At 42.9% G+C, this 63,213-nt stretch overlaps 2 protein-coding genes across 4 annotated transcripts; one reads left to right on the top strand and one right to left on the bottom strand.

Moving 5' to 3' along the window:
- Window positions 1-3,531: 3,531 nt before the first annotated feature.
- Window positions 3,532-40,821, bottom strand: LOC103388791 (teashirt homolog 1). Of its 2 annotated transcripts, none has more exons than XM_008323958.3 (3): window positions 40,373-40,821; window positions 39,581-40,168; window positions 3,532-8,455 (listed from the first exon to the last, which is right to left on the bottom strand). In XM_008323958.3, exons 2-3 carry the CDS (start codon window positions 39,618-39,620, stop codon window positions 4,914-4,916), a joined length of 3,582 nt encoding a protein of 1,193 aa, XP_008322180.1. In that variant the 5' UTR covers window positions 39,621-40,168; window positions 40,373-40,821; the 3' UTR covers window positions 3,532-4,913. The 2 variants fall into 2 exon arrangements, 1 of the variants encoding a protein (XP_008322180.1); XR_003051459.1 differs by lacking the exon at window positions 3,532-8,455 and adding an exon at window positions 28,890-31,244 and having other exon boundaries at window positions 32,340-40,168; window positions 40,373-40,503.
- Window positions 40,822-40,967: 146 nt separating this feature from the next.
- LOC103388790 (prostaglandin reductase 3) lies at window positions 40,968-45,250 on the top strand. 2 transcript variants are annotated; one of them, XM_008323957.3, is made up of 2 exons: window positions 40,968-41,178; window positions 44,136-45,250. In XM_008323957.3, exons 1-2 carry the CDS (start codon window positions 41,135-41,137, stop codon window positions 45,064-45,066), a joined length of 975 nt encoding a protein of 324 aa, XP_008322179.1. In that variant the 5' UTR covers window positions 40,968-41,134; the 3' UTR covers window positions 45,067-45,250. The 2 variants fall into 2 exon arrangements, with proteins under 2 accessions (XP_008322179.1, XP_008322178.1); XM_008323956.3 differs by lacking the exon at window positions 40,968-41,178 and adding an exon at window positions 41,205-42,059.
- The last annotated feature ends 17,963 nt before the right edge of the window (window positions 45,251-63,213 follow it).

Raw genomic sequence — 63,213 nt, 5'->3', positions numbered from 1 at the left:
GAATACACACAGCAGCAACATATAAAACAAAAAACAACTCTTACCTTTGCTTTTCACTCCACATCACTGGTTAAATCCACAAGTTAGGACTTTTTCTTTAAAATGTTTGATGTAAAATAACTAAGAATTCTCTTTAAAACAACAACAAAAACAAAACATTGTTCAAACTATAATCCCAATCTTCCTTTTCTCAGTCAATCACTGCTCCATGCTGCAGCTGAATCTTCTTTCGTAATCAGTGTGAACCTGGAATATTTAAAGAGACACTACACCATTGCTGCAGCAGAGCATTTTCCACTCAGTCACAATAATCATGTTTCATAAATACTAGCAAGTTTTGTTTAATTAAAGTAATTTTAAATATAGTTTTTAAAACATTGCTATATGTTTATATTTAAAAAAAAATCAATTTAATGTTTTTATTTATTTTTTTAAATTAATTTAACGTGATTATTATTGGGAAAGTGAAATTATACTTTAATGTAAGTTCACATACAACATAATTGAACTTTATGGCAGGAGTTCTTTTGAATATTTCTCTGTTAAAGCTTTGATCCGTTCTCCTCATGTATATGAATAGTACATACGTACACTGTACTACTGGTGGATTTTATTTAATCTATACTGAAGCTGCGGTAACCTCACAAAGGTATTTTTTAAGGTGCTGTATTGATTTCAAAAGAGACGGTAGAAAATTTGCGGGTCATGTGATAAAAGCTCAGGTATTAGGAAGTTGAAAGGGATGTTTATATACAGGAAAGCTTTCAAGCGGAGCCCGTGTTGACACTGCACATAACCCCCCGACGTTTTCCGTTGAACTGCCACAAATTCTGTACACTTCACAATGTAAGCTGAGGATCATCACTGAATCCGGTCCACAACCTGACTTAAAGACGAGGTATCTTTTGTAAACATGCAATGCTGATAACTAACCCAGTGCAAATTTCCACAATGAGACACTTTATCAGAATCCAAACAGATTCCTGCGACGTCAGTGTCTGATGCTGCACAAAGACTCTCAGTCATTTGTTGCATTGTTTACTGGATCTGTCAGACATGTTTGTCTGCTTGTTTGTGTGGAGGTTTTTGGGAAGGGGTATTAAACTACGCATCAGAGTTGCGAGCAAAGTTGTAGGTTTTACAGACAGCAGATACACGCTGGGCTCCTCAGCAGGCGCTGCGTCTTTGTTTCATGCTTGACAATGATCTTTTTGTCGTTATCACTTGCAGGCCAGAAACAACAAGCGCGGAAGTAGGAATCAGAACAAAAGACTTGTCAGCAGACTTTAGGTGTGGGCTCGTGTTTCCCTTATACATACATACACTAGATTCCGGATTAGACCATACTTTGAACTGCATGAGGTCACCTTCTGTAAAATGATCAAACACCTTAGGGTCTAATGGGTTTCAACATCCACCGCCCCTCCCCCTTTATTTAACTTCCCATGCCTGTGCCTTTGATTTCTGTGTCCAACAGGAAACCCAAGTGTCTACAGCATATTGAAAACAGTGGAAACACCAGTGTGTGCTCCTTCTATCAGCACAGAGGCAGGAGCCAGTCATGGAGGCTAATACTCCCTGCCTGCGTTCCCACCAGCCCAGGTGATTTTGTTATTCCATTTGTGCTCTCCTTCCACACACACCCCTGTCTGCTGTACATAATGGTCCCAGCCCTGAGAGGAAGCAGGCATTTACTTATACAAAACCTTGAGGAAATCCCTACCAATCCTCAGGGCTCACGTTCAGCGGCACCCGTTACAGAAAGGCTATGCAAATCTGCCCAGCCTGCGTTTATCTTTCCTCAGTTTCCGTCTGCTCCACGGGAACAAGCATTGTGTCGTGCGTGGCGATTATTGCATGTAATTTACATAGAATACGCACAGAAAACAGTGCACTGATCTCTCACAAAGCAGGAAGGAGTCTCTGTCGGCCGAGCCGCTATCTGACGGCGTGGCAAAATTACCGGTTTAGCTGTGGGGTATTAAACCTACAAGGTGTTTTTATTTTCAGCTGTGCAGGAACACTATCTCCTCCGAATGTCGCTTGTTTATCTGCCATGTTTGTTTTATAACCCAACTCTCACAGCCTGTTTCTGTGGAAGCTGCATCTTCAGCCGGGCTAATCTGCTCTCCGCCTGTGTTTCCTTTGTCACTGATTCCGTGTATCAACACAGCGAGGCGCAGCCAGATCGAGGAGGTGTTTAATTGCACAAAGACACTCTGCTAATACAGCTGAGAGAGTGTGTGAGTGTGTGTGACTGACTCAGCCCAACACTGGACATGTTGTGAGTGTGAGGAATGGAAGTCATAACACTGCAGCGTTGCTTTGTCCATACAAAGACTTCTTCTGTAAGTACTCAATCAGAAACATGAGACATGAGGGTGAGATGAGAGATCAAATTCCTGATGCAGACAGTTACCTGCAGGGCTCCTTTGAAAGAAAGACTAAAAAACCGGCTGCTTACCTTAGGGTTAGGGTCATGTAGAGGTCATTTAGATAACGAATCCCGTCAGGCGCATGTGTCAGGTCATATTTGGGGCTGTGTTTTTAAGTTAATAGAACTACACCTGAGTGAATGTGGTATTAAAGAAGAGGGACATGGGCCTCAAACATGGCACACTGACACGTCTGATCATAAAGAACTGTTTGGCAGATAAGACGCTGTTATCGCCTCTTATGGCCTCTGAGCAGCTATGCAAACATTAGACAATGGAGAAGAAATGGACAGGAAGGATGTACATAAACAACCATAGGATGGCTGTGGAAATCAAGTGAAGGGAAAATACTCAAATTACACATTTTACTTAAGTATATAATCACTCATGTTAATTCCTGACCATCAAAAAGTATTTATGGATGGATAATGTTATTTTTTTTTCCTGCCTATTACTAGTAGGTTCCAATCTACTTTTCGGGCACTTCTGATCTAAGGCTAATAAAACCAAATTTTAGTGAAAATTAAATTCCACAAAATGTGCTACGATGGGCCCCCAAGCCAGATCTTTAGACAAAAGATAATAAGTTATGGCACAGCTGTTGGAGAAATATATATTTTAAATGTTGTGTAAAACCCATCTTATTTGTTCTGAGAAGACAGGCACAAACACAGTGCCATCATTAATACACTTTAACAGTGATTCTTTCAGGACCGACCCTCTGACGACCGGTCACAAGCCTAGCATGGGGTTTTATTTTAAAGTACAATAGACAGCCTTACAGGCTTATCGCCCCATCATCTTCATCATCATGATCATCTGCAGTGTGATGTGGCTCAGTCATCAGTTACAAGTATGACACCACTGACTCTTTTTTCCCTGCTCCCAAAATTTGCAGACATAAAAGCAGGTCTGTTACAAAAATGTGCTAAAAAAAAAAAAAAAAAGAAAATACCAGAAGAAAATCTGAAGGAAAAAATAAATCCTATTACACTGTGTCCGGGTTAGACGTCTTTGAAACTTTTACAGCTTTCTGTATCTCCACACAACTGTGCTGACCAACCGTGACAAATAAAACACACAACCACAAATGCATGACTGTTAACAACTGCTTTGGGGTTTATTTTACAATTGAGAAAAAAAATGAAACAAACTAATTGGTGCTAAAAAGTTTTTTTTTTTACAATATTGTTGATAAAACATTGAAATGTATAGTCATTGTGCATCGCTTATTTCTTTTTTTCCACACCATTTCATGCATCAAATTGGATGCAAGTATAATTAAAATCATTTCTGTAAACCGAGCCAAAGAAGCTAAATTTGTATTTTCTTAAAAAAAGGACATTTGTAGCTCTACAGCATATATCTATGTACACCATCTGTTTTTATTTTTTTCAATCATTTTCGTATATAAAATGACCATATAAAAGTTAGAGAATGCACACACCTTAAGATACAAAGAATGTGGAGCAGTTTCCGATGGTAAGATATGTGTTTTTATGGAGTACTGACGTTTCACTGCTATTCATTTACATGTAACGGACTTTTCTCTTTACAGTTGAATAAAGCCACACAATTTCAAAAAGAGAAAGTTGTAACAAACCATACGACTGGAAAATTGCAATAAGGTGAAATTTCACAACAATGGAAATCTTTTTGGAGCAAACTTGCATACTCGCGGCCATTCATTTTCACTGATTGACTTGTAACCAAAAGCAGCAATTTCATTTCACCCAAATGTTCATGTTCTCTTATTTATTTTATTTTTTTTAAATACACTGACAGGTTTATGAGCAGGCCATTCCTCATCGAAACACTGCAGTGAAACGATCTACCCAAAACACAAAAGGAAAAAAAAAAAAAAAAAAAACAGAGGGGAGGAGGGAATAATCATCTTTGATCCTTTTAAAATCACATCTGTTTTTGACAAATGCAAGATATTTCAAAACATGTTCTCTTTACAAATTCAAAATTCAACTGTCTAAGGTGCTACTTCAGTCTTTCAAGGTATTTCATTCGTTTGGTGTATACATTTAATTTTCCACCTTCTTCATATCAAGTAATATACAGTTTTCTCTTCCAACAATTCTCTCCATTCACCACTTTTACCATTGAAACAGTAGTTGTATTTTTTTGCCATGAAAAGATTAAAATCTCATGTTTTAACCATGGTTCACTAAATTACATGCACAGATCAGACAAATAGCATATAAATATATTACAAAATAAGTGTAAAAAAAGCTTGGCAAAACAAAAACCAAACAAAAACAACGTAACATGAAAAGACATGGTCCAGTCAGGCAGTTATCACAACAAAAAAACAATAAGACGTTTTTTGTTTTTTTTTTTGTTTTGTTTGTTTTTTTCCGGCGGCTCAGTTCGGCCCAGTGCAGTTACTCTGAACAATGTCATTTTAGTGCAATGAAATTCTCGTCAGTTACACAGCTGTCAGCCTCTGTCCTCAACAGGAGACCCTGCTTAAACCTTCTCCATCTTGTCCAGCTTCTCCAGCTTCTCCAAAGCGGTGACAAACACCAGGTGGTCCTCTGGAGACTTGCCGTGGGTCTTACTGAGGTGCAGTTTGACTGCGTGTTTGCTGACAAATGTCCTATTGCAAAGTCTGCACTGGTACACAGAGCCTGTGTCTTCCTCTGGTGTGGTCAACACTGACAGGGGGCTGCCGAATGTCATTTTGTCTGTGATCACCTTTGAGGCAGCCTGCTGCTCCCGTAGGTGTTCAGCTGACAGTTTGGACAGGTCCTTCAAGCTGAAGCCCAGGTGAGACTCCAGGTGGCTTATGTAGGAGGAGGGAGTCCTGAACTGGGAGGCACAGTCACCACACAGGAACACGGGCTGGCACGAGTCCATGTTCTTGAGAAACTTGGTGCCTCCAGTCCTTCTCAGCTGATACTTGACATTAGCCAGCCAGTGTGATATGGTGGTCATGGACAGACCTGTGAACTTACAGATGTGGACCCTTTCCTGAGGGCCCAGGTCAGTCATTGCGTAGCGACCCTCGGAGGTCTCCCTCAGACTGGAGGCGAACTGTGCCTGGAGGATGAGTAGATGCTGAGGGTTCCAGTTCGACTGCCTCCCTTTCCTCTTCTGAACTGGAGAGAGGTCGTCGAGGGCATCCTCAAATGCGCTGACATCAGCGTCTGACTTCTCGGAAATTGAGGAGGGAGTGGAAGATTTGGGCGTCAGTCTGCCAGTGAGGTTCTTAACCATATCTGAAATGTCCATCAGAGCGTTCTCTCTCAGAGGCGAGGAGAGAGTGTCAGGGAGGGAAACCAGGGGTTTATTACCATTTACACTACTGTTGTTCATGAGGGCGCTGCTGCCGTTGTTATTGTTATTGTTACTGTTTGTAGAGGCCTTACTTTTACTCAAGTCTATGGGTTGGTCACTGTTCTCATACCACTGAAAGTGGTTGATGGGCTCCGCTGACTTGCCCTGAGGAGTGGAGTTGAAGGCAGGCTTATCCATCATGCTGTTGCTGATTTTGTAGAGCATAGACAGCGGATCTGCAGCAGGACTGACAGTTTTGGAGGCCTTACCCAGGTGTGTGTTCATGATTGACTGAAGTGCACTAAGATGGTTGATGGAGGGAGTTTCCGGTGAGTGGTCAGTGATGATGCCAAGGCTGTTACCATTAGTTACTGGGGACTGACATGTCTCCAAGCCATTCTTTGAATGGCTGTTGTGTCCGTCTACTAGACTCTCTTTTGGCTCCTTCTTGCAAATGAGCTCAGAATCTACACTGCCTGGGCTGCTACTTCTCATACCAGATGGTTTACCACCGGAAAGGTCGTTTGGAGATGCTAATTGCTCTCTTTGCTCTCTAAGTGCAGGAGAGACAGATTTTACTATCGATGGCGGCCGGCATCGGTCCAGACTCACCAGCTTCTCCTCCTTTTCTTTCTTCACAGTGGCAGCTTTTCCTGTCACTTTCTCTACGAGTTCCTCCATGGCAGTGACGTTGCTCCTTAGAGGGGTTGGAGAGGAAGGGCTGCGAGGTGAATGGATTACTGAGTTTGGATCACTCACCATGCCCCGTAGCCCACTGTTAAACATGGGCTGCATCTGAACGCTCTGCACAGTCGGGGGTAGAACAGTAGTGGAGCTCTTCATTGCACCTTGCAACTGATAGGCTGCATGAATGCTAGGGTAGCCTCCCCATGTGGGTGTGCCTGTCTGAGCCTTGCTGATGGCACTGGATACTGTGTTCTCAAGAGATTTAAGGATATCTAAACCCCCTTTGGGCGTGTCCTCAAGATCCTCCTCTCTCAGATACTTATATGATGTGGTGTCAGTCTCAGATTTCTCACCTGAATCGTCCTTCTCCTCCTTAATTTTCCTCTCTACTGTCTCGCAGCCATCCATCTTTTCATCCTCACTCCCTTCCCTCTTCTCCTCTGATCCCGAGGAGAGGGCAGGAGACACAGGCTGGGATTTTATACTTGTCGGGACGGGAAGTCTGGTCGTAGTTGGTGGCAAAGGGATCGACTGAATCTTCTCTTCCACCACCGGATCAAAGACCAGCTGTTTACCTTTCTTGGACGCAGAATTTGTGACCTTCAAAAAGTGACCTGTGACCATCATGTGGGCAGTCAACTGCTGCAGTGTATCATGGGAGCTGCCACACTCCATACATTTTAGGATCTGGGCTTTACGAGCTTCAAACTGCCACGTGTAGCTGGCACCATTCTGGTACCCATAACGGTTGTTTGGCGTAACGTAGGGGTTTGTTACAGCTTTTGCATCCTTACCAACATCACCAAGGGACATGTTGCCACCACCACCAGCACTACCAATGTGAACAGACTCTGGGGAGCATGGAGAAACTATGGCATCTTGAATAGCTCGTTTTTTAGCAGAAGTGGGCAGCAGTTTAGTGGCCAAGGCTGGCACTGGTTCTTTGAGAGGCACTTTCTGGTAATGCTTGGTCTTGATCATGTGAACGCTGAGATCTTGCAGAGACTCAAACGAGTGACCACAGTACATGCACTTCAGCACTTTCTGAGCATCTTCTTTTCCCTCCATCTCCATCAGGGAGCGCTTGCGCGGTTTGGACCAACGCTTTCCCTGATCGTCGTCATTGTCCTTGTTATCGTCTCGGTAATGGCCCGTTTCATTCATATGGACTGTCAACCCAACCAGTGTGTCATATGCAGCGCTGCAGTCTTTGCAGCGAAACTTGCTGGCACCAGTGAACACAGAGCCATACAGCTTATTGTTTTGCCGGTAGAGCTGCACTGTGCTGAAAAGGCTTGGCTCTGGCAAAAGGTGGTAAGGGGTCTGCTGAAGAGTTTTGGCAAGAGCTGCCTGGTGCCAATCATATGCCACACCACCACCATTACTAGCTGCACCACCACTGCTCCCACTGCTGCTGGTTGCACTGTGGCTGCCGACAGAACTAGCTGCTGTGCCATTAGTGTTGCCACTCGTACTGCCTTTATGGTTGACAGTGTTGCTGGAGCTCCTGCCATTGTGGTGACTACTAGTCACACTAACTCCACTACTCTTGTTTAGAGTAGAAGTTGTGGAAACAGAGGCAGTGGACGCTGGCTCTGGAGAAGTGAGGGCCCTGTTGATACTTCCTGCAGCAGCAGGTTTGGATTTCATGATGTCCATTGTAATGCTGGACCAAGAGGCATCTGAGATGAGGTTTGCATAGACAGCCTTCATCTGTGCCAGGCTATCCTGGAAAGAGAGGCCGTTGTTGGGTCGAAAGGGCAATGCTGCACCTTCCCTTTCCTGACCGTCAGTGGAAGAGGTGCTCTTGAAATCTGTAAGTCTGTCACTTGCATCACTGAGTGGAGACCCATATCCAGCGTCAGGGTTTGTGCCATTGCTGAGTGGAGAGTCTCTGTAGCTTGGTGGCTGGCCTCCGTCCGCATCCTCCTCTTCCTCGTTGCACAGGAACTCATTGTCCTGGCCGTCTAATGAGAGGCCATCATCCTGCAGGTGCTCTTCCTCATCATGGGGGGCTGCCTTCAGCTCATCCTCGGGCATGTACGCTGGAGAGAAAGATTGAGAAAGAAAACAGACACAGGAAAGAGAGAGAGAGAAAAAAAGAGGTCAGCTCAGTGAAATTAAAGATTTACAGTTCACCAACAGGACCGCAGTCAAATAACATAAAAGGAATATTCACTTATAGAAATAGTTAGGCTTTTATTCTCTTTCACCGAGTGTGTCTGTCTGAATGCATGCATGAGTTAGTGTGTATTTTACACACACATGTGGCTCTGAAAGCCAGTGGTGAAAAAAGCCTCTAAGGGAAAAATAAATCACTGAGCTTCTGACAGTTGTCCTTTTTCTTCCCGAGTTCTTATTCCTGCACACATGCCTCATGTTTCCCAGGGAATGACTGGCTGTTTGGCCTTGTTAGCCAGCTGCGTGCTTACATGTTCAGCTCCTCCTATCACCTACTTTTCCCTCACTGCCTCGTAGCCTTTTACATCAGTACATCTTTTACATTACAAGTATCCAAACATTCCCCACCTCATTCTGATAAAGTAAATTTGACTTGTTGTTTTTGTGCTATAAGTTTGAACTTCAGATGTGGAATACAACATCAGCAATTAAACAACTGCTGTAAGTCTGTGGAAAAAAACCAGACGATGACACATCAAGGTGAGGAAATAGAGTAGTCTGAGATATTACAGGTTAACAAGTTAAACATATCAAGTGCAATGTAACATGTAAGACAGTGAGTGAGTGTGTGGGTGTACGGCTCGTTCATGTGTGCGCACACACTGGGGAGGACACCAGAGGCGTTGGTAAGTAGGAGCGACAGGAGGTGGTTAGGAGGAAAGTATGTGAATGATGGAGGAAATGCGGAGAAATTTAAAAGTGAGCAGAAGGTGGTGGGTTGGGGTGGACAGATAGAGGAGAAAAAGGAGAAAAGGAGAGTGAGGTTGAGAGAGACAGGAAAAACAGCCCCCTAGCATCCTCCTTTATCTCCTTCCTGCATGGTGAGATGTGTGTCCTAGATGCCAGTATCAGTCTCTCCTGATGAAACAGATGTGCTGTCAGCTTCAAACGGCACGCTAACCTGTCATATCATAATCTAAGTGGACATAATACCTGATATATATACACTGGCACCATTTACTGCTGCCTGAGAGGAGACAGTGGGGGGAGGTGAGCAGCTGCACCATCAACTGTGACTGTGTGATGTGCATGTGCCTCAGTAAGTGCCTGTTTGCCAATGCATGTTTGCCCGTTCGCTCACCTCCGCACGACTGTGTGTACTTTATGCACTCCGCTCCGCATCTGAGCGTTTGCTCTTACAAGTGCAGAGCTGAACCCACCGACCATTATATTGCCTATAAGTCTTAGTTTGCTGTGCACTGCTAATACACCCCTTCGCCAAAATGTGCAACATACTCCCCAAACGCCTGACAGAATTTCAGGGAAACGAGAGCGCTACAGGAGAACCTTGCTGCGCTTCAATCCCACTGACAGACTGAGACTGAGACAGTTTCTAAAACTCCCGAAAATCCCTAACACAGCAGATTAGCATTATGCACTGTACTCTCTACAACACATCTGCAGACTGTCTTCTGTTACCGTGCCTTTCCCCCTCAGTAACCCGCTTCCTAAACAGGGGACTATCAATTCATATCAGCCATTTAATATACAAAGCATCTCACAGAACGGATATCCATTCTCCACCAGCCCACACCAACAGAGCAAACATACAGTAGGAATTACCTATGAGAGTCACTGAAGTCAGTGGCAGCCAAAAAAAATGGCTAAACCTCAATAGCTGCCAGGGCTTAATACGACACACTCCGAATACCAAATTCATACATATACATATGTACAGAGAGAGAGAGGAGAATGTGAGAATGAGGAGAAGCAGCAGATCAGAAATATCCCTGGGTGAGTGACAAAACAGGCTTCAGCAGGGAGGGGCTTGGAACAATGAACAGGTCGCCAGGGAACCCTTTGACGATCCCTGTCAATCAATGCCTGTCCTGCCATGTTGTCATGGAAACAACAAAGAGGGAGATATCAAAAGCACACAGACAAAAGCCTGGCAGACACAGACATCTGTAAAAGTCACAAGCAGCAAGTGGACGCTTTAGCAAACCATAATGCGCAGCGTTTGTTATAAACGTGGCTAACGTTAGTGTGAGATAAATGATCTCTCCATCTGTCTGCTGATTCATTATCTGTACTGACAGGATGATCAAATCTGAAGCATTATCTGTCCCTTCAACAAAACTGCTCTTAGTCTAATTCTGTTGCTCTGGGAGACAACAGCGCATACCTTTTCACATGGTCTCTTATTGTATCTAAACTTGAAGATGTGTGGATCTGACTAGCCATCAGATTCCACTCTTTCTTCTGCCCTGGATGCACATATGCAGAGCAGCACCAGCAGCAAGGGGCAGGGCTGGCGTGCCGTCCCTGGCGGTTTGGTTTGCCGGGTGGGTGATGGCTGTGAGCAGGGCCATCTGCACGGGCGCCAAAGCGCCTGTCACTTTTGCTCGAGGACGTGCTGCCATCAAGGAGACAGGCGGCAGTGTGGCCAGGATAGCGCTGCAGACTCACTGTCAGAAGCCGCAGTGATCAAGCTCGCACCAGCCACACCGGATCACCGACTACACACAGCATGGAAGCAGAAATTAGCATCCAAGTGTATCACTGATCTCCCCAAAACATACACAGGCGGTGGGCGCATCATTAATAAAAAGGAACGTAAAACATGTCAGGGGTTTGTAGGAGCTCCTTTGAATGTCACCAGAATCTGTTTTTTTTTAAATAAATAGAGCGAAGGAAGATAAAAAAAAAATACTACATTGGTCGGTGCTTATTTAAAACCTTACTGAGTTACTAGTTAACCTAGTTAACCTGCTCATTCAGCCTGAGTCCTGCTGTTACTGGAGAATGTTGCAAGGATCAATTTTTGAATTTGTGTAAATTGTATTAGAACAATTATTTGTTATTTAGAAATTTAGAAATGTCATAGGTTCCAGCTGGGTTTCTCACAATGAAATATAAATGTGATACATTTAGTTCTAATGGTTATTTCTTTGTTGTTGTATTTTAACACTAACTGTGTGGGACCAAATGAGAGCTGAAGGAACACAGTCCCGCGGTGCAGACAAGACTGACAGTTCTCTTAAGACCGTGGAGAACGCCCTGTGTCCCGCCGCAGCTCAACACTGGGCCCCACAAAGGGACGAAACGATCAACCGTTGGGCCCAGAACATCTCGAAAACATTTCACAGCCGGCTTGACTTTGTTTGACTTGATTTTTGTAAATGATACCAAATGAAATATAACTAGCAGACACGTCAGCATTTTGGCAAGGAGTAAAGCAGAAACATATCACTCCTTTTCAAAACTTTGCTATCTTTCACTGGCCCACCATTTTTTTCTCTCTCTCTTCTCTCTTTTCTTTGCTGAGAGTGTGCTGGTTGTTAAATCAATAAAACTCTCTGTCAGACTCGCAGAGCTTCACCATTTGGCCGCTGTCAAAGCCAAACAAACCAGATAAGAAAGGCAGAAAGGCGATGAAATGAGAGAGGGAGAGGGAAAAGAAGGGGATGAAACCAGTCAGCCTCCCTTCACAAATACCTCCGCCACCGGCAGCAGCCGTTTCTCCTACACCCCTCCTTCCATTTATTTACACACATTTCTTTATTTATTTGATGCGAGTTTGGGAAGAGGGGGCAATCACGGCAGTCATTTGCGGCACTAATGTCCAATCACAGGCCCCTTCACTCATGTGATTTAGGCAGTGCAGGAGTGGGTTCACAGCAGAGAAAGGTGGAGGGGGGTGTGTGGCAGGCAAAGGGGGAGGGGGGGCAGAGGCCGTTTAGGCCGGCCCCTAATAGGAAACTGGCAGTCTTATTCCTTCCCCAGATTCTGTTTGTCACCCTGCTCTCCATTATGTGCCTCTCAACCCTGATGGCTTTGGACAGGAGCTGATCAAAAAGCCATCGCTTGACCTACACGCTGTGGCAGAACGAGACTCGCGCCCTGCACAGGAAGAGAGAGGGAGATGAGATAGAGGAGGAGAGGGAGAGGGAGGAGGCATGTATGTCAGTGAATGTGCAGAGGAGAAAGAGTGCGTCGGTGAAGAGGGAGGATGGGGCGGGGGGTGGAAGCTCTCGGACCGGGACAAGAGGGCTGTAAATAAAATGACATTATTATTTCCTCTGTCCCGTCATGTAGAAAAGCCAATTATGGTAATGCTGCTGCCGGCGTGTCAGAGGGAATGCTGGGATGTGCTTTCCGTGAAGCGGCTAACATGAGAGCAATGCCCTGATCAGGAACACAGGCCTCACTTTGACAAGAGACTGTACAGATAGGGAGAAGAAGAGAGAAGGGAGGAGAGCAAGAAGGAGAGACAGAGAGATGAAACTAACATCAAAGCTCGACACAGGCCTTGTTTTCATAACGAATAAATATTAAGGTCTCTGCAGGAAGAGATTTTTTTTTTTTTTTAAGTTGAACCCATTACATCTAAAAAGATGAGATTTGGGGATCCAGGCTCTAAATAGATGGATGATATTTTTCACTGGTTATTGCGTGTTATGCTGAACAAAAACCTTTACAAACACTTCATTACAGGCATCACAGAGGAAGAGCTAGAATTGAATTCAATAATGTGAAAACTTTAGGATCTAAAAGAAAAGAATGAGAAGCACCACCTTAAAAAGCAGCCGTCAAACTGAAAAGTTCAGTCATTCATGAATTATACCGTGTCACACCTCAAAATCCGACGGGATGAATTATGCAAGGAGGACGGTGGAAGAGCCGGATATTGAGGATGAAGGCGATCATTTACTTTAGAGGCTAATTTGTTCTCTGTGCATTCTGCTCCTAAACTCCCCACTGTGCTTCACAGGAGGAGGCGCTCCTTTTAAAATAATACCTAATCTACCTTTTCTCTCCTTTAACCCCTCTCCATCATGCCCCTCTTGGCTTTTTTTTATTCCCACCCTTCTCCTCCCATCTGCATCCCCGCTCACATGCCCACATGGGCCCCTCCCAAGCGGAATAATGGGAGCATATGGCCCGGGCAGCACCTACAGGGCCTTAAATAACTGCTGCAGCATTCCAGCTCGCTGTACCAATTTATCTCCCCCCAGCCCCTCCTCCCCTCCACCCCATTTCAAAACACTTCTAGCTTGAGTTGAGCTGAGCAGACGGCGGCGGATGGGACATGTTGTTCTTCAGACACACATCCAGCCCCGTAATGGACTGACGTAGAAAGTGGTGTGGATGTGAATAAGTGCTGTGCAAACAGGATTACCGTTGAAATTTCTGTATTATTGGCAGATTTTGTTGGCACCGGTGGCTCCGCGCAAACACTTAAGAGTTGTGTCTAGTCGGAGGAGGTGAAGTCGCAGCGCTGATCTTTCCAGCGAGCAGTTTATACGAGTGTTTGCCTCGCTCGCAGCAGAGCATTGAAACGGCACCGTTGGATTATCTGTCACCCTCACCCTACAATATTTAGGTGCACGTCGTGAAGGCTTGTGCTAAAAGATAACGACAGGAGAAGAACTTCTTGAAAGACTGTTCTCACACCACACAGCTGCACCGTTTATTTCTGCTTTTTTTGGGGGGGGGTGGGGTGGTGGGGTATTGATCCCACTCCCTCCTGCTGCCACAAGTTACAAGCATCGGCTCGATACTCAAATGTGTAGAGAATGTATCTGACTAGATTATTGTTGTGTACGGCAAGGTGGTGTCACAGGTCGGACAGGTATTCAGTGGTAAGCTTGTAGAGGCCGCGCTCTCATGTAAATATGTCAATACGTCCTGCAGACATCCTTCTATCTGACCTCTGGAGGATTATGGATTGATGTGAGGGCCGTGTCGACCAACAGGCGGAACATCCATTAATCCTGCTGAGGGTCCAGATTGGGTTTTGAGTTTAGGGTTACATTTGGGGTTAAAGTAAGGTATTTGGACATGATGGACAAGGTAAGTTCTGTCAATGAGTGTCCCTGTGGGATTGTGGAACAAGTGTGTGTGTGTGTGTGTGTGTAAGTGAGAGAGTGAGTGAATGTAAAAGGTGCTGCTGTTTTATTTATAGAGCGAGTGCTTTTTATACCCAACTCAAAGATCAGTTCAGAGAAGCAGCTCATGGGCCGCAGCCAAGATCACTCTCCATTACTGTGCACAAAACCCAAACTCTCCCTCTCCCTCTCTCTCCTCCCTCCCTCTGTCTCTTGTCTTCCCTCTCGGGCTGTAAGCACAATCATCTCTGCATTTTACACATGCATGTGGTAAAAAGACAAAGGGACATTTACAGTATATCCAGCCGTGTGTTAGGTGGAGACGCAGTGGAAAGGCCAGTGAGTGTAGGAAGTGAAGTGGATGGAGGGTGAACCCACAGCGACTGACTGAGTGTGTTTCATGGAGTACAGCAGGCTTTAACATGCTGGGGAGATCAATACACTGAACCAGCGCCAATCGATTGCAATTCATCTGGCTTTTTTCCTTTTTTTTTCGCTTTTAAATTTCATTCTCACCCTCTTAACACAGCCCACTGTGCTGCTGCATCTGTCCTGCAGAGCAATACATAAATAAACATGCACACATATACACGAACACGAAACACAATAACACAAACACACACACACACACACACCTGAGTGGCTAGAAAACGATTGCAGCCGCCATGCAAAACCTGGATTCAATAAACCCGTATGGAATTTATTTATTTTTATTGAGCATATCAGCTCATCCTGGGCCTCTCTGCATAACAAGGCCTGTATAATTAAACCATAAATTTCACTGCGCTCCTTTAATTACCACAGACAATGTCAGGAGGCAGCAGAGTAAACAAATGGCTTTGAAGTGAGCGAGTAAAGAAAAAAAAAATAGTGCTTCAACAGAGCAATGGAGAAGCTGTTCATTTTGGTAGAGATGTTGTTGCACTTGAAAAGAATAAAATGTTCAAAAGAGTGTACGTGCATGGGGAGTACAGTGTGTATTTTTATTTTTTTTTCCCCCGAGTGCCTTTCCTACAAATACTTTTGAGGGATGCAGGTTTAGAGTGAGGAGAATAATCAGTGTAGGTGTATCAGTGTGAGCATGACAGTGTGCAAATACATGTATTTAAGTGTGCATGGCTCCCTAATAAAGTCAGTAAGGGAGTGTGTGTGTGTGTGTGTGTGTTTGTTTAAGCACTTTTTCCTAGAACACCGCGCAGACAGTATGCTTGTTTATAATTTATTGGCAGCCAGCGGTTCTCGCCCCTCTTGACCGTGACTGGAGACGACTACAAAATTGTTTCTTACACTATGTGCTTATGCATGTATGTGTTTGCGTGTGTGTCTGTGTGTGTGCACACTTTCGGTCAATGTCAATCCACAGGCCTGCTTCCCAGCAGCTTAGCTAATTACACAAGAGCCCTGAAGGCCACTTAGAACAGGTTAGCTAATTAACAAACAGGCTGATTGCAGATTAATTGAGAGGTGTTCCTAATCTTCACCCCTAAAATGCAATGACAAATGCTAAGTGGTGCTAATTAGGCCGGTATGGAAAGCTGAGAGCGGGGCTTGTGTTTACAGTTACTTTGACTCTTATGGATGTGTGGCTTACATCCAGATGCATTTTACTGTTCTGCCACCAGGTTGAGCACATAAAACTTCTGCTAGGGGAAACTAGCAGGATGCAAAGATGTGAAACCGACAGCTTTATCAGCAGCTTCCCCCGGCTGTTTACACTCTGTGCTCTCACTTTATATGTTTTCATTCCATTTTTAATTAGTTTTTGAATTGTAAATTTGGTATTATAATTTTTTTTAATTACATCAAAAATTTACTAATGATTTATTGTGGTGATTCTAATTACTTAATCATGATATCAAAGCTGTCAACTTTTACTGCGCCTAAGTTTACACTAGTTTTAATGTTAACATAAAACTGGAGAATGCCTTCACGCTGGAATTGCAATTATGTTGTCATTTCGGTTCTGCCTCTTTTAGTGTTTGATCATGAGAAAAAGTACAAACCTGATGGCCACAGAAGCTGATACACGTTTAAAAGAAGAATGCAACAAGAAGAAGAGCTGTGGAAATGGTAGAAAGTGCCAGTGGTGGGTTTTATCTGTGTGATTTATTTTCATTTCATCATCATCATCAGCTAAACTAAAACTAAACTGACTTTTTTTGTTCCAACCTGTTCTTATTTACATGTAATTCTATTTCCGTTGTTTGTTAAGTGGGAATATTATAATATATGTGACTAACATCATGGCCCACTTTCATGGATTCATCTGACCACAGAAATTGTTTACATTTTTTTCCAATCCATACAATTTTTTTTCAAGGCTGAATTAATGGCAGTTTCAAAGAGCTTTTTTTTAAACAAATAATAATTTTAAATATAGCCACAGCCATGTGAAAACTCTACTGCCAATAAACTTGATGATCATGTACATTCAGCATCAGTTTCCATCCTTGGCTTTAAAACACTGAGATTTTTCTCTTTAAGATTGAATGACAAAATCATTCAATTGAATGACAAAATCATTAAGATTGAATGACAAAATCATTCAATATTTCTTTTTATTTAATGTGTTCAATAATATCTGTCTTATCTTCCTTCTACAGACTGTTACCAGTTAACCCGGTGATTGAGGATTGAAGTGATTTACTTCCTTTTTTTAACAAATCGACTTAAGTTCAAAAATAAATCTCTAACTGTTGGAGTTGGATTTGTTTAAATGACACGATTGACACATAATTAGTTCTGAATGTATTTCTAGGAAGTGTAAAAACAGATCTGGGAGAGAGGTTTGAAAGATATCCTTGTTGGTGTGATGGTGACTGTGATGATGTCATCTACAGTACACGTTCCTGAAACACGCTCATTCCCACAGGTTAAGTGAACGCAGCGTTAAGGTGTTTGCAGTTGACCTTTTCTGTCTGGGTGTGTCTGTGTGCATCTGTGGGGGTGGGGGTGGGGGTGGGGAGGGCATTTACATCTGTTAATAAATGAATGGCCTGCTCAGATCCAGAAACCCGAAACCTTTCCACACAATGGGAGACAACAGGGAAATAGAGCCCAGCGGGGATCTGAACCAGCACCCATCTGTGGAACCATCACCTGCCAATAGACTCCACCCAGACACACACACACAACCACACTCGCTCACACACCCACACAGAATTTTCACAGACACTAGAACGGCTCCCCAAGGTCCGACTTCTTCCAACTTCCATCTGCCAGGATCAATTCATCATCTATCCCCCCTGTCTGTCTCACACAGACACACACTGTCTCTTAAAGCTACACACCGCCTTCAAACACACACCAACTCAAATTCCACCTGGCCTCATTCAACCTCTGACCCCACCCTCACCCTCACCTGAGCCCCCGCCCCTGCCCCCTTTTCTTTAATCCCCTCCTCCCTCCGTTGGCTCCTTTGCTTCATTCTTATTTTTACACCACCTGCGCTTTTAAATCCCCACATCAGGATGAACCACTTCACCTGAATACTCTCTTACACACATGCACACGCGCACACACACATCCTGAAAATAAATACATGCAGCCGCCCCTACCTAAGGAAAAACACACAATAAAACACACACACATTCACATGCACTGTCTCTGACATGACAACAACCAGCACCAGCTGCTTCCATCTCCTAGCAACGGCGAGCCTGGTAGATGACCCAACTATGGATAATTACCCTAAATCACCACAGCTCACACACTAAAGGAGAGAGAAGGGCAAGAGAGCTTAACAAACAGTGAGAAAAAGCAGCAAGAGAGAAGGAGACGGAAGAACACAGGGCTGGGATTGGCCATGTGTGCTCTAACACACCTTGATGAGCTAAATTCATCTGCCACTGAAGGCGCGCACACACACACACACACACACACACACACACAGAAACACACACCACATTCTTAGGTTTCAGCGTGTACAAGTCATACACTGCTTTAGTTAAAAGAGATCTGTGTTCATTTCCTACAGAATAACACAAAGTGACAGTGAATATTTACCAGGACTGGTAACTAGTTTATAACCTTAGAAAGTTCCTCAACTCTTTTTTAACAACACTTAAAACCAGTGGAATTTTGAGCAACCATTAAAATAAATACAGGCTAGGGCTGTCAAACGACTAAAATGTTTTGTCTGATTAATCACAACAGAGTCAATCAATCATGATTAATGGAGATAAATCAACATTAATGTGACAAAAAAAACTTTTTTTACTGTGGGCACAAAGAAGATCAGATAACAGCGGGTAGCTGTTCGTGTTTCACACCTGGTTTTGTTGGTGACTGATGGAATTCATAATATGAGGAAATGTCAAAAACAAATATGCAAAATAATAATTCAAATTTTGGTCCAGAGAGTTTGGTTGTAGTCATTACTGTAAATGTTGACGGTGGCTTGTAGAACGTGTTGAGTTGTGACAGTTGCCTTCAAAACTTCAGTGAGGCCATTGTCCTCAACAGTATTAATTGGTCTTCAGTCCCTCACAAAACAATTTGGTGATGTGTATCCAGGCTGGATGGTGAGATGTTATTTCACCTGGATATACTTTGGTAAAATGATTTTTTTGTCCCCACAGTGTGTATAAATTACATGTGTATTCTCTATGTATAATGAAAAGTGACTGGATGGTAGGATTATGGGATATACGGTGTGTTAAATACATTAATCTAATTTAAATTCACAATTTTACTAACTATTCTACCAACTTACAGATGAATGATTTCTATTTTATTTTGCGCAAACAAAATCATTACATTCAGCAGATGTAGACGTCCACATCTGAGAGTCTTCAAAATGTTTACAAAAAACCGAATGACAAACAAGTATTAATCATAAGCCATGATTGCTGACCGTGTACATTCTGCAACGGCAGAGTCACACACTGACACCATTGTCAGTGAAACCTGAAACCTCAGGCCTCCACCTCAGAGGTGGTTGTCTGTCACAGATTCATCTCTTTTACAGAGCTGCGCCAATCAAAGGCCAGACTGTGCCAGAGCGAAGGTCAAACTACTACTTTGTAGAACGCTAGTGATTTCATTACTGAAATTTATAAAGCTCCATGAAGTAGGAATCAATGTTTGGAAGGTGTAATAAATGATACTTCAAATTATTTGATTCTTTGTCGCTTTCTTTTCAAGGATATTTTTTTTCTTCATATTTTTTTTATAACCTTTCATGCACTTCGACAAAACTCAATTACTGAAAGCCATACCTGCCCGGCAAGCAGCTAATATTCCATCTATTCTAAATTTAGCAACCTGACAAACTACCTCCAGAAGTGTGAAATAATTGCACTCTAAACAAAGTATACTTCAAATTACAAACCCATCCATGACAGAGAAATGCAAATGCTCCATTTACTTTTTCCATCATTTCTTGCTTTCCCAGACATGCAATCTGTCCCTTTTCTTTCCCCTCGTTTTTTTTTTTTTCCCCTCATTACTCCCTCCTCCCTCTCTACTCACACACTCCCTGTGCACGTCCTGGCTGCTGCAGACATTTGATCTGGCTGCCTTGTGATAGATTGACAGGTAATGAGGAGGTTGAAGGGGCGTTGGAGACAGGAGCAGGTGTTCAGCACAGTCTTTTTGGCCAGCGCTTAGCTGCCATGTCCTTCACTGCTGCACCGCACCACTCTACTTCCTCTCTCTCTCTCTCCCTTCTAAGCTCATTCTTTCCCTCCTTCTTTCCTCTCTCCTTTCCACCATCCCCCCTTTTTTCTTCCTGAGAGAAGAGGACTATGCAATCCATCACACGGTGACACGCTTGGACATAGACTGTCTTTATATGGGGAAAAACGCATGGCCCGTGGAAATAAATAGAGAAGCGAACATCAAGTCCCATGTTGGCAGCGGTAAACTAGGCCTCGGACGGATCAGTCAAACTGAGTTGAGGAGAGGATGAGACTGATTTAGAGCATCATGCACAGAGGAGACCCAGATGAACTGCTGATACCGGAGTTAATGCCATTTTTGCCATATAACAAATCCACAAACGAACATCGCCAGATTCTAATAGCCTCTTAAAAGTCGAGCTTATGATGCTATCCCAGATTTAGCATGTTCCACTGCAGGTTCTGTACACTCAAGTGGGTGAGTAAATCCTCCCACTCCTCACTGAGGTGCATTTTCTGGTCAGCAACCTGAAATAAAAACATTACTAACACGTTCACATTCACCTGCTGCAGTCAAGAGGAATGTCTGCCTACATGGAACCAGAGGTGGACAACCTTGTCAGACCGAAAAATCCAGTGAGGAGCCAATACCAGGAAACACATAGTGTACACTGACACTGCACCTATCTGATTCACTCTACATTCTGACCTGTTGCAATCCTGCTGACATGGCGAAGCAATGCTCCGCATCATTCCACCGCAAGTGAAGAGGAGGAAGAGCAAAGATGAGGAACGAGTGGGAAGACAGAGCAGAAATTTGAAGGAGTGTAGAGCACAGAGCGGTTGAATGAAAAAATATACATGTACATGTACAGTAAGAGACTCAGTTTCCCTGAATTTGGTATTGGTTTGGGTAGCTTTTTAAAAAGAAAACGTTAGCTATATATCTGAAAAACAGCTTATATGAGGAAGATGTAAATATTTAGCACTAATCCTTGACCTGTAAAATATATTTAATTAAAAAACAAAAGCTACTCTGTCCCTTAAATGGATTGGATCATGTGGGTTTCAATCAAAAAAACCACAGTCCAACTTCTTTGTGGCACGTGGGCCGAATGTAAGCAGAGAACCGCAGCTCTGTAAAAGCTACATGTGTAGCATTTGAAAACACCTGAAACTCAGTCGGGGTGTAGCTTGTAGTTTCATCACAGGAGCCAGTGGACAGAGACTGTACAGAGAGGAAAGGCATGTGCCCATAAATCCTGCCTTCCAGTTTACTGCCCAACATTAAAGGACATGTCACCCTCCTAAATCAGCCGCCCTGGGGAGACAGTGGGGCTAAAACGGGGGGGCATTAGCATGTTCCTTCAAACATTCCAGAGAGGTGAAGAAACCACTCCAGCACCTTTTACCCACTTGTATCAATAATACCATCTAAATAATTCTGAATGACTTAAATGATGTCTGTGATTAGCTGGTGGGAGTGTGGATATGAACAGAAATCTGTAAATCCTGGTATCTGATCTACTTTCTTTGACTTTTTTATTTTCATCCCAACAGTTTTAAGCCAACACTTAGTCGAATCTCTGTCCAGTTTTTGTAGCTATTTATATCTAAGAATAACCCCTTTTACCTGGACAGCGTTACAGACAGTTCAATCATAAAAAAATAGCACTAGATAAGAGTTTGTAGAATTAAAGAGGAAGCTCAAAATTAGCCTTTCCCAATTGTCACCCCACTCAAAGAAGACCTGTTTCCGGAAGGGAAGAAAAAGTCACTTACGCACAATCACATTCAAACACACTCGCCTGTCAGTTTAGAACTCTCCCACTGTCTGCTTCTTACACACACACACACACGCACACGGACACGCAGACACACTCATACACACTTTTTAAGCCCTCGCCCGGCATCAGCTGTCACACAACCTGTCTCGGAGAACTAAGCAGAGACAGACGCTGTCAACTTAGAGTGCCTCAAATGTCCACATCCAGCCCGGCAGAGGAGAAATCAAGCCCGTCTCCCAGTATAATTTGCAGTAATCCTTCATGGGAGATAGTAAAGTCTATGGCATATCTGCCTAATAGCATCAGTCACCGGCAGGTTCTAATCTCATATTTAGACCCATTTCCATCACGGGCTGACGACAAAAGCACCAACTGTGATTACCTTGCTATTTTTTTTTTTTTTTACATTTCTGCATGACTTGACTCCTGATAATGGAGGTTGGGGTGGGGTGGGGGGGTACAGGAGGGTGTGTGTGTTTAAATACAGAAGGAGCAAAAAAAGAAACTCTTTTCTCGGCAGAAAGAAGAAAGTAATTTCAGTCGACTACAGCCGGCAGATGGACAGGAGGCTTAAAAAAGGTCGTTAAAGTAAGTGGCAAATATGTATCAGGAGAGAAAAGTGGAGCTAAAGGAGTGAAAACCTTTCAGTCAAGAGCCTGCACACATTTCCATTTACATATCCTCGTGCACACCTTCCACACACTCTCTCTCTCTCACTCACACACTCACACACACGTATTCCTTTTCAGTGTTTACAACCTGTGGTGTTTGTCCTGCTCTGCTGGCTGCTTTACCACGTGCATTTGAATGCCGACTGGAGTGCATCCCTCTCTTTCAGACAGACCCATAAAAGACGATGCTCACAATGAGGGCTCTTTTCAGAGGAGAGGGGCTGCCTGGGGGTAGGGAAGCACCTCCAAAAACTGCTGCAACACTTCAACTATCATGACACAAAGAGGTGCTAAACATGGACCAATAACAAGAGGTTATTCCAAAAGATGACAAACAGAACAGAAACACACTATACAAAGTGCTGGGATGAAAAGTCCTTTAGTTACAGCGCAGGGCCCAATACAGTGTGTCACGTGTGTGTGTGTGTGTGTGTGTGTGTGAGTCTCCAAGAGTGACCTGGTGCAAGAAAGGAGGCAAAAAAGGAGGGGAGGGAGCAGAAGGATCCTAATGAAGTCGTAAATCAGAGTCCGATGAGAACAGACTCTGAAGGAGGATCACATCACTGGAGATCAATGCAGACAGCTTCAAACACACACACACACACACACATAAAGAGAGAGAGAGAGAGAGAGAGACAGTGATGAGAATGAAGATGAGAAACCATCCAGGTGACAACAGTCTCAAGTGAAGCAGACCAGAGGAGGTACTAACATGTACAGTACATGAGCAGAAACACAGCCTCTCTCATCTCCCTCTCCTGGTCACACACACACACACCCAGAGACACACAAAGTGGCAGACACACTCTCCCACCCACGGGCTCAGGAGTCCCACCTCCTTGTTCAATCTGGCTCGTCTGAATAATATCAGCCAGTGATGAATGGTGCTATAACTCTGATATCCACAATCAATCTCTGCTTTAAAGACACATCCATCTTCTGTAATGCTGATGGTGGGAGCAGGGCAGGAGGCGGTGGATGGGTGCTGCCTGACCTCCTGCTGGATGGGTGTTCGCCTGTGCCTGTGTGTGTGTGCGGGTGGCGTGTGTGGTTATAAGGTGCCCATAAAAACAGAGGGGGGAGTCGGTGGTGCAGTGAGTGATGTCTGTCAGCTCACATCTGTCTGCAAAAAAGTAAATGAGGCTTATGAAGACAAATGAAACCGGACCGCCTTCCCCAGTCCTGCAGCTTCTCAGCACTCTCTCAGAGACAGACAGCCAAAAAGTAAGTGGGGGTCTAGGGGGATGGAGCAGGGAACAGGGGGGGGGGGGGGGAGGTTCACAAAGTGCACAGGATCAAAGTGAGAAGACAGGCAGCAACCAATACTGTAATCATGTTACATGGCTGGAGACAAGTTTTTCCTCCATGTCAAATTTTCTGTCTCCCGTTCCTGATATAAACACCAATGTTGTTGAATACACACGTCAGTGAGCTGCACATGAAAGCTGAGCCTTTCATTCACTGCAGAAATGTTTTGTCATGCCAGAGATAACCTTGTCTGTTCGTTGGGATCATTTAAAAGCCTGCACTGCTGATGACCCCTTTTAATGAAAAAGAGAAAAAAGAAAAGAGATATCAAAATGACCAGTGAGTCGATTTAAGCCCTGATGTCAAACCTATGTCTTTATGTACACAGGCATGGGTGGTGGTATCTAGATGGGCTGGGGGGGGGGCAGGGGGGGGGGTTAAAGAGTGAACTATCTATGACCTGTTGGAAAGGTCACGCCTCAGTGACACCACCGCTGAATATTCTTCTTAATGACGTACCACGTCTTTTAACCCCTGCAGACAAAGCAAGGAAACATAATACTGTCAGAAGCCCCCCCACTTCTTTGTCCTTTATTTTCTCCCGCCGCCCACCTTGCTCACACTCTCCCTCTCTGACTGCACCGCCACCTCACTCTGCCCGGAGTTGGATTTTTAATTATTTAACAGAGACTTTCAGCCAGAGTTTCACTGCTGCTCTTCAGGTTGTCTGATCTACTGGGACTTGCCTGGAAGGAAACTTTTACCGTCTTTAGTCTTTTACTGAAACCACAACTAAAAAACATGTAAACACAGTCGTTCTGTCTTTCAAGGTGCAGAAAGATTGTATGTTTCAGAAAAGTTGACAAAAGAACTTAAATCCATAGTTTAACACATAACTTTAACCTTCATCCAACAGGGAAAAGGACAGGGAATTGATTTTCACTGTTTTGACTGACAACTTTAATTCTAGTTGCTAAACAGAGACTAAATTGGAAATTGATGTCTGCAACATAGTCCTAAAGTTAAGACAAAGGTAAAACAAGAAAAGGTCATAATAATGAATTAACCACAATGTTAATTAACAGTTTTTCTGCTGACAGACTCCGACTGGAGCTTCCAAACAAGGACAGACAAAAACAAACTTGGTGCTGAACTTCTTAAAACAACTGTAAATTTAATAATGATGTTAACATAATGATGACACTTTCTGGAGTCACTGATACTGCAGGGACATATTGGCAGCTGAAGAGTTCATGTTTCATGCAGCATTTAGCATTTAACAGATTTTTTTTTTTTTTTTGTCAACGATGAAAATAACCACCCGGACTAGTATTAAAAAAAATCAAACCATATGGAGTACGTCAAAAGTTTGTTTTTCTTTAGGTCTCCAGGCTTCGTCCTGTATGAACTACAAATATGTGGCTTTATAAGAATACTTGACTGACCTGCCTGCAGTCCAGATGTGATTGCATCATGAGATGGGGACAACAGACTGTAGTGTAAATCATAGTCATTGGTCCATAAGTAATGGGAAAATTTTAGCTTGCAAAATTGTTATAATAATATTTTATAATACTTATTTTCAATAAGCATTAATAATTACCCCCAGTTGCAGAACAATTCAATTGAATTACTGCCACCTTTTAAAGTGTGTGTTCATAGTCAACACAGTTGCAGGTCAAGGCACGATTTCACAATTAGTTTATGTTACTTACAAAATACTTGTGCTAAAAAGATTGCATAATATTCTACAAAAATAATGATAAATGAATTAACTTTTTTATGTAAAAAAACAGAGCTGCAGATTCAGTTAAATGTGTGCACTGCATGCTCGCGGCGAAAGAACGGAGGTGCACACAGGTGAGATAGTTTATGGATTCTAGAAGTGGTTGAGATGGAGTTAACCCCGGCAGGGGCTGATTATGGGGGTAGATGAGGGTCGGAGATGAAAGGTGAGCCAATGATGGATGAGAGGAAGCTGGGAATGGAGTGCGTGCGGCGAGGTAAGATGTGAACACAAAAAGTTGCAGATATAGCGCGCCATGACGAGACTGACACAGCTTGCTATTGTAACTGACAGATTGGTTACAACAGGCGCTCCCATGTACAAGCTGTTCTGCAACGTAATGTGTTCTTAAACGGGCCCCTAGCTTTCAGTGCTGTGACCCCGCGGACCTTTGGCTGGGGCCCGAGCAGCCAGGAGAGCTGTAATCTCTTTGTTGAGCCACTCTTCAGTAGCAAGGAGTGAAGAGTGTGTGTGTGTTTGCATATAAATAATAAAATAACGCTAGTAAAAATAATCAATAGCATTCACTTAAGGGCAGTAAACGTGTCAAGATGTTACATTAAGTACGTTTCAATATCATAATTTATGGTGTAAAGTACAATAATTATTAATAATGAAAAATCCTTGGAGACTGTTGAGGGAGTAGCTCACAGGAAACACTGAGTTTAAATGAACTTTTAATGTGATTTACTTCTTCAAAGTTGAGAGTGACTTTGGCTTTAAGGTAAAGCAACTGCCTGCACTCACTGGGGTTTTTTGGCACCAAGCGAAGTGAGATGGGAGGGTGGAGGTGGTTTTGGAGGGGGGGTGAAGAGAGAGAGAGAGAGGGGAGAGCAAACCAGGAGAGTGAGTGAACAGCGGGGGCGGGCCAAAGGAGTGGGGAAGAGTGAGTGAGAGAAGGAGGGAGTGAGCGAGGGAAGGAAAGAGGGAGGGAGGGAGGGAGGGAGGGTTGAGCGTTGGAATGAACTCTCTCAGGCTTTGTGGTGCACGTTTCCCAAGGCCCCCGCCTGGCCCCTTTGATAAATGACACATGTCATTCTGTCAGCTTGTGACACTGCAGCTGGGAGGCCCTGTGATGTATGGCTCTGCTGAAAAAGGAAATCAACTTTTTTCCCTTCTCTCTCTCTCTCCCCTCTCTCTCTTTCACCCCTCTCTCTTTCTGTCTCCCTCTATCTTCTCCTCCCTCTCCCTCCCTCCTTCCCTTGGCCCAGGCTGAGTGCATGGCCTTTTATATGAGGATTTAGGTTTCCTCTGGTCCAGTAAGCAAAAGACAGACATGTTCTCCCACATGCGCACACACATTCATACTCCAACAAAAAACAAAACAAAACACTCACACACAAAAACACACGTTCACGGTGACGTAGCGATTACCATCGTGTACAAAGCCATAACCCGAGGAAAAGGGGGCAAAGCTACATCTGAGCTGGATTCAGGATTTATGGCAAAGAGCCGAGGAAGTAAACAAAGTATGCACTTTTTTCGTAGGCAAAAGGCAGGGGGCAGGTAGAGAGTTGGTGGGGGGAAAGATTCCGGTTGGGCAGGATGGCTGGTGTCTCCCACTGGGTCATCTGTCATCCATGTGTCTGACTGGAGGACGAGTACACACAGCTCTGGAAACAGTGCGCATACGCGCACACACTCCCACAGGAACCGAGATGAACTAAGAAAAGTATGCCACACACACACACACACACACACACACACAGATATGCGGGTACACAGCACAGATACAGGCAGATAAATATTCACACTCCAAGAAAGAGATTTCAGAGCAAATACCCACACTATCAATCTTCAAACGGTGGAAAAAAATGAAAACAAAGATTCAATGAGATTTTATTTCACAGGGCAAATAAGTCTAGCCAATGAGCTGCTCCCAGGAGGCCTGCCCTAACCCTCCCTTCCTGGCAGATTAGCCTATCACGGCATCTCATTGACCCCTCCATTCCAGGCGCCACCCACGCAATGGGTGAGCCAGCATAGAGAACACCAATCTCTCTCTCTCTCTCTCTCTCTTCTTCTTCTCTTTCTCTCTTCCTCCCTTTCCCACTTCCATGCACTCTCTCTTACACTCCATTTTTCATCATATCCTAGTTTCTTTCTCTCCCTTCTGCTGCCGCTCACTCCCTCATTTGTTCCCACCTCACCTCTCATTTCTCCCTCCACCAGTGACCCTTTATCAGCGCTCTGGAGACTTAGGAGCAACAAGTGAAATTAAATTAAAATTCAGGAAAAGCCAAGTGTGACTCAGCTGTGACCAAGAGACCAACACTGTCCGTGTCACCTTTTGATCCTTTGGATGAAATAACGTCCACTCACTGCTAAAACACAAACAAATAGAAACAGTGTTTTCAAAATAAGGATTGTGAGCCAAAAGTGGCTCACGAGAAAAAATTTAGGATAATCAGGCAGGAAGATAACGCCACCTCTGGTCTTCACACAAAACACTTTTCAACCAAAGTTTTTAACTCTTTTTCAAGAAAAAATATTATTTGTTTTGTAAGTTCTTCATTACCCTAAACATGTGAGATTTTTATAGCAAAAAATGCATTATAAACTAGCAGACTATTTCTGTGAAGTAAAGCTACATTAACATTTCCGACTGAAAGTCTAGTGACTAGACTGGGTGAAATGTTGGCACCAGATTCGACTTTTGAGGAACTCGGGATCTCCATTATATTAATGTCCTTCACAGAGTTGCTGTTGTAAACTCTGTGGCATAAAACTACAGGAGCAGGATTCAAACGGTTCAACGGGACCGCATACACACTAATGAGAAGAGATCACTATGTGTTGCTATGGGGACCGGTGCTACTTTGACTAAAGGAGAGCAAAAGAGCAAGAGACAGAGAAAGACACAGAGAGAGGAGGGAAAAAAAGGAAACAACATAAAAAAGGAGGAGAAGTTGGTAAAGAGCCAGGAGGATGAGACATATTAATTTCTTTGCCATTCATTACAGGGTTCCAGACTGGAGCCATTTAGTTGCGTTTGGTCCCCGCTTTTGGAGCCGGCGCGTACAATTTTTCAGCGCACTAGTGCAAATTTAAGGCATGTCCTTTGTCAGTTTTTACTTGTAGTGGATACCAGAGCAGCTCGGTTCATTGTTATTTCAATACAGAGTCAGTATAACGCAAAATAATTCGTCAGTAATGCACTTCAGACAGTGTCTGATTGTGCTGCAGTGCATGATGAGGATTTATGTGGAGCTCTTACATTTTGTGCTTGCGCTCCCTTAATGTTTCAGATGGGAGCACTAGTGATACCGGAGGAGAGAAAAAAGTTAGTCTGAAGATCTGATTTAAAACACAATCCTCGCTCTCTCTCTCTCTCTCTGTGTAATCTGATACATATTTTTCCTTTTCGTGAACATGTTCTGGCCTCGCCGCTCCTCGATAAAAGTAAACCGAATGTGTCGGGTTTCACGAACAAAAGGAAACTTTACGGATATCATTATCGTTAAGTGACAAAAAACCATCTACAGGAATGTTTAGTTTTTATCGATTACAGTCAATAAATTATCCCAAAATAAATGTCCATCTCTAATCTCTAATCAGATTTTATTTCTCTAAACAACTGCTCGCTACACGACAGTGTTCAGTGTCATTACTCTTGTGATTATTTTTCTCTTTATAAAATGTTAGCATTTTACTTCAGGTCGCAGCACAAAGTAGATGGAATGTTCGGTGGCATAACAGCATTGATTTAAAAGCAGGCAGCATTATAAATATCAGCTATTTGCACCTTCCAGCAGAAACACACTGATACACGCTGTAAAAAGCTCATAACCGTTTGAACCTAGATGGAATGTAAAGTCAGCCTGAGAGGCAGGGAGAGAGAGAGAGGGAGAGAGAGCAGAGAAATAAAAACATGTAGAGGAGTGCAGGAATCGGCCAGACTGCGGCCACCTGGGGGTCACGAACTGCATACGACCCTGTCAGATGTGCGCTGTGGCTGTGGGGGGGTAGTGTGTGTGTGTGTTCCTGAGTGTTTGTGTGTGTGTGTAGGGGGTCATCATTAGGGCTGAGTGATGAGTTGTGGCCATGTCTGACGACTGCAGGGTAGAGCTCCGCCGCTGGAACGACGCTGCATTTATAAACGCCGGGAGGCCCTCACAATGCCGTCAACAGCAGCAGTGCAACAACTGTGTGTATGTGTGGTTTTTCTGGAGGGGGGGGGGGGGGGGAGGGGGTAACCACCACTGCTATGAGCCCCCCTGTTAACAAGCTGTCTCTGTGACCCACAGGATATGGCTTTACACACACAGACAACAAACACATTGAAAACGGGCGGCGAATGAAAGCACATTCCTGCCACTAATGTCCGACTACATGGATAGTGCAGCCACTGTGGCCATTTTGTTTTTGTTTAGTCTCCTTTTTGGACCGAGGTTTGGTTTGTGCGGTCTGATTTTCTCTTTTAATCACAGCGGGAGCAGAGGAAGAAGGAGGCATGAGGAAATGAAGGAAGTGACATGACAAGGGAGTTAGTGTGTACGGCCAGGATCCTGGGAGTGTGTTGTTGCAAGCGCACAAGTGTGTGTGTATTTAAGAAGGCGGCAGTGTCAGACTCCAAGGTCAGCCGATAAACACCATATTCACACAAAAAATAAAAATGAGGAGGTGGAGGAGGTAGGAGCAGAACCTGCAACCTCCGTTTCTGCCACTGATTCCTGAGATTCTTGCATCAATTAATCACTGCGATGGTTACGCCATGGTAATACCAAAAACAATCTCCATGATCACACACACAAACAAAATTTCAAATTGCTATCATCCATCTCACCTGCCCCTGTAAACAGCACAGGGGAGGGTGGGGTGTGGGAGGCACTCATTGGCCTCTCTCTCTCTCTCTCTTCCTCTCTCTCTCTCCCTCTCTGTTCCAAAGGCCTGGTCAGTGAGATGATGGTGAAAAATTAACAGCAGACAGCCAAACAAGTAAAGGCACCAGGGCGAGAGGGATCAATGTGCAGCATCCGCACGGCAGGAGCTGCTATGTAAAACACTTGCCTTAAGTCAGCCGCATCCAGTTAATATTTAATCCCTCCATCCATCTCCACACAGAGCGTTTCCCTTTTTGCTATAGCCGCCGTTTACTTTGATTACACACAACCATTTGGGACGGAGGGGCAAAGCAGAAATGATAAGAGAGCATGGTGGGTGATTTGCATGGAATGGAAAATATTTTCAGGTTTGATAACCCAGCTCCAAGCAATAGAGTGCCAGTGTGAGACAGAAAAGGGGGGAGGAGGAGGGTCTGCCTGAAGATACGCAATAAAAAAAAAGAGAGAGAAAGTGGAGAAACCTGAGGTTTGGCTCTGTGATGAGAGAGGAGGATAAAAAGTGATGGGGAGTGAAGAAGCTCAGGAAAACAAACCAAATCGGGTTGCCTTATTTAAAACAAGAGATATGCAAATACTTCACAGCAGAAATAGTGAAATAACACTGATAATATCTTCCATGCTTCTTCTGTGGCGAATGATTTCTAGGGAGGAAATCCAAAACTGTAACTATGAAGTGAACATGCAAATCCATTTGTGTATTCCTGGGGAGCTCGCTGCGCTCACGCTCACTTTGCTGTTTTTGTTTCCTTCTTCACTCTGATCTGTCGCCTGTTTTTTTTTTTTCCTTTTTCTTTTTCCTACAGCGGCAGTGGGTCGCATTCATTATTGAAGCCAAATAATAACTACACATTGTCAACAGTTACACCTGACGTTGACATAAATGACATGTATATACAGCGCAGCTATGGGCTATATAATTACAAATGTTATTAAAAAAGTTTTTTTATTACAGAGAATATTGTTACGTCTCTCCCCAGAACTAAAACGACTGCACGCATTTTTTTTTCTCTCCACTTTTTCTCAGCTCTAAAGCCAGCAGCAAATCTGCTGACCGCACAATGTGTTTATCAGCATGTGGTTTAGTGAAGAGCAGCAGCCTCAGAGATGGGCAGTGGCAACTGTTCATTTTCTCACTCATTGACCTCAGTTCTCCACTTAACAGGGCGGAATTAGAATCCAACATCCGGGCATAGTGGAGATCCTACTTTACAGGAGCTTAACACACACACACACACACACGGATATATATCACACTGTGTGTGCATGCACCCAAACAAACAGCACGGCTGTAATCTCTCTACCTGTAGAATGCAGTCACAGATCACATCGAACACCAGCCTAAATCTGTGAAACAACAACAGATGATTATGGTCTGCACGTTTTCTGACATGAACACAGCTGCATTGATCTATTGATCACAGTGTTCTGCAGGTAGCCGTTTGAACGAGCGGCAGAGGAAAAGACACGGGACCGCTGGGCCCGTGACAACACCGACAAGGGTAAAGTGTTATTTCTCTCGTATGCCGACAGCTGGACCAGGGGGAGGAGGGCATCAGCGCGTTGTACGGATGGAGGGATGGAGGGACATGTGCGAGAGTCAGGAGGGGCATTCGGCCGGCCGGGCAGTAATTCTTAATTGACACCTGTCAGGATAATGGCGCCAGTCACAGCTGTTGTGGGAGAATTTGTCCATGGTCCCGTTCATCTGTCAGCTCTAATACCCGTCCTAAAAGTCCTAAACACATCTACACACACACACACACACACAAACACACACAACACACTGATTCCATGCCATAATTCTTCTCCCCTCTTCACTGCACATCCACACACACAGACACCATTCTGTTTTGTTAATCTGACTGTATATTAGTGCCGACTGCAGTCCTCAAATGTCCCTCCTTTCCTCTTCTGTCAATGTTGAAGCCAAATAATAACTACACATTGTCAACAGTTACACCTGACGTTGACATAAATGACATGTATATACAGCGCAGCTATGGGCTATATAATTACAAATGTTATTAAAAAAGTTTTTTTATTACAGAGAATATTGTTACGTCTCTCCCCAGAACTAAAACGACGCTTTTTTTTTCTCTCCACTTTTTCTCAGCTCTAAAGCCAGCAGCAAATCTGCTGACCGCACAATGTGTTTATCAGCATGTGGTTTAGTGAAGAGCAGCAGCCTCAGAGATGGGCAGTGGCAACTGTTCATTTTCTCACTCATTGACCTCAGTTCTCCACTTAACAGGGCGGAATTAGAATCCAACATCCGGGCATAGTGGAGATCCTACTTTACAGGAGCTTAACACACACACACACACACACGGATATATATCACACTGTGTGTGCATGCACCCAAACAAACAGCACGGCTGTAATCTCTCTACCTGTAGAATGCAGTCACAGATCACATCGAACACCAGCCTAAATCTGTGAAACAACAACAGATGATTATGGTCTGCACGTTTTCTGACATGAACACAGCTGCATTGATCTATTGATCACAGTGTTCTGCAGGTAGCCGTTTGAACGAGCGGCAGAGGAAAAGACACGGGACCGCTGGGCCCGTGACAACACCGACAAGGGTAAAGTGTTATTTCTCTCGTATGCCGACAGCTGGACCAGGGGGAGGAGGGCATCAGCGCGTTGTACGGATGGAGGGATGGAGGGACATGTGCGAGAGTCAGGAGGGGCATTCGGCCGGCCGGGCAGTAATTCTTAATTGACACCTGTCAGGATAATGGCGCCAGTCACAGCTGTTGTGGGAGAATTTGTCCATGGTCCCGTTCATCTGTCAGCTCTAATACCCGTCCTAAAAGTCCTAAACACATCTACACACACACACACACACACAAACACACACAACACACTGATTCCATGCCATAATTCTTCTCCCCTCTTCACTGCACATCCACACACACAGACACCATTCTGTTTTGTTAATCTGACTGTATATTAGTGCCGACTGCAGTCCTCAAATGTCCCTCCTTTCCTCTTCTGTCAATGCTGTTCATTTTCTAGAATCCCGGTCGAGATGACTCAGGATTTGTCTAAAAATACCTTCACAAACCCCTCAAGTTCACAGATAGAGTCGTTTACTTTGTCCTTCACACAATTCTCTTTCAGCTCTCATTTCTATGGAATAATTTTCACTTGACTTTATTTGAGTTATAACCAACAAACATTTTTTTGTCTCTCCATCACCTCACGTATCATCACCACACTGCAAAATGTTTTTCTGATCTCGACGGTGACAAAAAATGTAAATATTCAAAAAGTAAAGGGAAATTTAAAGAAATAAAAACAAATGAAAATGATCAGAAAACAAGAGAATTAAGATGCATATGTGAGTGAATGGAGGGGAGGTGGGGGAGAGCGGGGACTGTGCAGGGGTTGGTGGTCCCTGGACAGATCTTCTACTCCTCTGCAGTGGGCCCTTCTCGACTGCCTTGTTTGTTTGTTGGCATCAAAGAGCTGCCTCTCACTCCCCCTGCTAACTGATGTAATCAGTAAACTACATGTGTATTTTTTCCTGCGCTGAGGAATTCAAATACTTATTAGACAAAATATTCTGTAATTGCTCATCTTTTATTGATAGAAGTAACATGTTAAATTTGGCTCCAGCAGACTCTCCTCTTACCCTCACGAGGAGGCACGGCACTGATCAAGAGCGAAATATTTACCCTCAGCAAATGTAACACTTAAGAAAATTTCAGATGTCAATTTTTTTGTCCTAAATGCTGCAAGACTGCTCCTCTTGAACGGTTCCCCTCTTATTTCCTCTCACGTCTCGCGATTATGTGGGAGGAAAAACAGAAAAGCACCATAGCAACAGTTTTTCATTAATGACCTGCTTAGCCTTACATTACTAGCCGCGGAGCAGTAACAAAGTGTAATTACTCAACACTACACAATTATTACATAGTAATCAAACACACTAAACATTTATTTAAATCTTTTAGTCTAATTTATATTTTATGAAAAAAAAAAACAAGTGTCGCTCGCAAGAAATTCGCAAGATTTTTTTAATGTATTTATTTTAAACTGTGTCGGTCCAGTCCTACAGGAGAGCTTGCTATCTGTTTCAGACTTGTTTTCCCCCTTCCTTTTAATTTTTTGGATCCCATGACTTGCTGCTGTTTTTATGTTCAGCAAGACAGGCAACAAAGCACATCTGGCTGCTTTAATGATATGATTTCCCATCACACTAAGCCACCTCCATTATGACCTCCCACTGAGACATGCTGGCTGCACTTAAACATTAGCTGTAGGTGTGTGTCTGTGTGTTGGTCTGATTGTCTACGGTTATGGTTGACTATGTGTGTGTGTGTGTGTGTCAGGGGGTTTGCCCTAAAGGCTTATGTTGAATATGCCCCAGAAAAAAATGTGAAAAGAGACAGGGAACAGCATTAGTTCCAGCCGTGGTGTGAAAGCAGGTATGTACTAATGTATAAGAGATATGAATAGCTTCACACATGCAGCTTATACCTGGTTAGCACCATTCATTTTCAGATACATAATTTACTCAATTAAAAAAAAAGCTAAACTAAAGACTGATTTTGTGTTTGTTTTATTTTATGCAGCCCTAGAAGAAAAGGGAATTTAATTTTAATTTCTGTAACCAGAATAAATGGAAGTAATGCACAAAGCTCGCCCGAGGATACACACACACACACACTCACACACTTACGCACAGACACCCAGGCACACACAGGAGCACTTGTGGTGACTTGAAGCATTAGCAGAGCAAGCTGAGCATGTCTGACCTTTGACTGGCTCAAGTCCCAGATGTAAATTTAACTATTAGTTTCGGAGGGTGGCGCAGGAGCAAAAGTGGCCATCGACGAGGTCGATCGATGCCACCTGCTAACGACGACGCCGCCACTCCAATTAGCGTAACCTCTAGCTGAGTACAAACACACACACACACACACACCGCACACCGAAGGAACACACTGGAAGCATAGAGTCTAACTGAAGGGGGGGAGTGTGTGTGTGTGTGAGGGGGGGTAAAACAGGCTGCGGTGGATCAATATGTGTTCCTGCACTGTCTGATATCCCTCAGTTTGATAGAGAAGGCTGAACAGATTTGACAGTCAGCAGTGAGAAATATGTGGAGCGGCTGTTTAGAAGCAGCTTTCCTGCTCCTGTGGGGGGAAACAGAGAGAGGATCAGAAGGCAGGCCTGCTAAAGAGGATGACTAACATGGCGTGGTTACCGTTACACTCCTTCAAGTTATTCATTCCAGGAAATCTAACACTGGTCAGCGCTAAGCTAAAAGCACACACACACACATACACATACACACACTCTCCCTTTCCTCCTCTGTATCCACTTCCCTCTCCTGCTATCTCACACACTCGCTCACCAACTCTCTCTCACACACACACACACACGGTATTCATCACATTTAAAACATGAATAATTTTTCCGCAGAATCTGTAAAGTCATTAAAACATCAGGATCTAAGAGTCGCCTGAACATTTTCTAAAGAAATCGACTTTTTTTTCTTCTTTTTTTTTAAACAAAAAGTTGTTTGGATTCACAAAAAGCTGGCTGTTATTAACAATTTAAAACGTTAAAAGTAAACACATTGCAAATAGAGGCCGTGCACTGTCGTCCAAAAACGTGAATCTCAGCATGCTATTATTTTGAAGGGAGAAACTCTTGTAACATTAAAAGCAGTTGGCTGTGTAATCTTAGATATCCCAGGCATACAAAAATAATTAATCCCTGGACACTGTGATTCTCCACATTGAAATAAAGAGGAGGCCTTCAACGAGGCGACTACAGGCAGTGAGTTAAGAGGACGCCCAGCCAAAGTGCGTGGAGACTGTGTTATGATATGGAGCTGATTTAGTAGCCAGCCCATAACACATGCAAAAGTGTAAAAACTTCAGCAGAATGTCTGCCTCTTAAAAATGGTTCCACGGATGACTCTGAGTGCTGATATATCAAGTGGTTAGAGCAGGCCTGTAACTGCGTCATTAATATAAAAATAAATAAATCTCGTCAAACGCTTTTAAAAAAAAGGGGGTGGGGGGGGGGATCCACTACTTTAACATTTCAGCTGAGACCAAGATGGAACTCTGGGTAAAAATGTTGCCTGGTAGAAAAGAGTAACTACAGTTGAAAGCGGGCTCCACAGGAACAGGAGGATGCTTTTTTACACGTATATGAAAAGAGAGAAAACGAGGGAAAGGTAGTGATGTGACGTGGCTGCCCTGACTCTTATTACAAGGTTATAAGAGTGGTGGTGGTGGGGGCGGTGTTGGTGGGGGCCGCCGTGGTGGCAGGGGCTCAGCAAGGTCATTAACTGGCATTGTCTCCTGACGTGATTAGTCAGGTAGCAAAGTCCATTTGTCACCTGTACAGGCAAATTGAGTTGGTGCTGCACTAGAGGCTATAGGGACTGTATAATATCAACTTGATTACATCAAGGCAGCTGCGGACTTGACACCTTACTGAATTTGTCAGCATTAATCGTTAGGGCCTGTCACAAATCCATCAGCTCCACAGATAATTAGGGCTCTCTCTAATGAAGCCAACGGGAAGCAACCTCCACTCATCCTTCCACCCACCCACCCAACCCACCCACTATATGCACACACACACACACACATACACAGTTTCTCGTAATTAACTGTCGTGTTTCACAAAATAAGAGCGAGTCCATCTTATCTCCACTTTTTCTTCTTCTTGTCCTTCCTCTAACACTCTGAGCCTGAACCTGGACGAGAGTCGTCTTTGCTCCATTCTGTCTGTGAACTCTGGCTCTCGTCTTCATCGCCTCTAAACCAGATCAGTTTCACTGGGAGGTGAGGCTACAAGTGGCACGTGTGTAAAAGAGAATAAATGTGAACTGTGTGTCCACAAAGATACTGCACACACACACACACACACACACACACACTCTCTCTCTCTGTCTTTCTCTCTCTGAGACACACACATGCGTACACACACACACACTTTGATGTTTGAATTTGCGAGCGAAATTTTCTCGCGTTTCTCCTGATCAGAAAAAAAACTCACTTTTCCCATGTCTGCTTTTTTTTTATGAATTTACACTGAACTAAACTCACACGAGTCGCGCTTTAAAACCGAGGCAATAATTCTCTACTTAACGTAATTAGAACTGGAATTAGAAAATAATATCAATTTTGTTTTAATGCAATAAAATAACAACAACAATAGTAAATCAATTGGAATTATGTCTAATTAAAAAGAACGTAATTGTTTTAAAAGCTTCCGCAAACGGATATGGTGTAGCAGAAATAATTTGACTCATTTTTAACAACGACTGTTATGATCCATTCCAAACACACTGTACAATTTTAACAATTTTTGGTGCCCTTAAAAAAGTACCGTAAGACATTGTTTTTATACTAAAAGATGTAAATAAATTTAAATGTCAAAAAAATTCCCTAAATAAAATGTAGGAATATTTTTTTAAAAAAAGTGTAAAGTCCCCTTAGCTGTTGGAATTATAAGGAGAGAGAGGAACTACTAATTTTTGAATAAACCTCTCTCACCCACTGTCTGGTGACTATTGCATTAAACATGACATCTCTGTGACCCCCTCAAAGCAAACACACACACACACACACACACACTATTGATCTATTGCACATCTTGGACTATAATGGTCAATCATATCTGTGCAGATTTTCCATGTTTCTCCATTAACATGGGGGTTGGAGAAAATACTCTACTCTGTTCAACTAATATGGCAGAATACACACACACGCCACATGAGAGCATCAAGCCTAAAAATCTCCACATGAACTTCCCAGTGTGGGACACACGTCAGGTGGATCCTCCTGCGCCAGAGAGTCTAAAGGGGAGAGCGTAAGAAGTTGGCAGCGAGCACTAGTTGAATGTTCCTCATCCTACACTCCGTCTCATCCTCCTCCTCATCACCATCAACCCTATCATCACCAGTTGCCTGCTTAAAATGATAAAAAACCTGCTGAGTTCAAAGTCTCCGTCGGCTGGCCCTCCTGTTCGACCAACTTTGCACCTCATATTTCAAAATCTCTTTAAAATTCTGTAACTGTCTTTTGTTCACTCCAGTTGTTAATGCCTGACTTCAAAGGCTCGGCCTCATTAGCACAGAGGTAGAAACCCCTGTCACTCATTTACATTTGTTTAAAGGCTGCGAGGAGACGAAAGCAGGAAGGGGGGAGTCCAAATCCAAACCACTTGAAGTCATCCTTGTCGGTTCTCTGCCAACACCTGGTTTTATCAGTTGGTCACATTGAAAATATTAGACTACCCTCCAGCAGTGGATATTGATTCCATTACCCACTGATTCTTACAGGGAATGTGGGGTAAATTTGGATGGAAACGCACAAAAAAAAACCCTCTCAAACACTCATCACTCTGCTGTTAAAAAGCGCAAAATGCTACTCTAGCACCTGATTTAAAAAAAAGAAACAAGTGTTTTTGGATGGTTTTTATAAACGTGATCTCTTTAGCACACACACGTTTCTTTCATCTGTTTTTTGGCATATTTGCATAAAAAAAATTAAATGAGGTGATTTTCCAACATGATTCATAACTTTATTTGCTCTCTGGTAACTGGTTGAGAAAAACAGCAGGTTTGTGTGTGTGTGTGTGTGTGCGCTGAAAACCCAGCCAGAGACATGGCTGTCTTCATGGAGGGATTTATTGATGTTTATCAGGGATGAACAGATCAAAGACTGCCACATGACAGGCGATCAATCAGGCATCAAATCAAGAATGGCAATCCTCTGATAAAACAGAGAAAAGGGGGGAAAGAAACCCAGCTCTCCCCACTTTCTCCCCCTTCTTTCCCAGTCAATTATTCATCATTACTCACTCTTGAACCTCAAAAGCTCCCTTTTATCCCCATAACATGCCATTTAGTTTATCTCACCGTTCTAAAAAGAACTTTCCTGGCAAAGAAGGATGTTTCTCTTAAAAATGACTCGCTTAATGGCATTGCGCAGATATCTGCGTCATTTGCGCAATTAATACACATTTGGACGCAAGTGTGGGTCAGGAGGTGAATGTGCGCAGTTACCACAACAATCTGGATTTAAAGAGAAAAATAAATGACACAACTGGATTGTGAGAAGTAGAAAGATGTGGTTAAAATTGACAGAAGTGCGTAAAAGTGGAGAATGGTGTGTGTCTGTGATGGGAAATGATGGTAAACGGAGGGGCGGGTTATACCTGCTGATCGCCGCGGCTCTTGCTGCTTTCTCCTCGGCATAGTGACCGTCACGTTCCACGGTGCTTCTCATGCAGGAATTTACAAACAATTCAAGTCTGTATCAGTTGTGGAAAACCATCCCGCGTGTCGGGGGAAGAGGGATTTTTGATCTCGGAGCTGAAAATGTCAGTCTTCTCTTCAAATTGCCTGCTCTTCTGCTGGTTTAATAGCTGGATCGGCTACAGCGAGAATGGGCTCAGAAATTACGAAGGCATTCGGCCAGCTCCTGACACCTTCACGACAATCAGAGCTCATCTTCCTTCATCTTTTCTCGTGGCAAAATAATAGTAATAATAATATTATTTTTAAAAAAATAAATAAATTAAATGACCAGAGGCAGCACCTTCAAGTTTGCAGTTCACCCCGTGGAAAAACCCCCCCTGCTCTCCAGTGTTGTTTGGGAAACGGGGCACGATAGTTTGCTGCGTCTTTTACGCACACCAAAAACTAAAGAAAAAAAATAAAGCAAACAAATAAGTCCAGTGTGGTCGCACAGCAAACTCTGAGAAGTAAGGTATCCTCGTGGTTCTTGCTCTTTCCGTGCGGACCTGGAAGAGAGAAGAGGGGAGAAGAGACAGACAGGCATTAGATGGGTTAATGTCAGTCCCGTCACTACCACGCCACCTCAGCCCGGATCAAGCCTCAGCAGTCCGACGGAGACTTTTCCTCCCTCCTCTCGTTCACTGCCTTCTTCTCTCTCATGTTGAATTCATAAATAAACGGGACGAGCAGGCGTTTTCTCCTTTACTTACGTTTTAGCGCTGTTGGAAACGATTTCCGCTGCTCATCTCATCGCATCTTGGACAGAGTCGGGATTTTTTGGGAAGGGGTGGTTGATGCGGTTGGAGAGGATATCACTTGAGAGAGAGAGGGGGGAAACAAACAAGACGCAGGCGCATCCAAGCTTCGCCAACAACAAATCAGATCGACACGGAATCAAATGTTCGTCTCTTTAGGAAAGCAAAGAGGGGGCAAAACTCCAGGGACTGATCCGAGGTCTCCGGAAAAAGAGGAGGAAAAATGGGAACGCGGTGGATCCAGAAGCTGTTTCAGACAGTCTCAACTGATAGACAGACGCATCGAGTGGCTTTTCCTGCTACATTTTACTCCTCCCCTCTCCACGAGCGTCACCCCTGACAGAGGAGCCTACCTGTCAATCTTTTTAATTGTCTTGTTTTTCCTCCCTCCCTCCCTCTCTTCCCCTCTCTCTCTCCTTCTCTCTGTCTTTCTGTCTGCTTTTGCTTTTTTGTGAGAAAAAAAACCTTCGACAAAAACGCGACGCCTTTACTGAACTTATCTGGAGATTAAAGTAAAAACTATTGTTTATAAAAACACAAAAGTCCTAAATCGTAGAAAGTCTCAGTGCGGGGAAGCGTTTTAACAACTCGCAGTTAAAGACAGTCAGAGGTTTGATTCCCACTGGGAGTAAGAGAGGAGGGTCCACTGGTCCAGCATGTGCTGTAGGAGCAGCGGAACCCAGGAAACATGCGGGATGCTTCCAGTAGAAGACAGTAATGATGTTGAAGATGATGATGATGATGGTGGCGGTGATTGAAAGGTATGGAATACGATCTACACTTTTCCAAACAATTTTGATTTACAGCGCAAACGCGCAAACATCCGGTCAAATAAGTCAATAAAATCACGCTGCGTATTTGTTAATAAGTTGGGTTTTGTTTTGTTTTTGTTTTATACAAAGCAAATAATTCTACATGGTTTGTTGTGATATTCAGAGGAAGAAAAGCGGCTTTGGACGCGCTGTGTTTGTGGGAGAAGGTTGGGATTGATTCGTTTCACCTTTCTAGGAAGTGAGTGTAGTGTCCGGGAAGGGGAGGGACTCCGGCGACAAGTCGAAGTCGCTGCTGTAGCTACTCGGAAGGGGTTGCGCCAGAGCAACGCTTTTGCAACCTAAATACTCAATTCGGCATGTTAGCAGCCACGCAGCGGAAGAATACGTGGCTTTAATGTTTTTATTTTGGTTCCAAAGCGCGTGTTTCGGTTCGCCTCGGCCTGCAAGTGCACGCTGTGTACACGTGCAGGGAGCGGAGAAGCCTTTAGCGCAGGCTAACAACAGCAGCTCCCGCTGCTACAACGGACGTCCCTTAAGTTGTCCGTGAACTTTGTCACATATCGGGAGCCATATATTCCCAGCATGCTGCCGGTGCTGCTGAGAAACGGTAGGAGAGCGGTGTCGGTGATCGGTGGGGTGCGCACGGGCAGAGGTACCGACACCGTCGCACTTGCAGGAGTTCAGCCGCGGCGCTCAATCATAGATCAGTCCTACTCTGTGCACTTTATGGATTTCATGGGAACCTCGATACCGAGCAGTATGAAAAAGCTGGTCGTCACCAAGCTGAGCCATAATTTCAGAGAGGCCGTTTCTGTGCAGAACGCCGCGGTTCCGACACCCGGCGACAAGGAGCTGCTCGTCAGGAATCGGTGAGTTGCGTTGTTGTTATTTTTAATGGATATGTGTGTAGACACGACGAGCTACTGCTGCGTGTTCAGCAGATGAAGCACACGGTGTCACACCAGTGTTTTTATGCTTTATTTTATGTCTAAAAGAATATGCCTGCCGCTGTTTATTGTTGAGAAGTTGTAAATAAATATATCTAGGCTTACCTCGGTTCACCTGTGCCCGGCGTCTGCGACTATCATCATCATCCTCATTATCATCACAAGATGGCAAGAATACGTGAGGAATAAGAGCGCTACTGTAATTCCAAGTTCCGCCCTCTCTCTCTGCATTTGTCTATCAATCCATCTCTCTCTCTCGCTCCCCTCCTCTCTCTCCCCCTGTCCTCCCTGTCTCTACGTCACCAACCTACAAACAGAAAGTCATGGAGGGACTCAGACTGGCACCGACAGATGAAGAAGATACAGAGCCTCACAGATACGGGCTTTGCAGCATCACTCACTCACTCACAGTCACCTGGAGTCAAAAAAGGGTCAAAGAAACTCAGAAAATAAAAACAGAATCAGCGTTCGTTTCCACTTCTCTCAGTCTACATTAAAAACTAAAGCACAGGGGTGTGAGACTCTTACCTCGGAAAGGTAATCTGACATTTAACACCTCAACATCACACAGATTCAAAGAACCAGAGAAATGTTGCGTTGTTTCCAGCACTTGAACTGAATTCAACATTTAATTCAGTCCCAGTGTTCAAGGCTACATCAGGAAATGATCTAAGTGTCGGATCATTTATTTGTGAACTATGACCGTTGACCTTATTTTTTTAACTAACTGGGATAATAAAAACATCTGTTGGTGTAATCATTATACAAACTGAGGCTTATGTAGTCAATTTTACCCAGCTCAAAGCCCAAGGAATATAAACAAGGACAGTAACATCCCAAAGTAATATTTTGATAATTGAGAGATCAGTGTCACAGTCAAAGAAGCTGAGTTTTCCATAAAGACGCGACAGGATTTTTTTATTGTCATTGTAAATTTTTTGTGGTTACTTTCTTTTTTTTTATTTTACACGTCAGTAAAAACAGATGTTTGACGATATCTCGTAAAGTTAAACTTAATGTGCACTGCGTCATATATCGTGTGACATCGCTGTGACAGCTCTGGAAACAAATTCCTTTTTTTTATTATAAACAATTATCACATTTTTATTATTTTTTTAAGCAGTTTTTAAAATGCATTTTCAAAAGGCCAAACAAAAACGTTTTTATTGTAACAAATCACATTTATTTGATAGTGTAATTTGGATTCTAATGTAAGTGGAGCAAGTGATTTTTTTAAACTTTTTTTTATATATAAATCTTATTTAAACTTCTTGTAACTTTTACTAATGTTTGTTGCAATTTCCTAGGAATAAATTGCATTTTTAAAAGTAATATCTGTGGATACAGTGAAGTATTCCGACTCCAGGGTGGCAGTCAAATTAAGGTATTTTGTGAAGTCATCAGGGCCCATCTATAAAGCACACATGCATTATCAACAAGCTCAAAGTACACATGTAACACACAGTAATGAGGCGCAGCGTGCGTGCCGCTCTAAACGACGATAAATGATTTATTTATACATTCCTTTCCCACACATTTGTTTCCAACATGTTACCAAAGTCGGATGAGAACAGCCGCCGTCGTGCTGAGACAAGACACCGCTCTTTAAGGTTTTTTTCTTTTTCAAAAGTGCAGTTTGTTGTGGGTGTCTGTGAAGACAATGAATCATGACATCATGCAATGTGTTTTGTGATACAAGCCTTTCCCTGTCAGAGCGGGACTGTTCTCTTCAAGGGAAAAAGGAATCATTGCCAAAACAAACCCCAGTGTTTATGCCCTGTGCAGACGTGTCTCCAAGAGGAAGCTCAAGTCTTGACCTTCATACAGGAACTCAAAGAAAAATATGTGCTTAAGTTAATAACCACACAAAAGACTTTGTTGTTCTGCCATGAATACTGTGCATGTGTGCATTTGATTCTCCATTCATGAAGGAGCAGTTTGACTTTTCATTTTTAACTTTTAATTACAACTGTTGCTCTTCTCTCTGCTTGTCCTCAGTTTTGTGGGAGTCAACGCCAGTGACATTAATTACTCAGCAGGCCGCTATGACCCTTCACGGAAGCCCCCGTTCGATGCTGGTTTCGAGGGTATCGGCGAGGTTGTGGGCCTTGGCCTAAGTGCCAGCTCCCGTTTTACCATTGGGGACACCGTGGCCTATTTTTGCAACGGTGCATTTGCAGAGTATACAGTAGTGCCTGCCAAGGAAAGTGTTCCTGTCCCTGCAGTGAAGCCAGAGTTCCTCACCCTGCTGGTCAGCGGCGCCACAGCTTACATCGCCCTGAAACGCCTGGGCGACCTGGCCAAAGGTGAAACCGTTCTGGTCACGGCGGCAGCAGGAGGGACCGGACAGTTTGCCGTGCAGTTTGCTAAACAGGCGGGATGCCATGTGATCGGGACCTGTTCCTCCGACGAGAAAGCGGGCTTCCTGAAATCCCTACACTGCGACCGGGCAATCAACTACACCACGGAGGACTTGGCCAAGACGCTGAGGAAAGAGTACCCAGACGGCATCGACGTGGTGTACGAGTCAGTCGGAGGCAGTGTCTTAGAAGTCGCTGTGAACAATTTGGCCAACAAAGGCAGACTTATAGTGATTGGCTTCATCTCAGGCTATCAGACCCAAGTGGGGATCCCACATTTTAAAGGAGCCACACTCCCGGTCAAGCTGCTGCAGAGGTCAGCCAGCATGCGAGGTTTTTTCCTGCCCCACTTCATGAGTGACTACAGGGAGGCTCTGGGGAACATGATGCAGATGTTTGTCAAAGGGAGGCTGGTGTGTGAGGTGGACTGTGGCGATCTGGCAGAAGGAGGGAGGTTTGTTGGCCTGGAGTCCGTTTTCCGTGCTGTAGACTATATGTATGCTGGGAAAAACCTGGGCAAAGTGGTGGTGGAGGTGGCACCACCCTCTGTAAGTAGTAGCAAACTGTAGTCAGCTATGATTTACCAGAGTAAATAACCTCAAATAATAAATGCACTGTGAATTAGAGTCTTATATATTTATATAATATATAGTCTTGAGATGTTGAAGTGGAATAAAGATTGAACTGTAATTTTTCCATCAGACTAAAGAGAATCTTTTTGTCATCCGTGCAATAAAATGACTTAATGGCTCAGTTTTGACTCATTTTCAAGCCCACAGCCGCTGTGATCTTACTTTTAGCCGTGTTGAGTCACTTTGTCTCCTGTAAATGTTTCATGATAGACTTCACTGTTTTCCTAATGGGGTGTGTGCCTTACATTAGTATGTTCCTGTCAAAAGTAAATGCTGCTGCAGGTATGCTTGAAATTTCCTCTGCCTGTTGGTGGCTGACGGAATTGGCATTCACACAATCAATCTTCCCTCATTCACGTGCCCCGAAGCCTCTTGTAATAATACAGACAAAAAAAAAATATGTCCAGCTAAGCACGAGACGGACAAATAAATGCAGTTACTTCACTTTTGTAGTAAATGCATAGTTTAATGTTCCCTGACATATTTTTGTGTTTTTTAGTAGAAACACATATCAAAATATGTTATATTTTATATACTGCATGTAAGAAATGTTAAATATTATTTTATTGTTATTATTGTTTGTATAATTTCTAGGACAAAAATTAACAAATTAAAGCTGATCTCTTGGTAACTAATTTTGAAGTAAAAAATTGTGGGAAAAAAATTTAATGTTTTTGGTTATAAAAAAAATCCTAATCCTAAAATTATATATGAAATTATATGTGGCGTATAACAAACATGTTATACATATATTGACATGACAAACTACTCTGTATGAGCTCAAACTGCCCATGTTACATTCATTTAGTTTAGAAGCGTGTGTCTGTAACAGTCACCCTCTCCTACCTGGCATGGAGCTAAGTTGTTCTAACACACTGTAACTAAGTCATTTTTTATCCAGGTGGCCACTGAAACTCTGCCTCAGTGTGAGATACTTTACAGGCGTGACCTCTCTCAGGCATGTAGAGCTGCTGCCTTCACCAGCCGGCACAGAAAATCAAAAACACACCGGTCCACAAGCACGAGGAGCCACAGTGGAGGAAGTCAGAACAGCTCTCTTCATTCTAAATGTGAACTACTGTAAACATAATCCAATATTTAGTTAAAATAGTAATTAATAAACTTTTCTTCTGTTCAGGTTTGTTCAGTTGTCATTTAAAAAGTTCGTAATTAATAAACTTTTCTTCTGTTCAGTTTTGTTCAGTTGTTAAAAAGTTAAGGGTTGTAGATGATGAGTAAGAATTGAAAACAGTTCAAATTATTTTAAAATTTGAAAATAAACTCCCCTGTCACCACTGTTTGCAATAACAAGCTCTCACACGCCAGCTACACCAAAGGTGAGACAGGCTGAGGTGCACATACGTGTACGGATGAATCTATCATGCATGAGTGCACGGTGAGGAAGAGGCCGTCTTTTTGCAACACTTCAATTAACAGGAGAGGCCCTGTCTGGAGTCCTCCAGGGCCTACCTGTACCTCCACTGATTATTGAGCAGTCACCGTCCCAATTAAGAGAACACAGGAACCTGGAAAGACAACACTCTATTTAATTGGATTGTGTGGCAGTCGGAGGCTGCTAACTGGCAACGTACTGAAGCAACCTGGAACTTTGCAGCGTAAACAAGATGTAAGAAGGTAGACGTGGCCCAGAGAATTCCTCACAGACTGTAGTGAAACAGCAGAAATAGCTCTCACTGCAGTACAAAGGGAGAATCGTCAGTGCATTCAAGTGCACTTCACGCTCCTTAGCCACCAGGTAAATGTCACTCCTTAAATATGTAAATAATGCAAGGCAAATTAGTGCAATTATCATTTTACAAGTGAATTTTTTAAAATAGAGAAAAAAAGGTGAGTTTTTTTTTAGTTTAACAACCAAACAGGAAATCTAAACCAGACAACCAGAGACAAGTGTCTCTAATATTTGATTTCTTTTTTTGTAATTTTTTACAAAGAATTACAAAATAAATGATCAAATGTTTTACACAGGTAAAGTCTAAATAAAATGTAACCTGATGCTAAATGTCAATGAGCTTCTATCAAAAAATAGGGAAAAAAAGACATTTTTCAATTCAATTCAATTCTTCTTTCTGATGGTTCAGCTGTCAGTGACACCTGTCCACTCACATGAATTGCAGCTACTTGAAAATACATTGGCTGTTAATAGAGGCACATTCAATCCGGGTTAGATACAGTACCACTGCTGGCCAGTAGGGCTGTCAAAAAAAAGTTTGCTCCCTGACACAGCCATTTGAAATGAACCAGCTCCTTTCATTGAACACTTAGTTAGTTATTTAATGAATCTTGAATCTTGAAAAAATGTGTTAACACAAATGTAATAACTACTTAATTATGTATCAATAAATGTTTCAGCAACCTATAATTATTTATAAGTTACAAATATCGTACATTGCAAAAAATAATTTATCAGGTTAATAAACTCACTTTCAAATCAAACTTTCAAACCCAAGTAAATAAAAAAAAATCAGACAACAGATATCTCAGTTCAGAACTACATGAGTCAACATTAAATGCATTGTTGCAGTTATATTTTAAGTAAATATATGCTCTGAAGCAGCATAGACTTCATTATAAGACACTTAAGTGTTTTTAAGCTCCTGCAGGCCACAAAAAATGACTTCCTGGGCCACATTTGGTCCACGTGCCTTGAGTTTGACCTTTGCTGTAAGGCAAGAGCACTTTCACCTTGTGTCATTGTATTGCTTAAATAAATTTAAAAAAACATTTGTAAAATGATAGCTTTTCATATTAGCAAAGTTAAAACAATAAAAGGTTACAGAGGTTACTCACTGTGGTTAACTAGTGACGTATTTAGTTTAACTTAGGTGAAAACAAAAGAGATTCTTCTAAAGGCTCCATAAACTATTTTAGGCTGCGGCTCATTTATCCAACGGTGGCTGATGTCAACAAACTTAGAACAGAAATGGCATCGTAACTCTGCTCCGTGAGTTTGCTGATGTGTCTGCATCACTGTTTCACAATTGGCATTTATCACTGACCCATAATTATCATTTATGGACACATCGGTCACTGCTAAGCACTCTGCTTCATTGTAGTTCTCTACACTGTTTCCAATGAACGTCCAGGAAAACAGCAAAGAGCCTGGTCTTCATTGTTGCATGTTGACATTCGGTGCAAAGAAATCTCAAAGGTGTCTCTTTCTCTGCTTTTTCCATTCACTAAACCCTCTTTTCTCACACAGTTTCCCTGTGCTGGAACATGTGGCACATAACAAAGACATCACCCTCATAGTGTGGGATGGTATTCTACCTCCAGGCGCCTAAGGGACACTGGCTGGCTGTTTGGTGCTGCCAGGATGCAGACAGTCCAGTTTCTTTCTCTACAAGTCAGTCAGACCCCCTCAACTCCCCAACTCCCTGAGCCCCTGTCACTCCTACCTCCATCTAATTACCAAACCTAAAACCCTACTCAACTAATTAGCCACAGCAGACCCAGGAACTGTGAGTAAAGGTAAAGAGATGGCTTCATTCAGCTATGTGTGTGTGTGCGTGTGTGTGTGTGTGTGTTTTAACGACAGTGAGAGTGAAAGAGAGAGACAAGAAGAAAGGGAAAAGGAATATCCAAACCTCCTTTAGTGAACACATCTCTACAGCCAATTAAAGTCATTTATTAAACTCTCCCAAACCTGAGATGTGCATGAGGATGTGCATGTACTTTGCAATATGTATACAGTACATGCGACTGAGGGGGTTTCAACACACACACACACACACACAGACATGATGACGCGTGTCTCTGTATGGCTGGCAATCTGTCGGTGTTTCTGTCCATCAGGAGGCGCAGGAGCTCAGTGGGACATAAATTACAACATGCAGCAGCACCACTTGTGTGTAAGTCCAAATGAAGGGGTGGAATAACTTTCTTAATCAAGTTTCCCTGATTAATTGTAATAAAGGTGTCATCTGTAAATGTGTCCTCCTGATTGAGTAATTCAGGGGGCTGGAGACTGTAGGCTGGTCCCCGGTGATTGGGGGTGGAGGAGTTGGATACAGTGTTGTGGAAAGGCTGATGGAGGGAAGGTGTGTGGAGGACATACTGAGACACAAATAGCTCCTGGGCACACTGGCAGCCTTTGCACAACTGACAGTTATGAAATACAATTATCAGATCTGCTTAAGAATTCATCAGTGGCTTCAGCGGCCAGTAAAGATGTTCAGAGAGACAGAGGAGGACGAGAGAGAGAGGGAGAGGGAGGGAGGGAGGTAAGGAGACGAGGAGAGTGACACAAAAGGAGAGAGAAGGCCTCGCTGAATAAATTAGATTTTTATTTCGTCCAGCAGATTGTTCACATTATGTCCCTCTGTTGTAAAAGGATTATCTGTGTTGTTGTTTTTCTTTTGTTCAATTCAGTTTTCCTCCATATTATCACTTCACCTCCACACCACCAGTTCACCGCCAGAGCCCATTTCCAGATGAGTTTGTACTGCATTAAAAATGATATAAAACCTACGATCTGTAATGTTGTAGAGCACTTTGATTTGATTTCTCTGGCACAGAGACAAAAACACATATTTCAATGTTATGACAGGACTGAACTGCTCCAGAAATTGATACCTGCAACACAGTCCAAAAAACAAAGACAGCGCACAGGAACGTTTACTGCTGCAGACGTCCTAAAGTTCCAGGAAGGTGAGTCTCCTTCAATTCTGACTGCAGCTCTCTGATGAAGCAAGTCAACTCAAACATTCTGGATTTAACCCCTTGTAGATAATCAGTCTAGATTTGAAAAAAAAAAGATTAAATACTAATAAAGTGACAATGAGAGTATGGTACTATCAGGCTTTGGTAGCCACTGTTCGATTCATGTATCATAACTTTCTTCCAGCGTTGAGGATGATGTTGAATAAAGATCAAAACAAGCAGCAACATTTCTATTTGACAGATAAAATCAGAGTCAGCAGCATTCATCATGTCTTCCTACCTACATTAACCCTTTAGGGCACCTTCTGTGGCCTCTGGGGGGGAGCGAGGTTCCCTCACTGTGTCTGTTTAGATGTAGATATATATTCAGGTGAAAGGCAAGGGCACAATTCACTACCCAGGATTAATGACAACATCATCGCCATGCTTACCGGCCCCTTGTTTCTATTGGCTGGCTAAAAGGGAGAGGGATGGCGATGGTTGGATAGGAGAGAAATATGAGCATCTTGTCGAAGGGATGACGGACAGGTCCTCAGTCCAGCTCCCCCAGGTCCCCCTGTCCTCATTCTTTACTGGCCTGAGCTGGCGAGTGAAACAGCGTCTCTGCGGCCAAGGACACAGGGGTGTCAGCGATGCGTCTGGGTAACATCGTTCATCAGGCCGCATCGGTAATGGGTAGCTCTCTGTGACAGTGGTCATCAGGACACAAAAGCAAAAGGGCCCATAAACATCACATGACAGATGGCAGGGAGGACAGTTTCAGACAGGGAGGGAGGGATGGAGAGTGAGAGATAAAGTGAGACGGAGAGAGAGAGAAGGACAGAGGTGGAACAGAGATCTCAGGCTGGATTGTTAAGTCTTAGAAAAGAGACTGGCGCGTCGGATGGTTTATCGGTGTCCATGTTCAATGTCAGCTGTGGAGCGAAAACCTGGAAATCACTGGGTAAATAGTTGGAAAAATAGCCACTGTAAATCAGGTCATGTTCAGAAATGAACGCAGTAAAACACAGGCTGGCCTCGGCCTCCAGCTCAACAGAACCGTCCGATAGCTTTTCTTGTTAAAAACAATGAAAATCACTTTTAAATTCTCACTTTTCTTAAAAATATTCTTTCCAATAAGGAGGTCCATAGATTCATTGAACCAGTAGAAGTATTGTAAATGTTTTTGAATGGCTGTTTCCTACACATGACGACCAATGAAAACTCTGACCCTTTGACCCATTCACTTTTCACTGAAACTCTGAGGGAACAGTCCGTCAGAATAAGGTGAGCTTATGTTTATCACCCAATAGGCCATTGCTACATTGACTAGAGTGTGATTGACCAGCTGCATTGATTGATTCCACAGCCAATCTAAAGTAATTACCCTTCACATAAAAGTTTAGATTTGTCAACATACTAGTCACCTATCTGCTTAGTTATTAAAAAATAGAGAATAAATAAGTATCGTGTTATGAGGTTGAGTTACCGTCACTCATCTCTCAAAGATTAAACACTAAATACTTAATATCTATTCAAAATCTCTTAAATGCTTAAAGTAACATTTTCAACCTCGAAGAGAAGGCCATTGACAAAGGCTTTGTTAAGAAAAGAAAAAAAACAACACTAAGTGCATGGAAAGTGGAATTATGGGAAATGGAACATCCCCAGGAATTCTGCAAAGTAAGAATTCTCTGATGGAAACATAACTTCCAGAAGTGTTAAAGTCTTCAAATCTAGGATATGCAGGGAGATGGTTAGATTTCCATAAATAAAGTTTGCTTTTTTTCTTAGAATGTTTTGGCTTCTCCTAACATGTGGATTGTATCCTGTTCAGTCTGTTTTCATTTGTGGCCTGGCCCAAAAAAGTCTGACGGATCTTTAGAAAACTGAGAGTGGAAGTTCTAACAAGAGAAAGGTGTTTTTTATGGAACGGTTCACATGAACGGAGAAGAACTCCGTGAAATATTAAATACAAGCCTGAATTTGATTCTATCAAAAGACACAGGAACCTACTTTAAAAAGTTGGTCGGATTAAGTGTTTGTCATGAGAGCTGATCCGATGATGACAGCAATGACGTTTTTCTTTTCTTTTTCTTTTCAAAAAAAATAAACCAGTGTGTGCAGTCTGAGGGCGGTGGTGAAAGTTAAGCAGTAATTATGTAGGTGATATCAATGACAGAAAGTGTGAAACAGGTTGTGTGTAAATGAGGTGAGGTGACGGCTGTCACAGGAGCTGCAGAACCTGTAGGTCCCTGTAGAGGCAGAAGACAATTGTTGCGTTAGCAACACCTTCGTCACACCTCAGGACATATATATTGTCGTCACGTGTTTTTACAGCGAAGCGAGTCCCAAATGTGAAGTATCATCTTAAAAAACACAGAAACTCCAGCTCTCTGCCCCCTGTAAGGAGTGCCGCAGGCAGCGCTCTGTCTTTCTTTGTTTTGCGGAAACAACCTTGCCCGTCCATTAATCGTCATCCATCCATCCTGTGCACCTGTATATAAAAGGGAAATTAGAATATCCATCACCCGAGCACAACGTCAGCATGATTGATGGGTTAGTCACAGGATCCCCTCTGTTTCCTACCCAACTCTGTGTTGCGGGAGTGAGAAGTGAACATTATCTAGCGCCATGATCAGATTTAGTCTGCACATTTCCATCTAGGGGAGCGTTTTGAGCGGCTGATACACAATCCCTACGAGGAGGCAGCAGGCAGAAGGTTTATGGAAATCTAATATCGCAAGCTTTTTGGTTTGTTAGACTTGTTATTCATGGAGTGGGCTGGTGACACTTTTGATGTAACAGTATGTAACGAAGCAGAATCTCATTTTTTTTGTTCAAGTGTTTCTGTCAGACTGTGGTCTGAGGGATGATGGAGAAAATCTGTGCAAACAGGTTTTGAGTGGGGTGTGCTAAGACTAAAATACCAACTGTTCCCCATGAAAAAGCCTTTGGTTACTAACAGAAAACATCCTGCGAGAATGGCCGCACGAACGCACCGAGATGAACAATCGGCGTTAGGAATTGAGAATTTAAATAGAATGCATAAATAGAGTCAAACTGAAAATGAAATTGATGTATTGGGAAAGTATAAATCTCACTAAAAATAATTGGCTCTGTCAATGTTGGTGTTTAAAAACCCATATGGGCTCAAATATGTGTCTCTCCCTCTCTGTCTATGTCTCTCTTCTTTTTTATGTATGTCTGTGCGTGTGTGTGTGTGTGCTTTGATGACATGCAGACAGGAGCCCAAACGCTGCAGGATGGAGAAAGGTGAACAGGAAACAGAAGGTGCCCATGGAGGAGGTATATGACATCTGTCAAATTCCAGGGTGGGTGGGGGACTCAGTGCATCTCCTCCACCCCTCCACCCCTCTCTCTACCGGCCGAGGGTCACCCAAAGCCCTGCAGACACTGAAGTTGTCATGATACCATGACACTTACTTGGCAAAGGCGGTCGAGCGGTCGGACAGCCGCGACGTTCAAGAGACACTCACATTTTGTATGTGCTGTTTGTTCTTCCTCTGTACAGAAATGTCAGTTGCTGGGTTTTTGTTTTCTTTTTTTCCCTGCTTCCCTCCCTCTCCTTCGTCTCTCTCTTCAGGGTCCTGGATGGAGGAAGGTCAGCTGACACAGCAAGGTCGACAAACAAACAAACAAACAAACAGAAGGAATTAAAATAAAAGGAAAAAAAAAACCAGGGCAGATGAAAATGTGGCAGCGTGTTTCGGTTGCTGTGAGGTTGATGGCATGTCGCAGCCATTTCTCTCCACTGTGTCCTCTGCCCCCCATTGGCTGCGACAACACCGCCTGGCAGGTCTGCCAGTGTCACGTCAATTCATACTTCTGCTTTACTACACACGACGACAAGGGCCACCTCACACCAGGAGACCCGGCGTCTCACCGCTCAGCCCAGCAAAGGTCATTCAAAAATTCTCTCCAACTGAAATTCTATTTAAAAGTTCTATTTGTCTTTGTGACAAAGACACATTGATAATTGTAGAGACTTTGGCCACGTCTACAAAATAAGAGCTCTGGGTAAGAGAGCGTTAATTACGTCTAAGATATAATGCAAACCAAATAATTTAAAATATGTATATTTTTCATTTATTCCCTTTTTTAAATCAAAGACGTCTGTCTGTAGTCATCAAAAATACTTTTCATTTTAGAAAGAAATCAATATATTGCTTCAACCATCCAACCACACTGTACATATCTGTTCATTACACTACATTCTACGTGTAAGCAGCAGACAGGACCTGTTTGTGTTAACGTATAACACACACGGCTCATGCTGCTGCAGGCGGAGCATCCGGCTCGCTCTCAGATCTGTATGCAGAGTGTGCCTTTTTAAAAAAGGCAGATTTCTGTTGTTTATTCTTTGCATTGCCTTTCCTCCCGGTGTAGAGTTTTGACATCACAGATGACAGGTGTCTGTGGGGTGGAGGAAGAAGAGGAGGAGGAGGAGGAGGAGTTGCTGGTAAGAAAACAATATTTTACTGCCTGTGGGTGAAGGCAGATTCCTCTAGGCAAGGCGGCCTTCAGCGTTTAGCTGGGGGCGCAGTATCAAAATCACAGCCACTGCTGTACCCCTAAGGCGCTAATCTCAACCAGTTACCGTCAAGTACTGCTTATTCTTTATATAATCCTTCATTCCTACCCCCTCTCCCTCAGCTCCCTCCATCTCTGCCATTCCTCCACTGTTCAGACCCAATCCACAGAGGTGAGAGGATAAATGACAGTTTGGGAAGGTGCAGCGAAACCAGGCATCTTGATTACAACAGCATTTCTCTCCTCACAGGTGTAAAAACTAAACCTAATTGAGCAGCTTTCACAGAACAATTGCGACTCCACAATTAGCCAGACTTCTGTGCTTGTCTGTGGCAAACCAGGCATCGCAGCAGATGCTGAGGAGACCTCTGTCGTCGTTCAGTCAGCTCTCTGGAAAAGGCCTGTTGTTTGATCACTGGATGAGTGTTAATTTAATAAGTGTTAACTATGGTGCAGCCGAGCGAGGGAAGGAGAGGGAAACAGGGAGAAATGTAGGAGTAGAAAAGCATTAAGATTAACTGATGACATGTTCAACTGTGCGCATAATACAAGGCTTAGTTAAGTACGTACATGCTGTTTGTCAATTATTCAAAACCCTAGGAAATGACATCCAGGTAACCTCATATGGTGTAAATAACATTATTTTTCCTGGCAGTTCAATTGAATTAATTTGACTCTATTTTGGAAATAAAAGACTTTGGTTTTCATTCACTAACTGTCAAGGTGCGCTGGTCTAAATTAATACTTTTTTAAGGACTTAAAGTAGTAAAGTTGTGTCTATTGATTGTTTTTTTTGTTTTTGTTTTTTTGTAACACTAAACTCATTTTAAGATTCCAGAGTTCATTCTTCCACTTAAAGAAGCCTGAGCCTAAAAGTCTAACGTTATCAGTGTAGCAACGAGGGGCAACGCAGTAAATGGCAATAACTTCCCCCTATAATAGCTGACCATTATTTGGCATTAGTCAGAGCCACTTCGAAATATGACATGTATAGACGTTTGTGTACATAAATGCATCAAATATTATATTATATTCACAAACACAGTCATACATGTAAGTACTGTGAGGAAATTGTATTTTATGTTATGTGTTACTAAAAGCTCCTTGGTTTCAGTTCATGTACAGTGACTGGAGACCACAGCAAAGAGGTTTGACAGTGGCTTACAAAGGCCAAGCCAGCAGACACAGACAGTGGCCTCAGGCAGTTCTGATTTGGCCTCACTACTGGGGTGGCTTGGTTTTGTGCTACCCACACACACATACACAGACACACAAAGAGTCTTCATGCAGACTGTAGGTGAAGGTTGGTAATGTCTGTCTTGTCTTGTGAGTGAGCGAACCAGAGACGGAGGTGGGGAGACAGATTGGAGGGACAGAGAGGGGTAAGTGGGGAAATGGAGGGATTAGATGAAACCTTTCAGTGCGTGTCATCATCCCTGACATTCTGTAGGGCTTGACCTTAACAGAGCAGCATCGTGTCAGAGACATGGTCTCATCACAGCCAGTGAGTCAGAGACATGGTCTCATCACAGCCAGAGAACACACACACATACACACACGTGTACACACAAACACAGATAAGCCTTCACAGAGTCCTTCTAGTGAAACATCCAAACCCGACCTACATCACACTCTAACAGAGTATTCAGGGGGAACTGGAATCAATGATATTTACTTCAACACATTGATGTAACAACACACTATAATGTGAAAACATTAACATAAGTCAAGGAAAATATGAAGACGGTTGTACTGATTTGGTCAAAACCAAGACGGATACAGATAATGTGACATGGAAATACTCAACCGTTTGTATTTCTAGGTAAAGTTAAGCGTTTACCGAAGATTTACTTCATTATTATTCATCCTGTGGCCACAGTATTTTCAATGTGGGGCATTACTGTCGTTAGCACATGCTGCTCGTTTCCGACCTCCTCATGTAACAGAGATTTACTTAGAGCCAGTCAGTGGGACATAAAGTGAGTCACAGGTGCCATCTTTCTTCTCTGCCCATGTATAAAAAGTGTGTCATAATGATGTCTCACGTTGGTACCAAACTCCAGACCCCACACCTTCCTATCAGCCGCTCTCCGTATTCTGAGGACAAATTTAGAGTCCGCCATAAGGCTGCTATTATAAAAATATGGTTGACCTTTGAAGACCGGGGATGGTTTAGAGTGGGATTCTTCCTCTACTACGCTGTTTGGACAGCCAGCTCCTCACTGACTTATTAACATATGCCAGTCTCTCTAAATGTTCTCAGTCACTTTATTAAAAAATTTAAGTACAACAGTATAATTTTTATTATGCCATAAAGGAAGCGCTAGCTCACATTAATTCTTTTGTGAACAGTGAACTTTTGGAGTGAACGGCGGTGGGTTACATAATTAATTCCAGCTCTCTGTTAACCTATCACATACCTATATATTCCAAAAGCTTGCTCTTTGTTTTAAACCCCTTTCATTGTCTACCGTCCTCCATCACGTGTCTTCTATCCTCCGCAGCTCTACGTGCTCTTTATTTTCCCACCTTCGAGGACTTTGGGATTTTTTTTCCCCACAATAATTCAACATCAGAAAAAGCTGGACGCAAACGCATTTGGGTGTTTGTCAGTCAGAGAGCTGCTAGGAGTTTGCTGAATCTTTGCAGTTTCAGCAGTGTTCTTTCTGACCCCATCTTCCTATCTGTTCTAATGATGCTCAGGCCTCCATCAAAGTAGGGACCCCCTGTGGCTCCTGGGGGCCCCTGGGCTCAGACACAGTTGCTCTGGTTGCATTTTTTCCTCTCCTCACTGCTTGAGGCTCAGCGCAGTAATGAGAATCAGAATTTAAAGAAAAAGCACAACAAAACAACAAAAACCCCTCCATCATAGGCTGACATCTAGTCCGTGGTCAGTCAGCTCGCTCTTTTTCTCCCCCTCTGTATCAAAAACAAAGATTGTTTTAATGGAGCAGTTCAAACACACTGGGCAGCTTTTGTTCAACACAACTTTTTCTCTGTTTCTCCCACAAACACACTCTCACACACACACACACACACCAAGGATTAGTCTACAGTGTGTGCACATATGGATTGATATGTTACAGCCTGCTGGACCGATGCAAGACAGAAGGGAAACATATTGATTTGTTACCAATATAAGTGCGTGTTGATCCTGGGGCCACATTCATTTTCATCACTCAGATACAGGAGCAGGAAAAAAAATCACAGGAGTGTCACATTTGTTTTGCCAGTCTCCAAGGCAACGTGGATCAACCGAGTCAGTGGAGGTCAGGTCAGTGGTGAGAGGCAAATTTATGCTCACTGCAATCAACATCACATGAAATGCCCTTCGCTGCTTCCTTTTGTGCCTTTGTCTGTCTTTTGTGTGTCTGTCCATCACGACTTTTCTCTTCTTACTTTTGCTTCAACCTTCATTAGCGTCAGCCTCTTTCTTTCAACTGAGTATGTCTGCATTTCAAGTTAAATTAAAGTTAGCTACACCACTGCAAACCATGTGCATTTCACTGAATCTAGAAAGGCGAGGGTGCTCAATCGAAACCATTGGAAATATTGTCTTAGGGTGCATTCACACTAGAGCATGTTTGTCCCCTAAAGTCCAAGTCTTATGGCTAGTGTGAGTGCAACTGTTTCGTGCCTGGGCACAGAGCACTTCCCTACTATGGTGAGCTTGTAAGAGGTGGGACAAAGCGCGGAACACAACAGCCGCACATGTGTACAAACGCGGTAAAGTACGATTCCTGGTAATTCCGCAAAAATCTTTGTATGTGTGCAACACGGCTAACTGTAAATTGCCACCTTGCACAGTCAATACATGAAGACATCGACGAGAGCTGACTATTTTGAGAAACTTGATCACGTCGATTCATGGGGCTCCAGCTCGCTTAGGTTTCGGGGTAATGTGAGCTCAAGCTAAAGTGGGACAGGGAAGGGTGGGCATTTGTACTTCAGCACAAACAGAACAACTGGCCTTAGTGTAAGTGCACCCTTATATAAAACTGTAACACATGAGGCTAAAACAGTGGGGGACAAACTCAGAAGAGTATTTTAACTTTCAGCTTTATCAGGGTGAGTTAGCCTGACATTGACTGAGTGTTGGCCAGACTAAAACACCCATTCATTATTTTTCAATATAATCTTGACTTTGAGTTGTTTTTTTTTTTTTTCCAATTGAGGTCTAATTTATATTTTCACTTCAACAGCTACGACTGTTCACACTGTTACCAGCAGGGCACTGAACTCCCAGGTGGATTCCGACGTCAGCCACCGGTGAGTCGATGTCAAATTTCTCTGCTAACAGTAGTTTATACACATCACTCATTTCCCTGCACTCCCCTCTCACTGCACCGCAGCTCTCGGACCGGGCTTCATCTTTCATCACTCGTTCTTCTTGATAGATTGGAATTTATTACTGCAATTGCAGATTTGTTGTCACTCAGTATTTCTGCCGTAATCTGTTTTCATAGTTCACATCCAATTTGCCTGTGGCTAATGTGCAGATGATTTCAAAAGAAGGAAGAAGTGTTGCTGCCAAATGACTCAGGACAACAGATTCTACTGCTTTAGGATCGACCTGCAAATACAACACTTTACATTAATGTTACTGTAACAGCAGGGTCAATTATCTGTGAATCGGACCATAAGAGTGTTGACAGTTAAAACACCTGTTGACTGTGATGAGGTCACGTATCGTAATTGTTCTGTGTTTTTTTTAGCAAAGCCAACACAAAGACATCTATAATAATGTAAGTTGCGTGGATTGTGTAGACCTGCTCAACCATTTTATTTTAATTATTATATCAAATTAGAATGTGCACATTTACGCAAAGTGCAGAAAGTATTTTGATGGATTATACTTTTCTAGCCCTTCCAGAACTGAACTTCAACTGAACCATTCCATGTCCCATATCCTGTCACTTCCAACCTATCTTGAAAGCATTTTATATTGTGGCAAAAAAAAGGTAATTTATTTATCCATCCGTCCATCACTCCATAAATACATCCATCCCACCTAACGTTTGAGAAAATCTAAACGGATCCTGAAAATAACTCCAGCTGATATACAGTGAGAGACAGGCTTCACAATGGACAGAGACAACACACAGATAAACAGCCCTTCACTCCCACAGTCACACCTACAGTCAGTGTAGAGACTGCATTGAACTAACCCCAATCTGCATGTCTTTGGACTGTTGGAGAAAGCTGGAGTACCTGGAGGAAGCCCACGCAAACACAGAGAGGGAATTCAAACTCCACACGGAAAGACCTCAGTCAAACCGGGATTCAAACCAAGAACTTTCTTGCTGTTCTTGTTGTGAGTCACCAGTGATTTTTTACTTTACTGCCCACATAGTCAGTCTGCATCTGTCTCTGTCTGAGGTATGGATGACTTACTGCTGAATCTTTCAGGAACACACAGGGGCACCAGTCTACTGAAGGACACAAAACATTAAAAAACATTTTTAAAGAAATGTATACTTGGAGGGTTATTAAAATAATGTAAATAATAATTCTTCTCAATAAATAAACGTTATAGTTGGGTATTTTTCCACACTGATTCCTTTCTTTTTAAACAATAATTCAGGTGGTATTATTCCCATAATGCACATGAGTAAGTTCATGTCATTGTAATTTAGTTTCTGATTTGGTAAAAAAAAAAACAACAACATAAAATAATAATAACCTGTCAGCATACAGGACAGAGATAAGAAAAGATCAGGAGACCATCTGTCTCAGTGAGTTAATTAAAGATAATACGTCAGAAGAAGAAGAATATATGAAACACCTCAAATTACAACAACAACAGTGTGTCCAGCACCTCAGAGGGACAACAGAGGTTTACAAATGGAGAAACAAACTGTCAAGCTTTAAAAAAAAAAAAGTCACACAGTCCAGAAAATGAAGGGATGAGCTGCTGTTTAATCAAATAAACTCGTTGATACATTATCACTCATTTGATCAATGATGTCATCGATGGAGTCAACACTACTTCTCTCAGTTGGAGTGTGTTTAAGGTCAAATATTTTTACCCAGACCTAAATCAAGTCTGAGAAAGTTCCAACTGGACCTGAACCCAAGAGAAATGTAGATGGACGTGGAAAAAAAAAAGTTCAAGTAAAACACAGTCTATAAAGCAAACAGAACAGATGGCTCCTGTGCTGTGACACCAACATTCACTATTCCTTCACATATACATTCACTATTTCCTGAGTCAGTCGATCATGTCTAAGCACATTGATAACTGACAGAAGAGCAAAACACACATTCATTCAACCAAATAATAGGAAACAAAAACACTGAAAATGCCACAGCAGAAACACTCAAACCAACACATACACAGGCAACAACACCCAACACACACACACACTGCAGACAAAGTGACACAGAGTCAGGGACGCACAGAGACTAAATACACTGGGGAGAAGTGGACACAGGTGAAACTAATCACTCACAGGTGAAACTCATCAGGGCAGAGCAGCCAATCACAGACCACAGGAAGTGAAACATGACAGAGAGAATCAGGAATGGAGCCTCAAAATAAATCTGAAAACTCTCAACAAAACCAGGAGAACTGGTGAGAACAGCTTTAAAAAAAACAAACAAAGAAGAAAAGAAATGATGTCAAAAATACCGGCAGTAGCTGGAGCCATGTTTTAAGAGTAGAATTTACAGAGGATAAGAATAAGGATTAAGAATGTGAGAGAAATGTTTGACAATTTAAATCATTCTGCTTTGTCTTTGAAACCCATGACTGTGTGTGTGACCATGTTTCAAACAAATGTACACACATCGTTCATGAGTCATGTAATTATGCAAAACAGCCGAATTTTATATCCGTCACAGAGACGACACCTGGTATCATCGAGTTTTACTACACTTTTGAACTACTACAGGCCATTATTACAGTTCCAAGGATCTCAGGCATTTTCAATAAGATTTGATCATGCTGTATATACTGAGGGTGAGTTGCAAATAATCTTCAGTTACTAAAATCCTTACTTTATTATGCTATAATAACTGCAGTGTTATGGTTACTTTGATCTTCTCGTTCTTTAGACTATTCAGTGACGCCTCATCATCTTGTCTCTTGCGCCGTTTTGGAATTTCCCCTCCGTTCACAGCAGTCTGTTCAGCCTCCATCATAATAAGATGATGTCAGACTGTTTATTTTAAATGTCATTGAATACTGTCTATTTATCATTTAGATAAACCACATAAACAAAGCCCATACTGGGTGTCATCCCTGTTTCTCCCTGGTGACTCTGGTGGCGGGCGACAGTAGGAAGCTGGGCTTCCTCGCCAGGCTTTGTTCTCCGTGACTCCCCTACGGTAGCTTTCATTTGACTCCCAGTGTGAGCTCCGTGTTAATTAGGTAAATGAATACGTGTGTACAGACGGGGCCGCCCTGCGCTAATAGCGACATCAGCACAATCGCAACAAAAGGGCCCCACCAGCTAAGGCTAAGTTTGTGATTAAAGGAAAGGCCTCTATGGCGAGGTGTAACAAAACGGCATACAGCGTGCTTTGAAGCTTATTTATGCCGCTTTATCTAATCCCTACCACCCGTGGCTATGGAAGAGATATGGATGTATTATTCATGATAATGTATGGTGGTGACTCTTATGCAGATTCACAACAAAGGCAAACTTTCTTTTTATGCCTCTAAAAGACCAATTATTTTCTTTTCTTTTAGACTGATGTGGAATAGATCAAATGATGAAAAAGAGGAACCTGCGTTTCTGACGTCTGGTAGACAGTTGACTGTATGTTCTTGTCTTCCTTGAACCTCTGAGCCCTCGAGCTACAGGCTCTGTTGGCAGAACTTCTAACTAAACAGTTTTATTCTCCTCACCTAGGGGCTGCCAGGGATCCTTCAGTCCAAATAGTAAATTTTGGACCTGGTCCAAATTTACATCACTAACACATAGGTCACAAAATAAACGGAGTTCCTTTGAGGGAGAAATGCAGCTAAAAGCATGTGAAAATAATGGGCAGCGTACCTTTCACTTCTGGCCGTTCTGTGTTGTATCGGAGTGGGCTTTTTACTCTTTCATCAGTTATACCCCCGTATTGACAATATGACAGAAAATTTGGTTTGTACTGAATTTATTTTCTTAACAAAAAAAACTCTACACTAATGGTTCTCAACATATTTTAGTAATGTACCAAGGTGATACTAAAATCCTGTGAATTATGATCCAGTTTAGAAGAAAATGGACAATAATGGTATGTGGTACATATTTATATATATATGTAATAGGGAGCTGTATGCCTGCAATCAGCCCGTATTATTAAAAAAATAGTTATCTTTACAGATTCTTACACATAATTGTTCCAGGTTTGTGCCTGTTTGTTGTAGTACAGGCTAGGACATTGACAGAAAAATAAAATGTATCAGATTTTTGGGTCGATAAGTAAAGTGTGTTTTTTCTTCCACCTTTGACTGGGTTACAGTGATATTTTATCATCGACTTAACCAATAGTCATAATCGTACCAATGGGAGATTGACTGAGGTGTACAGCTCCACATACTGCTAGAAGCTCAGCCCTATAACATCCTGCCAGGATGGCGAGCTGGTATTTGATGTAATTAGTCTCAAGATGGCACAATTTAACAAGGATAAATAGCAATGACAGATAAAGGGTTGACGGAATTCTCACTGTGTCAAGTCCATATGCCACTGTACCGCTGATAAACTTTATCTGATGTTCAGTAAACAAATCAACATCTTCAGGTCAGTATCTCTGCAGCTTCTTTTTCATTATACCCAGTAACACCCCATCTGTTAGAAAAGAAATTCTGTTGGCATTTCCAAGTTTAATCAAGAAAAGCGACAATATCTTGGTTTTGTTTATCATGAAATCAATAAG

Source organism: Cynoglossus semilaevis, chromosome 13 (genome assembly GCF_000523025.1).
Source record: "Cynoglossus semilaevis isolate Cse_v1.0 chromosome 13, Cse_v1.0, whole genome shotgun sequence".
NCBI lineage: Eukaryota > Metazoa > Chordata > Actinopteri > Pleuronectiformes > Cynoglossidae > Cynoglossus > Cynoglossus semilaevis.
This window is presented reverse-complemented; position numbering and strand designations above follow the sequence as displayed.

Excerpts from the sequence above, each read along its gene's own strand:
- LOC103388790 (XM_008323956.3), top strand. The coding sequence starts at position 41,773 with ATGCTGCCGGTGCTGCTGAGAAACGGTAGGAGAGCGGTGTCGGTGATC. Across the intron at positions 42,060-44,135 it reads GAGCTGCTCGTCAGGAATCG|TTTTGTGGGAGTCAACGCCA; the intron begins GTGAGTTGCGTT and ends GCTTGTCCTCAG.
- LOC103388791 (XM_008323958.3), bottom strand. The coding sequence starts at position 39,620 with ATGCCGAGGAGAAAGCAGCAAGAGCCGCGGCGATCAGCAG. Across the intron at positions 8,456-39,580 it reads AGAGCCGCGGCGATCAGCAG|CGTACATGCCCGAGGATGAG; the intron begins GTATAACCCGCC and ends CTTTCTCTCCAG.